Source organism: Fundulus heteroclitus, chromosome 23 (genome assembly GCF_011125445.2).
Source record: "Fundulus heteroclitus isolate FHET01 chromosome 23, MU-UCD_Fhet_4.1, whole genome shotgun sequence".
NCBI lineage: Eukaryota > Metazoa > Chordata > Actinopteri > Cyprinodontiformes > Fundulidae > Fundulus > Fundulus heteroclitus.
In genome coordinates, this window is record NC_046383.1 from 1,284,798 (window position 1) to 1,356,886 (window position 72,089).

The 72,089-nt window shown below is 40.3% G+C and overlaps 1 protein-coding gene across 2 annotated transcripts; it reads left to right on the forward strand.

Moving 5' to 3' along the window:
- Nucleotides 1-1,996: 1,996 nt before the first annotated feature.
- rab28 (RAB28, member RAS oncogene family) lies at nt 1,997-48,947 on the forward strand. Of its 2 annotated transcripts, XM_012851395.3 has the most exons (8): nt 1,997-2,443; nt 8,866-8,962; nt 12,439-12,527; nt 15,185-15,314; nt 38,823-38,926; nt 39,025-39,102; nt 45,662-45,763; nt 47,557-47,640. In XM_012851395.3, the coding sequence occupies exons 1-7, from the start codon at nt 2,369-2,371 to the stop codon at nt 45,755-45,757; spliced, it is 669 nt and encodes a 222-aa protein (XP_012706849.1). In that variant the 5' UTR covers nt 1,997-2,368; the 3' UTR covers nt 45,758-45,763; nt 47,557-47,640. The 2 variants fall into 2 exon arrangements, with proteins under 2 accessions (XP_012706849.1, XP_012706850.1); XM_012851396.3 differs by lacking the exon at nt 45,662-45,763 and having other exon boundaries at nt 1,999-2,443; nt 47,557-48,947.
- Nucleotides 48,948-72,089: the final 23,142 nt, after the last annotated feature.

The following is a 72,089-nucleotide window of genomic DNA, read 5'->3' on the forward strand; positions in this document are numbered from 1 at the left end:
TGTTTAAAGAAAACTGCACAAAGCACTGTCTTCCTAAAGAGGCATTTGGTGGGAGGGGAGGTGAGGTAAACATCACCCCACCTCCCATCTATATGGGGAAAAGGAGGAGGGGGGGTCAATTGGGGGACTTTAAAAATTCCTCCCCAGCCACTCAGCCTAACCATATCTTTGCTGATGACAGCCCTTTACCGATTTTCCAGTTGTTTCAGAATCCACTATGTTTGATTAGACGTAAGCCACGGTTGATTTTATCTCTGACCCGTTAACACACTGCGCTCTCATCAGGTTGCTGATACAGCAGCATCTGGACACATAGCCTTCCTGTAAATTCCACATTGATAAATACTTACTTACTTTTTTTTTAGATTCTTCCATCTGTTATTATGGTGAATATATCCTGATTTATTTTTCAAACATTTTATTTGAATTCACAGATGTTGTAAAAGCTGGTTGTATGCTTTTTTTGCAGGGGTTCCCAAATTGCCAGGGGGGCGAGGACCCCCCTGGCGGGTCGCGAGACAACCTCTTGGGGGTGCCGAGTTGTTTTGTTGCTGATGTGCTAAAAAGATTTAGCATTTCCTTATTTGTGAAACCGATACCAAAGTATAACTTTACAACATGCTCCACATTCCTCATTTAAATGCAAGGGGAAGGCTGCACTTCTTTTTATTAAGAGTTTTTTTTAATATAAAAATACTACTTTACTCTTCTAATTGTATGGCTTTCTCATAATCCCCACCCCACCCAATGACAATAAATAAATAATCCCACCTGACCTGTCATTTTGTAACTGTCCAGTATTGAGCGAGAGAAGTCCAAGAATTTACAGTGTCAATATCCCATGGTTGAACATGATAATAACTTTTGTTTAACTTAACTGACTGAACTAAAGTAAAAGCAATAATTTCTAGAGTTTTACTAAACTTTATAGAAGAGGTTCCTACATTTTTGGTTTCTGAGCCATAAAATAATACCAGAATGGACTCAGGACCCAAAATATTGGTTGCATATATACAAACATCTCTACAAAATCCATTATCCATGGGTTTAATTAATTATAATACAAACAGCCAATGGATTTGGGTTTGACAATTTCTAAGTGATGCTTTTGTATCTTTCAACAACATAACATACGTCTGCTTCATCATTATCACGTTTATTGTTTAATTTAATGTCTACAGAGGATCTCAAGACTCCATCCTCTTTTGTCCATGACTCCAAGTTGGAACCTGACCCCAACTTTGGGAATCAGTGCTGCAGGAATGTACTTTCAAATTGGTATGCTTTAAAAAAACACCAACAGGACATAGGACATAGTTTAAAAATAAAATAAAATTATAACATATATTGTTTCCACTTTACTTGCCCTCTCTCTTCAACTCATGTCAACCATACTAGACTGGCCAGGTGGGGCCACCACCCCCACCTCCACCACCCCCACCTCCACCACCCCAAACCGACTGCCTGGTTAAGCCAGTGATATACTGAAGTATGATGTGGAGTTTCGATTTAGCCCAATATATTAATAAAATTATTATATGTAGCTAAGATTTTCAATTCGTAAATGTGATTCATCTCAACAATTTTACCAATTCAATTCAATTCAATTTTATTTATATAGCGCCAAATCATGAAACATGTCATCTCAAGGCACTTTACAAAGTCAAGTTCAATCAAATTATACAGATTGGGTCAGATTATACTATATTATATATTATATATTACCAATAGTTTCTCTCCTAAAAAAAAGGCTTAATACAAAATATGTTACGAAATCAATGTTAATAGTGATCTGATATACGTTTACAATTGAGTAGTTTAATGTTTACTACATTCTAAATAAAACAAAAATCCCCATTATAGGTAATCGTGGAAGATGTGAATTAATGAGACTTAATTTTTAGGCTTTTAGGCTGTCATTCCTTTGCACATTTTTGGCTTTTTAGGTTTTTACTCCTTTTGCTCTAGCGTTATCATGGCAACGACAACACGTCACACACGGCACCACTGACTGGACCGCGCGCACACGCCGGGGATTCTGTTTCCGGTTCGAACCCGTTGCCCGTGAACAGCAAAGGACTCCATGGAGATTCCGACCGCGTTTACAGACTGACATGCCAAGCCGTGGTTTCGAGGCGGTTTTGCTTATAGTCTGCTTCAGGAGGGAGACGCTCGGGGCAGCGGCACGTTAAGTTGATCACACCGAGGGGAGAGCAGCTGCAGCCTGCCTTTGTGGAGTCAAAATGGCGCCTGGTTCTCCGGTCAATTCGGCTTTAATCCATCTGTGATTATTCCGACAGCCGGACAGTAACTTGTTACAGGTTACCGGGCGTTTCGGACTCGCGCGGTTGGGGGCACAGCCACTGTCATGTCGGACTCGGAGGAGGACAGCCAGGACAAGCAGCTTAAAATTGTGGTGGTTGGAGACGGAGCATGTGGGAAGGTGAGAGCCGCCGAGTACACTTCATACTTCACCCACATTCAGCGTTAGAAAAGGGGACTGACTGCTGTTTTATTTCCAGCACGACAGGCTGTTTTCTGTCGGTTAGTTTACGTCTAGCTCGCGCTGCTCCTGCTGACTCTGCGCAGTCCTCGACTGGTCACCATGGCGACCGACGCTAACCTAGCTTAACTGGCTAAAACAACAAAGCTAACAGCGCTCGTGCTCAGATAAAACTAAATATCAGGGAGTTGTGCGATGATAGTAACACTTCAGTTAAACTGCCGAAAATGTAGAAAATGGAATTTTCTGGTACGGTTGACAAATGATTGCAAAATTGTGTAATTCATTTTAAATGGCCAGTGCACATAAGTGATCACGAGCACAGCTTGCAACTCTGCCAGATTTGACAATATAGGTTCACTTTAATTCACGATCCCATGGCATAACAATTAAAATATAAAGAATGAGTGGGAAAATAATAAATAAACCAAAACATAAACTAACCAGGCGGAAGTATCTAAACACAGTAATAGACAACAACAAACATACAAAGTAGGTTATGCAGGTACACAGTGAATATTATTGCTTGGATGTCATCAGGGGTTCTTTCAGATGCGATAAGAGAAGGACTGTCCTAAAGTTGTAACTAACCAATTTAAATATTTACAGTCTGGGACTGACACACCATTGGTCCAAACATTGTGGGGCTAGATTGCACTTTTCCAGTCACCTTTGGTTGGGTTCCCTTTTATTGCCACTTACAGTCCCCTGATTGAAACTTTTTCTTAAGGCTGGGCAGGTCGATGTTAAATCTTACACGTGAAACAAACATAATTTACATTCAAAACATCCGTGTTTTGTTACTCATGTTAAGATAAATGCAACATGTTATGTTTTAGCCGACTTGATAGCCAATTCTCAGTGTATTCGCACATTTCTGTAAATCAGTTCATGATTCAACATTTAATTAAAAAAAATTAATTGTGAGTAACGTTATTGTCATTACAATTGCGGATATTATACTTTTTGCAACTAAATGTTTCGGCTGCAGTAAATATTAGGCTGCAGTCTATATATATTTGAAGATCATTTGCTAGTCATCTAAACTGTATTGTTGTGTAACTAAGTTGTTTAATTGGCAAAAAATGCTTTAAAATATGTTTGGAACAAAAACAGTGTTTATTTCCCCCGCTATCACCATAATCTCGTCACAAACTTGCATTTGTTTGCACAGACTCCAAAGCACACAGACACTAACTTTTTTGTTTGTTTATTTATTGCAAGGCATACTGTCATCATGACATCCAACCACATTAATATTGTATAGAAAGATACCCTACTAAGCAATCCACAGAACATCATCAGAAAGAAGCTGAGAACAAAAGAAATGTGAAACAAGGCCCCCTTTGATCAGCCAACATATGATGGGGAGTTATCATATTGTTTATTGTCATGGTGGAGAGAACATTTTTCTGATAAGAGTTTGACCTGCAGTGATTTTAATAATGAACTCTGATTAATGGCATTTGTACACCCCAAAAAACTATTGCTATAATTGGCTACATTTACTCTTCAAAATATGAATAAATAGAAGTAATGTTCACTGTTTAGCAACATGGTTGCACATCTGTTATTGTAAAGTAGCCTATTTGATAATGATTATGTTTATTTTTTCTTTTTTTGTGCCTCTAACTGTGCAGAATAGAAACTGTAGCCATTTGGACTACGGAATCTTTTGAGATTTTTCTGTCCATGCAATTAAAATCACAAAATATGATAAATCTTAATCTCTCGCCTCTACTTTAAAACTTTACCTACATAGTTTAGGATTATGATTCCTCAAAGACTTTTTCTTTAACTTTTCCACTATCGACCATTCAGCACATGCAGATGAAACTTTATCTTACATATTCACATGATGCAGATAAGCACTTGTGCTGATTAAAGTGTCATTTATATAATAGGTAAACAGAACAAAAGTTGAGCCTTGGTCTAAGAGTTCTAGATGGCAGCGAATTTATTAGAGCGATGGCAGCGTTTAAATTACTTCCACACCACAGAAGCTGCAGTAGAGGGCTTTATTTCGATCAAAATGTAAAAAAAAAATACCATGATATGCAGATTATGAAAAGCTCAAATTGTCATTAAAGGGGTTGCATATCATTTCTGCTTCTGAGGAGGTTGCTTAGTAATGTAAAGTGCGTGAGAAACGTTTTGGATGAGAACAGTTTAACAGCCCACTTGACGCTTGCAGTGTTAGGTACTATGGGGAAAGTAGAAATGCAAAAGGTTGGCATTAAAGCTTATTTTGGAAAGTTAACTCAAGTAGCTTTGCATAAAATTAGTTTGGGTCACTGGCGAAGGCCTGAAATGCTAAATTCTCATACAGACCACTCAAAGCACTTTGCACTACAGTCACATCCACCCAATCAGCTCAACAACGTGCACACATTCATTCATCGATACGCAGATCGGTAGGCAACTCGGGGTCACAAGTGCCTTGCCCAGGTGCACATCAACGTGCGATAAGGTAGCTGGATTTGAACCAACAAAATTCGGAGCTCAAGGCAACCCTTCTTCTCACTGAGCCGCAGTAGTCCACTGTATGACAGCTCGCAAAAACAAAGCCACTCGTTTCCCTCAAATGGCTGACAGAAATACTATGAATAAGAAAAGAGTAAAGATAAACTAGTGTGGCAAACTGTACTATTACTATTGTGCATTACATCGATTAGTAATGTATAATTCAATTTTATTTTCTAAATCTTGTGACATCAAACACAGGCTATCTTGTAGAGGAACAATAAAACCTTTCTAACTGCAGCAAAATAAATCTGAATAGGCAAAATGCGATAACGGCTGTGCAAAATGTGCCTTTTGGTGCAATTAAATCTTAAGCAGATCTGTCGCTCTAAACCTCTGAAGTTTTCCTAGCCCTTAATCCATATTGTTTGTACACTAGAGGACAGTAAATGAGTGCCTCTCGTGCAGCAGTAAAAAAAAACTATTTTCTGCCTATATTGTTAAAAAATACCTTTTTAGGACATTATTACCTGCAAAAGATATATATGACTTGTCCTGCTTAGTTTTCAGAAATATGTATCTGAAAGCTGAAATGTTTTAGCAAATCTTTTTGAGTACAAATATCGCATCGTGCAATGAGATGGCTGATAAAGACATGTTTGCTTAGCCGAGCTCCAGCAGCTGGGGGTTGTTTTCCATCAGCGGATCTCCTGGCCAATGCATTTGCAAACCCCATATGCATATGGGTCGAGGGAGAGGCCTCGTTCGAGGAAGTTTTTGTCGCGTCGCTGCTTGTGAGAAAACGCCTCTGTTCTCTCCAATTAGAACAAAAAATTGCAAGAGACTCGTTCTTTTGTTTTAGCTGTCTGAGCTAAACCTCTCCTTCCTAAACCTGTATAACCTTTAGGATCTTTAACTTATGTCCTGTTTAGTTTTACAGCTGCTACACTGACATATTTTTAAGTGTTGGGGGGGGGCTACATTAACAACAGGGGATTTTTTTTTCTTTCCCCTAGTCACATTAAACAATTGTTTGCAGTAAAGCGAGGAGGTTGTCATGACAATTCAGCCACATTTCTTGAATCCCAGACTGAATGTGATTTTAAGACAGGCTTGTCAAGTGCTAAGAATTTTTTTTTGGTTTTATTTTTTTTAGCCACACATCCCCTTTTGTAAGTAATCTCTTCCTCGTTGGGAAGATAGAAAATGAACGTAGCTGTAATGGCGAGACATAAAGAGAAAAATGAGAGTTCTCATTCCAGAAAGTCGACGTTTTCTTTTGGGAGGCGCAGCGACCGGTGGGACGGACACACACACACACACACACACACACACACACACACACACACACACACACACACACACACACACACACACACTGAGCTCCTTGTAGATACGCTACATTAATAACCCCCCCCCCCCCCCCCCCCCCTGCTCACACTGCTCCCAGGTGTCAGCTCGTCTCTGTCTCCGTGACTTACCTGCTTGTCTGTTTTGGACAGAAAACAGCAGCCCTGCCCCCCATTTTGACTGGGCACCCCTGACTGACATCTTGAATACCATTTCCCCCCTTATTAATGTCAATTTGCTGAGCAAATTGCAATCGGATCGGTTTTTCTTGGGCAGCGTTTTCAGTGGTATTTTAGCTTGCGGTTTGTTGTCCATTCAGGACACAGGGAGATGTGGGGAGACTTGTGCGCCGTAGCGAAATGTTTTTAATATACGGAATCTCGCATTTAGCCAGACTCTTAAAGACGGTGGGCTGGACTTACACACTGGTCTGTTTTTTAACCTGAGTTAAAGACTTTCAGTTTTTCCTCTATGTTTGCTGGTCTGCAACCCATAGGACAAGAAGGAGCTTTAGGTGCAGAGTCTTTACAATAAAGGATAGGTAAACAGTTAGCTAGACAACTTTCTATCTGTTGTCACTCTTTTCTTAGATAAGAAAGAGACAGTGTTATTGAATCCTGTGATTGTTGTTAATGTTCCATGCCCCCCCCCCCCCTTCCAAATTTGTGCCCCCGGTTTCCCGGCACTGCTATCATTGGTGACCCTGCGCTGTTCTCTGTCAGTCTGTCGGAATTACACCAGCTATTACATTCGCTGGTTCGTTCCAGTTGTGTCGTAGAGAGAAAGAACTGTGTTGAAGGAAGAGAGGCGAGCTACTGCAATGCCAAGAGAAATGGCCAACAGGCCCAACACGAGCATGTGGAATACATTTCGTCAGTCCAGCCTTGTTAGTCTTATGTTGTCAGTGATTGTTTGAGCTACTTAAACGGCTGATTTTCTCCTTGTTACGTCAGTCACCCCTGGTAATTTCCTCTTTACACTTGAGACTGCGACATGGTCTCCACTGAGTAATAATAATAATAATAATAATAAAAAAAAAACTCCATGGAAAAAATGTGAGTTTATATTTTACACTTATTTTAATCAAGATAGTTCATGTAAAAGTCAATGTTGACTAAACATGAGGACATGCACTAGAAATTTACCGGTTTGACTTTTCCTGGCTGATACTAACTTCCATTTTCAAACCTGCCGATTCCCATTCTTTATGACTGTAATACATACAATAAAGGTTTTTATTGAACTAAAAATGTGTGCAACATTTTGATTTGGTTATGGACGGAAATTGTTTGCAGTTCTTGATTGTCTCTATGTTTCTTATTTAAGGCCGTTTGATCTAAATTTTCACCTCGATCGATTGCTGCATCTCTACCTTGGACTGAAGAGACTAATGTCCAGGTCTAGAAAACCGAGCACGTTTGTACTTATCTAAAAAAACGTCACTAAGCCATTTTAAGAGGTTATCCAATTTACATTGTATTACTCTGTCTCTTAACATGATTCATTTGAAAGACGTCCTGCCACGTTTGCGAGACTGTTACAATAAATCTGAACCCTTTCAGCAGAAAAAGGACACGGGCTTAGCCGAAAGCTTAGCGAACTGAAAGAGAGAATCTCGCTTTAAATCCCTTTACCAGCCGTGATTGTCAGACATCGCATTAAAATTCAATTACTGACACTCGCGAAAAGCGAGGGGATCCCACCGCTTCACTTCTCGTTGTGTTTATGTAAGCACGCTGCTCTAAAGATAGCTGATAGACATTCACCTCTTCATTTTTTCCCCCCTTAAGCTCATCCATCAAAATGAATTACAGTTGGCGTGTACCGACTGCGCGATTCCCACGGATTTCAGGAGAGCCCCTAACATTTAAGCCCCCCCCTCCCCCCGGTTCTCAAATACGACAACGACAGTGATGGAAGTTCAATAATTTGGGGCAATTATTAGGTCTTCAGGCCAGAGGAATGACACATCGTCTGACACCTGTTTTTGTAATTTACTCTGATGGACCGTCACTCTCACAGTTCAGGAGGCAGACAATTACGTCAGCGACCCGTTTAGTCGATCAGAGCTTTTGACGGATTTGTACGATGAAACTTGTGTCCCTCAGCACAGCCGTCAAGGTTGCATTTCTAATTAATTGTTGCTGCATTGTTTCCTGGAAAGCGATCACAGAGAATTGTAGTCTCCTTGTCCTCAGGGGGGATTTTTAAAATGCAATAATTCAAAAATAATAATAATAATAAAAAAAAAACAGTCTGTTGTTTTGTCAGTGGGACAATATATCACTTTCTCAGAAGGGTTTCAGATATTATGTTTATTTTCACCGGAAAGGGTTTCCCCGCCTTTCCCATTTTGCCCTGTGCCATGCTTTGATACGTAGACGTTAAATTAAACAAATAACAGGCACTGAATAAAGTCTTCTCCTTTATCCTTAAATCCTTCTTTGAACCCTTAACTGCTCGGAATGGCATAGTTTTAGTTCTTTTGATAACTCCAGGGATGTCTGGCTCTAATTCTCTACGTTTGTCCTTTTGTCATTACGTTTCAGACATCACTCGCCACCAGATTTGCACAGGAGGCCTTTGGGAAGCAGTACAAACAAACCATCGGCCTGGATTTCTTTCTGAAGAGAATAAGCCTTCCAGGTGAGACACCTTCATAATCTTTAGGGAGCGCTCCTCGCTTCGAGACACTGCGCAGACACGCGTCGCACGACTGCAGACTTTCTGACTTCAGCAGAAACACAGAGAGAAGATGTATTTCTAGAACTGCACCAGCCCGACCCACCTGGTGGAAGGCCGTGGATTTCTGTATTTACGTTGCATAACCCTGAACTTTAATGGAAACATCTCTGACACAAAGGTGCCTGTTGTTCCCCGTCCGTCTCTGTCACTTATTTCTTCTTCGTTCTTTCATGTCCAGGCCGAGTTTTTTCACGAACCCAAATGAGGGAGCTGAATGTGACTTTTCTGCTAGCTCCTCATTGTCGAGTGCCTGCCACTTCTCAGGCTTATTCACTCTGAAAGCTCTCCTCTCTTGAGCAAACGGCACAATTTTTTTTGTTTGCACTCAAAAAGCCCAGTGGTCTCATTGAAGCCCAAACTAACAATCCATGCTCATGATTTTGGGCACACAGTGCAGAGTAAGTGCAGTAACATATATTCATAATAAGAATCAAAATTGTTATAATGTATTTACTCTTTGTTTCTGTATAACCCCCTAAAATAAAAGCACTTAAGGTATTCTCACCAGTTAAAAATAAAATGTTTATGGCCTTATACCATGTTTGAAAGAAAGCACCCTCCTTTAGCTCCCCTCTTTCCAAAATGGGGATTTTATGCTTTTTTTTTTTTTTTTTCATCCGCGGCCAAGGTCTAACATTCAGAAATCTGCAAAGTGGCTCCATTCTTTCATTACTAATAAATCAACATTAAGCAAGGACAAATTAAGTGCTAAAAGTAAAAGTCATGCTGATTCGCGTGTTGGCCGAGGGATTCTGTTTTGATTTTGTGTCCGTTTCAGCTCATGAGACTTAGGAGAACTAAACCCCCAAAAATGTTGTGGTGGAGTCTGGCTGAAAAAAAGCCCGCTATAAGCAGAGGCCGGGCTAAGCTCCTTAACACGAATCTGAACAAATGCTGTTAATTGTGTGACCTCTGCTCTCTTTTCGGAGTTTGAAAAGCCAGTGATCTTTTCAGCGTTAAACTGTTGGCTCTGTTCGAATATAGATTTCATGCGTCGGTGTCACTGGGATGGCAACAAGGCTGGATTCAACACCAGAGTTGCTAAATGGCCTATTTTCTGGGGAATTGGGTGTTGATGAGCTGATGAAGAGGAGAGTGGCTCCTCAAGCTGGGTGGTCTCAAACTTCGTTTGGACCCCCACTCGCTCTTGGACCGGCGAGGTTGTGTGGGTCTCTATGGGGCTGTAAGGGCCTTTTGCAGCAGGGGGGAGAGTAGCGTAGAGCCGGCGCTGGCCCCTCTCCCCATGAAGGCCCAGCTTGTCAAACTTAATGTACATTTTCCAACGCAGGCAGAGGTGAGGCGAGGCCGACTGGCACACAACAACCTCCTCTCTGTGTGCTTTTTATAACAATGCCTCTTCCAGATGTCCCTGCCAAACCAGTGAGGTAAAGGCAGAGGAAGGAGACCGACAGCCGCTGAAATCTACTTGATAAACTCTGTCAGACCTATTGGGTCTTTTCCTCTGCATTAACATCAAATCACACTAAGGATAGTTATATTCATCAGTTTGTCGGCTCTGGATGGTTGATCCGTAGCTTAAATAGTGAAAATGCTCCAAAACTAGGAGCTCCCACAATTTGTGATCTGTAAATGTGCAGAAGACATCCTCTGCCTTATTTCTTTTTGTATTTTTTCTTTCTTTTTGCTTTTTCTTACCTACTCCTTTTGATCCATGGTATAACGAGGACAATCTGTGTATATATTTGATGCACCTCGTCCTACTTGACTCCTCTTTCCTATGACTACTGTTTACTGAGCCAATGTGACATGTGAATTTCTCCAATGTGAGATCAATAAAGCTTAAATACATCAACCAGAAGTCCATGTTTGATGTACTTTGTTTCTGAGTTTATTAAAAATCAGATGAAAGGTTGGGGATACATGCTTTTGACGTATAAACAGAAACAGTCTCCTAATTACTTTTGTTTTTCAGGCATATTAAAAACTTAAATAGCCCCCAAGCACATTTGTTTTCTTTTATGCGCCGTTTTCCCACAAGAAATGGAACCAGTAGACCTGAGTGGGTTTCGTGCTTCTTTCTGTACACATGCAGACACGCGCCATCTCTGGTGAGTCAGCATGGCCCTTTTTACAAGACAAATAAAGCTAGTGTCTGAGCATGCTGGGTGGGTGGGGATGGCTCGTTATGACACCAAGACGCCGTAATTCCTTTTCGCTTCCCGGTGTAACTTGACATTGACGCTGTATAGTCTAGATGTAGTGACTGTGAACCTCCACGTTTCCTGCCTCCTATTTGAAAAGAGGACTTTTGAAGGGGTCGAGTCGTGCAGTCGCGTCCGCAGCGCACGGCCTCATCCCCATCGGAGCTGCAGGCCAGCGCAGCGCCTTCATCGCTCAAACTTAAGCTCTTCACTCTCCCGCCCTCCCTCTTCCTTTTTAAGCCCTTCTTATTTTCCCAAGGAAGAAAATATTTATTTGGTTTTTGGTCTTTTTCTCACTTCCCATCATTCAACTCTTTTTTTTCTCTCTTTTCACAAGCATCAGCAGAACAGTCTTTCATTTCTTTAATATACTATTTTTCTTAACTGCATATAATTCTCCTCACTTTACCTACTTGGCAGGAGATGGCACCATGGAAACAGCGTTTTCCAGGCAAATAGAAAATCCTTTTCTTACAACCAGCGGACATATTCATCCCCCTTGATCTCTCGTCAGTTTAAGAGCCCCTAGTATGAAAGATTAATTACCACTTCAGTATTTTCATTTTCTGTAATAACATTTTTAATGTACTAAAATAAATAATGTTATGAAAAATACAGGCTAGGGTTAGAGTTGATCCATTATTTCCACAGGAATATGATGTTTATTGAAAGAGAAACATGGAAAGATATCCTCCAAATGTTTTGTTTTTTATCTCTTTTTTTCTTGCTGACTGAGCCTTAAATTGTATAAAATATTTATACATAGTATCAAAGCAATCAGTCTACTCCTGGTCGATACAGATTTCAGGTTTTCTTTTGTGCCAGTCCTGCCGATTACAGCTTTTTATTCTAAGGACTAGAAAACTAGAAAGTGTGCTGCAGGTACTTTGATAGAAGCAGTAATTTCAAAGTGAACAGAAATTAAATGACAAGATTTATGCATCAAGAAATATGTCCCTATTTATTATCTGACTTTTAATAAACTCAACAAAGTGTATCAAAGGACATACTGCTGGGCGATGTGTTTATCGACAGAAATGGTGGGAAATCTCAGTTTTAATAAACACATAAAAAAAAAAACCTTCAGATTTTTCCATATTTGGCCGACTTATTCTACAGCACGATTTAATAGTGCATCTCTAATACACATTATAGTCTTGTAAATGCCATTCATGCATTCATTAATATTTTATTTGTATTATATCTCCACTCCAGGCAACTTGAATGTGACTCTGCAAGTGTGGGACATTGGAGGCCAAACGTTAGGGGGGAAAATGCTGGATAAATATGTGTACGGAGCTCATGTAAGGATGCACACAGGTTCACTCCCATCATCTGTTGCTGATTTCTGTTCTGTTTCCAGAGTACAGTATGCATCTTTGCTTTGAGTAGTTAAACCACCTGAAATAAAATAAAATGATCTACAAATGTACAACTAAAGAAATCATATGTTCCTAGTTTTCAAGTCTCAAAGCCTCACCTCCGTGCTACTTAGCTAGAAAATATTTAACTTTTTAACTATTAAAATGTTTTGAGCATGGAAGCTCATATTTTGAAATATAATACATATATTGTTCCTTTACTCCTGTCTACAAATATCCATATTATTTCAGCTTTTATATAAAGTGCATTGCAAAATGATTTCTACCCCTTGAATACATTTTATGTCATCACAAGTGAAAACAGCAATATATGTAATTGGTCTTTACAGGTTTTGCACGTCCACAGAGTTCTTTGCACGGTGTGCGTATAAACATCGATTTACAGCTCTTGCCACAGATTCTCAGTTGCATTTAGATCTTGACTGGGCCACTCAGACTCATGATCTAAACCAGGGGTCTGCAACCTGTGGTTCTTCCGACTTTCCACAATGGCTCTTTGGCTTAACAAGTTAAAGAACCAACTAATGTTTTTAAAACATACATATAGTGAGGAATTTGGGTTTTAGTTTATTTCATGGAATAATTGCATTGAATTGATGTAATTTTATTATTCTTACATTAATTTGCCTTTTTTCAGGTCATGTTTTGTTTGTAGCTCTAAACCGGTTATATCCGATGCACTTGGGGCAAAAAATGGCCTTTTGGATTATAAAGCTTGCAGAGCCTTGATCTAGACCAGTCCATTGTTGCACTGGTTGTATTTTTAGGGTTGTTGTTCATCTGGAAGTATTTTCACACCTTATAACAGGCTTTCCATTTTTGTTATGTATTTAACTCTATTTTCCCATCAACTGATGATTTTCTGTCAGAGCTAAATAAAATCATCTCTGCAGCATGATACTGCCACCACGTGTATGGTGCGTTCTTGTTGATGTGTGGTTTTAGTTGTCTGCCACACACATTGTTTGGCTTGTTGGCAAAAAGCTTTTATTTTTGTCTTTTCTGACGAAATCACCCTCCATACATGTGGTGAATCCACTACATGGTTTTAATTAGGAGTTCCTATACATGCCACTCCATTAAGGCCACGTTTGTTCCATTAATAGTCTTCATTACAGATTCTGACAGATTCTCCCTCTCGGCTGGGGATGTGTCCAGATCCTCCAGAGTTACCAAGAGCCTCTTGGCAGTTTCTATGATCAGTTCTCGTCCAGCCTGTCACTTTATGTGGACGGCCATGTTTCGGTAGATTTGTAATCGTTTCCTAGTCATTGTTTGCATAGATTGAACAGGACTCTGTGGGATGCTCGAAACCTGGAACATTATTTTAAACCCTACCTTGCTTCAAACGCTTCCATAGCTTTAAATTCTGACCTGATTGTTTCTTCATGAAGCTGTTTGCTCACTAATGTTCTCTAACAAACCTCTGAGGACTGCTGGATTTATACTGAGTTCAAGTTACTCTATTTTCATATCAAGCGAGTTCTGAAGCACAGTTCCAGGGGTATGAATACTTTTGAAAGGTGATATATTCATTGAAAACTTATCCATAACAACATGTATAAAGTGACAGATGCCTGTAACATTAGGTGGCAGGATAAATATACACAGTTGTGCTGTTAAAAAGAAGGGCCTGTTGTTTGAGGGGCCCTACTAATATGGTAAACCAGCTGTTTGAATGAAGAGTCTTTCATCTCAGTAGAGGCCAGATAAGCAAAAAAAAGTTTGATCATAAATTATGTATTCTTCCTTTTTCTTACTTCTTGTCATGCATCCTTGCCAATTTATAACACTTTGCTTACTTTGAGCTTTCTCATCAGTGTTGCATAAAACTTAACGCCTATTGTTTGGCCCTGAATGTCCTGTAATCAATCATAGGTGTTCAGAAAGGCTGTGAGTGATTGTTCGGAGGTTTAAGCTGTCGTCGCCAACATTGCGTGTTGTGACAGTGCGTGTCGGTTGAACAAAAAGCAACAAAAAGCTTTTCAGTCATGTTGCATCATGCTGTAAAAGGAGAGTTGTTTTCTTCTGCACTCGCTGCTTTCCGGTCCTTTAGGAAAAGTAAAAGTTGTCGTACTACTAACGGTGGCTGAGGCGAGCTACATAAGTGTTATTAGTGTTGTTTTAGGTCAGCAGGGTTCCTGTCCATTTACTTTTTGATTTGTTTTAATATTCATGGAAACCGCTCATCCTGACCTGGCTGTTTGCTCAAAGATGAGTCTGTTGTTGCGCGACGCTTTCCACACTGCCCTGGATCGCTATGCAGACAGCCCACATTCATTAGCTCAGAGTAGATAACCTACGTTGACCTCAAGAAATTTGAATTATGGATGTCAAATTCTAAAGTTTATTTATGTGCTAGCCATGTTTTCACTTCACTGCATGCAATCCTACCCAAATGATGGTAGCGGCAACATTATTACAGATTATCCGTGAGAGCCAGTGTGTCCCTGTCAAGTGTGTTCTTCATTGTAAAAAGAGAAGCAGTGCCACCTGCTGTTTCCATCTTTATTTTATATTTATCATGAATGTTGTCACACCCAAAACTGATGATCTCATCATTTCCTTTTCCTATGCAGGGGGTTCTTCTAGTTTATGACATTACAAATTACCAGAGCTTTGAGAACATGGAGGATTGGTTCAGCATGGTAAAGAAAGCCAACGAGGAATCGGATATCCACCCTGTTGTCTTCTTGGTGGGCAACAAAAGTAAGTAGAACGTTCACCAACACACACAGTGCCTCGCAAAAGTATTTAGATTCCTGGAAGTTTTCCACACATTGTCAAGTTGAAACCACAAACTTTAATATATTTGTATTTTATGTTATGGGTCAACACAAAGTAGTGCATCATTGTAAGTGTGAGAAAAATACATGTTTTTACTTAATTTGTTTACATTCACTCCTCGTCGCTGCACATTGGCGGACTTGCCTTCCAGCAAGATGGTCCTGGCTTTAAATCCTTTCTGCATTTTTTTCTCTTTTTATATTCTCCCTGTGCTTGCATGGGTTCTCTCTTTGTACTCCGACTACCAACAACATCACTGTTAGGTTAATTAGTCTTTCCAAATTGCCCTTAGGTATGAGTGTGTGGTTTTATGCATGGTTGTTTGTCGTGTGTGATTCAGAGATGGACTGGTGACTTGTCCAGGGTGTAGCCTGCTTCTTGCCCAATGAGTCCTTGAGATAAGCACCAGCTCCTCCTGTGATACTTCACAAATAAGCAGGTATAGAAAATGGATGGATGGACATTCACTCCTCTTTACTCTTAAGCCTATAAGTACAATCCAGTACACCCAAAAGCCTGTAAAAGTCACTTAATCCAGCTATTATGTGAATTTCAGTTCAATTCAGTTTTATTTATATAGTGCCAATTCACAACACTTGTCATATCAAGTCACTTTACAAAGTCAAATTTAATCAAATTATAAAGACAGATTGATCAAAAAGTTTTCTCTCTAAAGAAACCCAGCAGAATCAGGCTCAGTGTGAGCGGTCATCTTCTGCGACCGACTGTGGGTTAGAGAAGACACAGTAAAGCAGAGAAACACACATTGATCCTGGAATCCTTTCTATGTTATATGGTAACAAGTGGATGATCTGCCTCCCCTAGTTGATGTCACAGCTAACTGAATGGCAGACCAGGTGTATCTACTATTAAGAGGAAAAACATAAAGTTGAAATAACAACAAATGATGCAAATTGGAGAACAGTAGGAGAACTCAGCAGAGTGAGAGAAATATATATTGATGTCCTCCAGCAGCCTAAGCCTATAGCAGCATAACTATAGAGATAGCTCAGGGTAACCTAAGCCACTCTAACTATAAGCTTTGTCAAAAAGGAAAACTTTAAGCCTAGCCTTAAAAGTAGACAGGGTGTCTGCCTCACGGACCAAAACTGGGAGTTGGTTCCACAGGAGAGGAGCCTGATAACCAAAAGATCTGCCTCCCATTCTACTTTTAGAGACTCTAGGAACCACCAGCAGACCTGCAGTCTGAGAGCAAAGTGCTCGTTTAGGAATATACGGAGCAATCAGATCTAACGTGAAGGCCTCAGAGGTTTCCTGTAGAACATTAGCTGGCAAATATCCATCCATCCATTGTCTTCCGCTTAGCCGAGATCAGGTTGCTGGCAGAGAAACCCAGACATCCCTCTCCCCAGCGACATGCTCCAGCTCATTCTGGGGGACCCAGAATGAACAATATTCCAAGCTAAGGAAATATTATGCAGCACTGTTCAATCAGTCATTCAAAAAACTGAAAGAGTACGATGCAACTTCAAACCTGCCAAGACAGCCGTCCACCTAAACTAACAGGCTGGGTAAGAACTCTTGGTAGTGACGGCATGCTAACAAAATGCTATTTTGCCGTGGGGACACTGGTCAGAGCTGATGGGGAGATGGATTGAGCTACATGCAGGGCAATCCTGGAAAACAAAGTGATAACAGCTGCAAAACAGGAGAGTGTGCCAGAAATTCACCTTCTAGCAGGAACATGACTGAACATAAAGCCAAAGCTACAGTGGAATGGCCATATTAATGTTACACTTGTCCGACTGAGAAATTGTGTGAAAACCTGGACATTATTCTTCATAGTTTCTCTCCATCCAATCTGAGCCCAAGTCATGTAAAGCTGCAGACATGCCCGCAAAAATATTTATCCTTCAGCTTTACAGTAATGCCATAATTTGTCACGGCCTTTTGCATAAAATCACATAAACATCCATTGAAATTCAAGAGGTGTGCGTATGAGTTTTGCAAGGTACTGTTCAGTGCTGCAGTTTAAAAACTGTGTTTTAAATTGTTTTAGAAAATTTTATTTTATGTAGTTGTGACTGCAATTAGGTCAGATTAGTCAGGGAGAACTTGTCTGGATGAAATTCTTTCTGATAGATTTTTTTAGCCCTTTTTGTGTTTGCATGTGAAGGAGGGAGTGTTTTGATGGTAGCAGACATGTTTGTTGGAGCACCCAGATAACTGATTGGTGTGATAAGAGTCTTAGAGCAATGGGAATGCTGATGTTTGTGAACTCATGGGAGTGACTGACCATGATTTAATATCCCTTAGCCAACAGACCCAGGTTACTGCTTATCTGCAGCTCTTTCCCTCCTAGTTGGTACCCGTCGGCTCGACCCCAACACCCCCCCCCCCCACACCCCATACCCCCTACTATCCCGCCCCACATAGTCGCTTAAGGTGAGAAACTCGATGTTAACCAGATGATTCTTCTCCTATCAGTCTGCACCCCCTCTCCTCCATCTCCAAAATAAAGACCAATAATGAGGACTCTTTTTAAACATGCCCTTGACAAATGTGGAGTCATGACTGCTGTTGTGTTATTGTAAAGTAAGGCTTGTGTGTGTGTGTCTGTGTGTGTAAGTGTAATGGCGACTGTCCACCTTCCCGAGCAATGATGAACAGCTAGCAGAATGGGGCCTGCATGCTGAAAGCTCCCTAATGTTACTCAACAGGGACCATAGGTCATGCTTTAATTCAGCTGTCTGGAGCAGATTCTCTTGTCTTCACATCCGTTGCAACTTCTGATATCCTGCCTTAAGCTCTGGGCGCCTCTGTATTTATGCTAGATTTTGGATATGTGGGTAAAGTGTGTGTTCTGTAATATTTAGGTAGTCCCCTCATACTGTCAGGATTCTCTTTCCCAAATTCCTCCAACATACATTTGCACATACACTCTCACCCTAATGGCTACAGTCCAAGTTTTTTTTTTCTTTCCTGTTTCTAAAGGCTAAAAAAAAAAAAAACGAAACCCCACATAGATTGGCCCTTCAGGAGTAATCAGTTCATTTCCAGTACTTTATGAATCTTCAAACCCTTTTTCATTTTTCAGGGAGCATAAAGTCAGAGTAATAATAATAATAATAATAATAATAATAATAATAATAATAATAATAATAATAATAATAATACATTTTATTTTTAGAGTGTTCTGAAAGGCACTTAAAAAAGCGCCTTTCTGAACACTCAAGGGCAATTTACAGTACAGAACAGGCAGAACAATAAAGATAAAACGACAAACAATAAAGGTTACAGTGAGCTGGCAACCATAGAGAGTCTTCACTTTTGAACAGTTGGGTTTTGAGATTGAACTGGTAGAGGGTGTCGGTATTGCAGATGTCTGGAGCGAGAAAACATTTCTCCCCATGGTGCTGAGGTGGGAAAAGTGAATGGGAGAGGAGGATCTAAGGGTGTGGGAAGGGTAGCGATTTGAAGAAGATCAGAAAGGTAGGGGGAGCGGGGTTGTGGATGGCCTTGAATGTGTACTTAAGGATTTTGAATTGTATTCTGAATCTAACCTGGGGGCTAGTGGAGCTGCTGTAGGACTGGGATGATGTGATGAAATGAGGGGGGGTTTGGCAATAATGCGAGTATTTAATTCTGATCCACTTGTAGCTTATGGAGGGATTTCTTATGAGGGCCAAAGAGAAGAGCAGTCAAAACGCTAGGTGACAAGGCTATGTGCAAGAATTGATGCACAATGAGGTGAAAGGCAGGGACAAACGCAATTAATGTCTCATAGCTGAAAATAGGCAGGACGGGTGACATTACTGATGTCAGACGTAAAAGATAGAGTGCTATCGAGGATGACGCCCAGACTCTTAACCTGAGGTGAGGGGGGGAGACTAATGAACCATCAAGTGAAAGGGAGGAACTGTCAGCTTTGGATAATGTAGATTTGGTTCCTACAAGGAGGATCTCAGTTTTATCACTGTTCAACTTAAAGGTAGAGTCTAAAATGTTTCCAGAAGTCTTCCCATGTCCCTTTTTGAATAACTGCGCATGCGTAAAATCTTACCATCTTACCGGATTTTCCGCTCAGCAAGGGGATCGCCTGAAGAGCCGAAAAAATATCCCAAATCCACTCTGGTCCTATTACTTTCTTCTGAGACCGTCATCTTCTTCTGATAAACGTGTATGTGGTTTGCTTCTTGCGACTCTCAGCCATTTTCAAAGTATACAGTGAGAGCAACTTAGCTACAATTAATGGCTAACACCGAAGCTAACCGGGGCTAACCAGATACATAAACACTAGAAGTTTGCGTGTGCAGCCAGCAGGCGGAAACTAACAAGGAACGTGCAAGTACACTGGTGTTAATTGAGCGTGTCACAATGATTGGCATGTGGGACAACCAAAAGATAAGGCGAACTTGAGGGACAGGGGGTGTGAGAGCAGGACCAATCCTCTGACCAATCACTGCCATTTGGTGATGGTCACAGTTTTTACAGACCTGCAGTTCTCACAGAGATCAATTTTTAACCTCCTTATTTTGAATACATAATGTATTGACTACTGTCAGGATGGAATGACCATTTCACCCAGTATCAAAAAAAAAATGTCCTTGGCCTGGCTGGGAAGACAGCAGTGTCACGGCTGCTCCGGCTGTGTTATTACTCGGTCAGACAGTCTGTGACATGTTTGTGGGGGTGAAAAGTCACCCTGAACGGTTTACTAAATTAGTGGGGGATATTTGCGCGTTGTATGTGTGTCGCACTCATCAGCGCCATGGGTTGGTTCGATGAGAGTGGTTTAAGTAGAGTGTCAGTAAAGATGACGGACAAGTGGTTTATCCAATCATATGCAAGGATCTTTGGCCCCTCCTTCTGAAATACATCTCCAATGGAGCAAGTCCAGATGGATGTGTTGAGCTCTGCAGAACAAAATCCATCTGGCTATAGTCAGGTTATCCTAGCGGGACCTACTAGCAACTTTTCTGGGTATTGATATTGGTAAATATTATAATGACGATATCAGGTGTGATATATGCCTATTTTCTTCTTTTCTCTGGGCAATGTAATTTGTGTCCATTGTGAACATCTGCTGCTGTGAGACAGGTCAGACATGTCTGACAGGTTAATTATTATTATTATTATTATTATTATTATTATTATTATTATTATTATTATTATTATTATTATTATTATTATTATTGTTATCATTATCATTATCATTATTATTATTATTATTATTATTATTATTATTATTATTATTGCTGTGTCCTGTCTGGCAATGTAGCATTAAGAATTGTTGTCTTAAAAAGAGAGCTCAACAGATTTTACTTTCACAAGTGGAGCCTTACTGCTTTCGCCATAGTGCTCCGCTTGATTTATATATGCATAAAGCTTTATTAGATTTTATTCTGGGACTATTTCATGTGCAGTGGACACAGAAATGACAAGGTAGAAGAGGCAAAAAAGGAAAGAAACAGATGAGACAAAATGCTAAAAGGGAGAAAAGAGGAAAGAAAAAGAGGAGAGGAAAGTTGGACAGTAATATAACATCCTCTGAGTCTGTCTTCGCTACCCAATTCTATTTATGCTCTTCTGCCCCTGAGTTTTTGTTCTCCAGGAATTGTAGCTCTCCCCTGCCTCCAACTTCTGTCCTTGGCAGACATTAACAGCGAGCTGGGTAAAACGAATATACCACATTCTTTTTCATGCAGAGTCTGGATTTCAGATGGTTCCCATGATGTTGCACAGAGAGGCAACATGTTTGTGACTGCCGAAATAGAAGTGCAGTCATAACAAGGAGCTTAGCAAAACACTACAGATTTATGTCCCTGTAAGGGCTCCTATCAGGGGAGATTGTGGTGTTTAACCACTCAGGCTGTTTTATAGGTTTTCCAATGAGTTAAACTTTAGGTAAACATTTGATTAGAGATTGCATGTCCTGACAAAGGTATTACAACATAGTGTTTTATTACCGACGACACCTGATAAACAAATACTTTTCCAAAATATCTTAGTGACTGCTTTCGAGATTTTGTTATTTAGGATAACTGAACCATCTGACCTGATGAGTCCATTGATCCCGTCTCCATAGTCGGTCTGGCCTCCTAAGCCATGCCACCATTCAGGAATGCCCTTTCACACACACGTTCCCTCAAGTAAACTATTTCAGTCTAAATTGTTACATCATTATGTGACACCCTTTGGTAAAAAGACATACTTGTGTACTTTCTGAGAACACATTAATAGCGGAATAATGCTCAGCTTTCTGTGCTTCTTGTGCTGCCTCATGTATGCAATATGATACTAAAGTAAAGTAGGCATAGACCGTTATAATATTCTTAAGATACAATAAACCTGAGTAAAATTGCCACGGTATCACTGTATTTATTCAAAAACTTACATAGATATAGAGCATATTGATCACATTGTTCTAACATATGTTTATTGTCTTTTTCATTTTGTTACATAAATGTAAGCAGAAATATAGACTGAGCAGAAATATAGGCACAGCAACAGGTGGGGGAAGGACAGCGCTAGGTTACTCTATGCCATATACGACCAGACAAAAAAATAAAGAAGACCATTTTCTCTGGAATCTGATCAAATTAGTTTGAAATAGTTGGAATAATATTGGGGAAAGTTACTGCCAGTTTGAAACAATAACATCTCCTAACATTAGCATATTCTCTGATACTGGCTTAAGTTAAGTTGGATGAATTTTTTACATAAAATCCGAAACGATGGACTTTTGCCGGCCTGTACGTCCTACATTTAACTTGTTTTTGACAGCCTCTTAAATGAAAGAATGTTGATATGAAAACTGATTATCAGTGGCATTTCTAATTTATATTTAGCATATATTCTTTTTTCTTCTGTAGCATACAGTTATTTAAAAGGTTGAATATTATTCTGAGGTGGTTTCGTGACTGTTCAAACTTAGTTTACATATTTCTTTTTGGACATTTAGCCTGTGTCATTTGTCAACCCAATTTGTTTTCATTAAGTGGCGATCGCAGGACCCCTTGCTCACTCCCCACCCATCACCATTCCCACTGTCTTGCTCTCTTTCCCTCAGGAACTCCGGAGCATCCATCACAGGCTTGCACAGCCCTTATTTGGGTGACTTAAATGGGTTCAGTTCTCTTAACCCCTCCTCATCACTCATGTTTTTTCCCCCCCCTCCGTGGCTCTATCACTGTTCACTGGCGATCCACTCAGGCCTGCCATGGGAAATGTTATCTCCTGCAGAGAGATAAGCAGCATTGCGAGAATGTGCACACTCAAAGATGGCTTACCTGCCTTTTTCTTTTGCTCTCGCACTTTTGTTCCTCTCCAAGCGTTTATCTGTCATCTCTAAAAACATACTCGTGCATTCATTTTTATACGCTTGTGCAAACACAGACTCTTTCAGTCATGCACTTAAACCAACTCTTTATGCTTTTCTCTCACATGTATAGACTAACACCTCAGCTGTTTCCGCCTCTGGTTACAGTAATGTCTTTTTCACTTGCTCAGTGTCTCTGTTGTGTTAAACAACATGCATGTGTTTGCTTTCTGCATGCTAAGGCAGATCTTGCCGCATACCGTCCACCCGTTGCTCTTTTCTCACCGTTCAGCTGTGTGAAACATGGATATCCTCTAACTCAACATTTCACACCAAGCATGTCTTTGCCCAACAACATTGTCAGTCTTGAGTTGTTTGCCCTCTTGGCTTGGCCTTTGGTGAATTTGAAGCCCCCCCAACACACACACACACACAGCTCTCCCTACCCTGTCACCTCTTTGCCCCTGTAAAGCTGCCACAGTTCCTGTCTGTTCAGTGTAGGCCTGCACATTTCTTAATAGAGAGATGCTCAGAAGTCCAGGAGTGCAGAGGAGCTCAATGCACTTCTGTTTTTGGTTTAGCTCAAAAATGTTTTTCCTGGCTCAACCCACTCGTACTTAGGTCCTCTTACAACAAACTAAAAGGTCCTAATTGCCCCCAGGGGAAAGGTTTAGCCACAATAGACATGTGGTGGGACAAAAGCCCAGTACTCATACCCGGCACCCTCACCCCTCCCCAGATAGGAGGGATGAACACGTCAGCAGTGTCTGTTTTGCTCTGTGGGCAGCAAGACCACAGGTTCGACGCTGTAAAACATTATATATACAGTATATAGACCCAGTAAGGCGTAGTGTACAGTTGGGTAGAGACCTGGAATGTTTAGAGTTTACAGCAAATCCAATCTTTCCTGTTTCTCTTCACATTTTATTTAAGGTAAAGGGTCAAACTGGATGTGTGTATCAAGTTTTCTCACTAACCTCACTGACTGTAGGCTGCTGTCTGTCTGCAAATCTGGAAAAGATGGGAAATGGGGATTCAGGTTACAAGATGGAGAGACATGAATAAAGAATTACAGCTGCTTTATGCTGCGGTTCATAAACCGGGTGTAAAATCCCTGCTGCAGAGACTTTTACTCAGCATTAATTAAGACGTTTGTTCTATTTCTGGAGCTATGGGGGGATCTGCAGTATATCGGTGGCCTTTCTCATGCTCGGTTCTACTCTTTGTTCTTACTGAATGATATGAATGCTGGGATTTAATTGTAACATTGTTCGACCCTGCTTTCGTCTCTCTTGATTCTTACGCCTGTTGAAACATGGAAAGTCCTCATTCATTCTAGCCACCCATAAAGCAAATATTGTTGCACATGCAGTAGATGATCAGTCTTCGAATAGCTTCTTGTGTGGTAAGTCATGGGCCATTTGAGTTGTACAGCACAGCTCAGCCACCTGACCGAAGTGCAGCCTGGAACCCTCATCACACTCAGCCTATACTTTATTTCCTCGCTGCTTCACAACATTGATATGGAGGAATTCCTGGAAGGGCCCGTGCTGACACAGGACTGGGCAAATAACTGATTGATGTGAATCCACAGGCATATATTATGCACGAATGTGAAAAATCAACAGAGTTATTCCACAGGTTTTTGCTATATTTGTTGGTTTTTAATGATGTGAACTATTACATCATGTCTTTGAAACTGGATTCTGGTTCAGGGTTTTAACTCTGAAGCTGTTTATTCAGGCCGATGTGATCAGATGTGTTTCCTCGTGGCCGGTGGAGGCCGGTCTAACGCATCGGTGTGTGCATGTGGAGATGTCGTAATCACGTATGGAGGTCATATGCATAGAATTTTAAAAAACCTTCTCGTTCCCTGTATAATTATTATAGTTATAGTGGCGGCTCGCAGAGGCAACCATTACTGCTCTCCCATAAAAGTCCACTTAGTTTAACAGCAACGGGAGAGAGCAGAGGACATGGCCAGTGAAACCCCGGACTGCGTCCTGTGCGGTCGGCTCAGAACTGGCCTTTTTGTTCGCTTTTCATGAGTCCTTGGAGCCCGTTAACCCAGCCTGCGAGGCCCTTGGCCCCATGTTTTACTATACCAGTGACAGCCCAGCACTCCTGCTTGCTCTCTGCCTGCAAAGCTACCGCTGGACACTCTCTGTTTTACGTTCCCTCACCGGGGAGGAAGACCACATTGTTTTACTAGCCGCCGCGGAGTGTCTGATTATGTTTTAAAGTGTGAATGCATGTGCGTATGCGTTTGTGTCCGCACATCAGATCGCGGACAGCGATCGAATGACAAGATGATCTGTGATCAATGAGCTGTCGACAGAACACTTCTGACCTAGAGAAAAGCAAGTCCCCTGACGGTGCCGGTCCGTTTAAGGCCACCGGGGCAGGGGCGCCGCTGCACAAAGAGCGCTCTGTCTCTGTCAGGAGCCCCCCGAGGACTCCTGCACGGGCCCCGTTCTCCTTGACAACACCCAGCTAACTAACAGCACTTCATCTGTCTGTACTTATTCAGAAAAGTCAAGATAATATTATCAACCTACCGTCTCACTTAAACATACTGATTATTATTTCTAATAATTCGACTGCGAGTTTAGATTAAGTTAGACAATGTCCGAAGTCAGTAAAAAATTGTTGCCACATTGGGCAGCGACATATCTGCTCTAATTTTACTTTCCCCTTCTGTAACTGGCTTTCAGTGCTAATAGATAGTACATTTCAAAAAATCTTGCAGTAAATTAAGTGTTTCAGTATTTCGAAAACAAACACTGCAAACAGACAATATCTGCACTGTTAGATACTAATGAAATGAACTCTTATTTGATTTCTGAATAGAGGCTTAGTCTGAAAAAGAGAAAAATTTGTTGAACCTTCGTTTTATTTCACCTAATAAGCACCAGTGTGTAATTTTCAGAAGGGGTAAAAGTAGCTCTTTTTGCATTATGTTGCTTGCATTATATGTTCAGGATAATTCTTCTCTGGGTATGAAAACCACAGTTTTAAAAGCTCCCTTTGAGTCACGTTGGACTCAAGTCATTTAAATGCTTCACATAAAATACAGCAGTTATTTTGTTTTATTAGCCACATGTGCTGTGAAAGTTAAATCAGTGTCTAATTCAATCACACATTACATCGAGACGATTTATTGTACTTTTACTGACTTTTTAAGCTGTTAAGCATTTCCCTGTATCATCTACCAGAAAGTTTATTGACTGAATAAAATGCCACTCATAATTAATCTTACTGGAGGAAAAATGACTGTGTTGCTTTTTTCAAACCCCTGCAGTTATATATGAGTGTGGATTACTTGAGGTCCTAAGTGACCATGTACACACTGTTATGTTTTGTGGCGTTTTTAAGTTTATTGAAGTCCCAATAATGGGTAAGCTTATTGTTTTGACGCGCGTGGTGTTATTTATATATTAAAATAAATACAGAGTGTGAGCCTCTTCAGTCGGATCTGTGACCTTGATTTCAACTGTCTTGGGTTTCGCATCATGTCTGAGATCCTGCAGCTTGTTCCAAGTAGACATGGGCCCGTGGTAAAATAAAAAAATTTAATCAAATTTTAGTGTTGCACAGGGGCGAGAATTAGTGAAACTTTCCAAGTTAAGCCAAGGAATTTTTTGATATATTCCAAGTTGAAAACTTTCCATGGTAATTATTGTAAATAATGGGAATTTTGGGGGAATTACCTTGAAATTGGTGTAATTTAAATTAACCCATTTTTTTTTATCATAAGCAGACCATTTTAGATTTTCAGGTTAAACATTATTAGCATATGTCAAAGATGTTTACGTAGTTATATCAAAAACGTCACATTATGTAGCTCACGGGCTCAAATGTGTGGCAACTGTCGTCTGCTCTGGGCTCAGAAATGTGGCTTTAGTAGTCCAGGGTTCTAGAAATCATCTATGCATGTGTTGGTGAATGCAGAGAGTGTGTGTGTGTGTGTGTTTGTGTGTGTGTGTGTTGTTGTTGTACTTGTAGCTGAGTGAGAACAGTTTTTGCTCATTTTACTAGTAAAGTGAGGACCGAAAAAATGTTCCTTACTTTTTTCTGGGCTACAGATTAGGTTTAGGACTAAGGTGTCAATTAGGTTTAGATTTAGGTCAGGGTTAGGCCATAGAAAGGTTTGAAGATGAATGGAAGTCAATGCGGGGTGGGCGCTTAATCTTTCTGCAGTAAACACTGTGCACATGGTGGAGGAATTGCTTTGCTAAATTTGACCAAAACATGTTGTTTGAGTCAAGATTGTGCTAAAAATTAGTTTTCCCCATCTATATGTAAAATGCCTCTTAGGAGTAAATTTTGATATTTTAAATTCTTAGGTTATTTCTTGTTATTTTCATAAATTCCAATTAAAGGTTTCCAATTGCGAAAGTCCAAGAATTCTGGAATTCTAAATCTCTTAAACGTAAAGCAGAGGCCTTAGTCCTTGACGCGGTCGACCCAGGTTCGACTCCGACCCGCGGTCCTTTGCCGCATGTCTCTCCCCCTCTTCCACCCTCTTCCTGTCAGCCTACTGTAATAAAAAGCGAGCCACTAGAGCCGCGAAAAATCACCAAAAAAAAAAAAGAAAAAGAAAAAAAGAAGAAGAAAAAAAAAAGAAAACCAATGTTTATTCCCACTGGTGCAAGAGTAATCAAACATACTTATCATTGCAGCAATAATGTTTTCTAAATACATTGTTTTCATTTTAATGCAGAGACTTAAACAAAACAAGTTGAATGAAACCCTGCAAATGTAGTAATAGAAATATTTTGCCACATTGAACAGGTTTATAGTCATTAAGACAGTACTTCTAATTATTCTATCAACAAAATTTGGAACTAATCAATTAGTTGAGGTTATCTATCTTGGATAACCCAGGCCACCCTTTTCACACTGGGTGATCAGTGGAGCTACAACTCCACTGATCATATCTCCACTACAGGAAATGTTTCCCCCCTCAGGCCATTGCGCTGTATAAAAATGACCTCTGACTGCAATACTTTGCATTTTGCACAGTCAACTTCTTCTGTGCAAAGTTTTGCATTTTCTTTTTATATGTAACTTTAACAATAAATTAACTTTGTGGCATGTTGTTCATTAACCGTATATGTTGTCTGTTTGTTAGTATTTACTGCACAGTGTTTATAGGTTTTTCGTAGTTTGCATATTTATGTCTGCTCATGCTACTATCAAACAGCTATTCTATTATATTCTGTTTTTATTTTTATTAAATTTGTATTTATATAGGTTTTTTAATTGAGATCCAAGATCTTGTTTGCAAGAGATACAAACACAACAAAAAGTTAAAAAACAGTAGCAAGACAAATCAATAAAACATTTGACTCTAATCGAATAAGCTAATAAAATAGGACCTAAAAAGAGCAACATTCATAGGAAGATTTCTCTCCTTGTATTTTAAAGGGACAGTGTGTAACTAATTAGTCTTTTAATTAGCAAAAATTAAGTATTGCTTTTATAAATATATATTCTGGCAAAGTCTAATAACATCACATAAAAAATAAATGTGTTCTCATAACTTAGAATTAGTAATTTATAAATGCATAGTTGCACCCATTGGAGGCACCTTGTTGTATTGCTATTTCTGATTTCAGAAACTGAAAGGTGACAAACTTGCCAGCCATGTGCGTTTTCCCTATCTGTCTTCCAATATGAAGATGTGCTGTCAGTGGAGGAGGAGTATAAACAAGCAAAGATGAGCGTAGATCATTCTATTTGCCGTTTTCTGTTGAAATGGAGGACCATCCATACTCTGCCCAGCGAGAGAGATGAAAAAGTAACCAAAAAAGAAAAATAAGTAATAACCGGTAGAAATGAGAGTCTATATCTGCACAGCTAATATTACCAGGTGTAGAAAATTCATGATGGAGCTGGGATTTAAAACGGATGTGGAGGTTGCAGGCTTTCTGCTGAACAGGTAAGTTGATTAAATAATACAGTGAAGTTTGTTTTTGGCTTTTATGGTAGAAACTGGGCAGTCTAGTCCACTCTGTCCTCCCGGTAGAGACAGCTCATTTGTTCGTCTCCCTCTCCCTCTTAAGGAGCATGTGGGAGGGAGGCGGAGGGATATCAGCCCGTTCATTGTCTATAGTGCAGTATCGAGACCAGGTCTATTTACTTGTATTTAGTTGCTTTTTTAGAGGCCAACTGCACATTCAGAAACAAGCCCAAAAAACGGTGACGCAGGGAATTTACAAGCGACTTTAGAAAAAAACAAGCAGACTTGACAACAGTGCCAAAAACCATTTCACACGATGACCGTAGCTAGTAGCTAATACATGGAGGACATGTTGACATTGTCACATTTGTGATACTCTGCGTGTTCTGTATTGGTTATTATGCTCTTAACGGCGAGATGAGTTGTAATTAATTTAGCGCACCATAAGACGGTGCGCCAAAACCTGAATTATTCAACATGAAGTGAATGTCAAATATGATGACTAAACCACTTGAGTGCAGTTCCATAGAAATAAACTATCCTCTCACTTGAAACCATTTAAAATCCTATTAAAACACAATAATAGTGACTGTTAGATTTCCATGTAACACCAGTTGTTTTAATAAATTTTTATTAACTCTGTTATTTGTGTTTTTCTGGTTTCCGTGTTATCCATTGATATTAAGCTATAACGCACACAGGTGAATGTGCTTACAACAGCCACAAATAAACAGTACAGTGCATAAAGCCTAAACAATAATTGATTAGCACAGCATTGATCAACCAAACCTGGGCCCATATTCTTGTCTAAAAGTCTCTTCAAAGATGGTTTGACATAAAACTGTAGCTAAGAGAGGATGTATTTCACTCTATAGAGTGTAATTGACATGATGAAAAATGTCAGAATCTACTGTAGCTTTATTCCTGTCTACTAATCATCAGTGTCGGATGGTCATCCATTTTCTTCACAATGTTTCTAACCTGGAGAGTTAGTCACTGATGCAGACACTTTATCCACTCGTATTGTTTTAATGTACAGAATGAAGCTGACCAATACAGGCAGATGAGCCTAACTGACTGCTAATGATAATGATGTCGATTGATCGTAGTCAATGTCCTCGACTATGTGGACTACTTGCCGAAGCCTTATCAGTTTGAGGTAACATGCATACCGCCCAGGGTATTATCCCTTTTTGTTGAGCAGGTCCTTATAGGGTAAGCATAATAAAAAAGATGATATTACCTTTTTTATCTGCTTTAGAGCCTGCAGGGAGCTGCTTGATGGTGCGTTCACATTGAATGTGAATGCCGCCACAATGTTGCCACTTTTGCTCGCTGTCGCTCACCTGACATTTATCGCCAGCAGTTCGCATGGGAATGGTGCTATCTAGTGACGCTTTCACTTCCCTCCCACTTCAGTCTCCTTATTCACTGTTCTGCAGGCTTGCCCCTTTCTGGACTCGTTTCGGTAGTAATAGTTGGTTGAGTCTTACAACTCAGGCCGACTGTAGACCCGCTATTAACAGTTTTTCTTCCACGTTGAATGAAAACAGCTTCATCGCCACTGAAGTCCTTCCCCCCACGTCACAGCCACATCCAGTTCCTGATTGGTTGTTGCAATGCGACAAGACACAGAAGTTCAACTTTTTCAACTCCAGTAACGTTCTTTTCGCATCCATCGCAGGTGTCGTGTTACTCTGGCTGCACTTGAAGCGCCAAAATTGCACGTTTTGCCCCACTAAAATTGCCTCTGTTGCCTCGCTTAACCTTTCAAATATTAAAGCTACAGTTGAGGTTCACATTTGTTTGTATCTTATTAAACACCACAGCAGGATAATTGTTAATAGATGTTTTTAGACTCAATGGTTAAGATTTTAGGGAATAATTTCACCATTAAGAGCTGGATTAAAATTGATTATCCTTACCTTTTAAAATGCAGTCTAAATAGATCCTGGCTGATTTTTTTTAGGGAAACTGAGGCAATAGGGTTTTGAATGGCATAGTGTGAGGTAATGTTGGAAGTGATAGGTTCTCCCCTGGGGTTGATTAAGCTAGAACTTGTAACTTTCACTTAATAGGGCATGACCCTGTAGAGGTTCGAGACGGACTGCACACTCACAACCAGCCATTACTAACACACACAAACACACAGAGGCACACACACTTTATACGTTCCGCCTTAAGTCCTCATAACTCCCTAACGCTCCAACTGCTGTTTGGTTTAAAACTGGGCTGCTGGCAATTAACGGTGTTATTTCAAGCTTATTCTCTGGCTCTTGCTCACTGAATAAACTGTTCCAATTGCTCCCCAGCAGCCAGCTGAGAAGAACAGTGAGTAGGTGTTTCTGTTATCACAGAGGGCTTTTGGATAACACACCAAGGATTACACAATCTAGTCCAGTTCAGTGCATGATTTCAATTTGGTTTGCCAATGTTTAACCATTATCTTGTTACTTTACCATAGCTTGATTTTTCAACTTTTCCAATGTAAAAATGCAGCATTTAAGGCCACACTGTTGTTCCTGTGAATTATTTAACTCTATGAAAAGTGATCATATTGTTATTGAAAATGTTGAAATGACTGAGGGTGTGGTAGTCTGTACTAGTGAAGTTTATGAAGCCATCCTGAAGCTTGGAAATAACAAAGCTTATGTGCTGGACTGTATAACAGCAGAGCATCTGAAATATGCTTGTTATAGGTTATGTCCACTGCTTTCCGTGTGCTTTATGGGGTTTTTAATCCATGGGTTCTTGCCTGATTCTGTCATTGCTGATGTTTTGGTTCCTGCCATTAAGGACAAGGCAGGTAAACTTAACAGCTTGCAAAATTATTGACCAATTGCTCTTGTCACCATTCTTTCAAAAGTCTTAGAGAATATATTATTCACTAGACTGGAAATTTCTCTTATAACAAGTGATAATCAGTTTGGCTTCAAAAAGAGGCATGCCACTGATACATGCAATTATAAAGGAAATAGTTGGAAAATATCATGGTTTGAACTCTTCTGTTTTTTTTTGTGTTTTATTGATGCCACAACAGCATTTGATAGTGTAAATCATGCAGTTATTTCAGAAAATGATTAATAGACACTATTTTAATATTTTGACATGCAAATCTGGTTATGCATGTAAAGAGGGACAGTGCACTTTCTGAGCCCTTTCATGTCAGCAATGGTGTGCGACAAGGGGGAATTATCTCTTCTGCTGTTTTTTTTTATGTATATATTGATGAATTGTCCTCAAAATTGAACAGGTGTAAAACAGGATGCGTTATTGGAAAAAAGATTTTCAACCATTTTATGTATGCGGGTGATCTGGTCTTAATCTGCCCATACAGTACAGCAATGCAGCAATTGTTGAATATCTGTTCTGTGTTAGGGGAATAATATGATGGGATGTATAACCTAATTAAGAGCAATATGATAATTGTGAGAAAAAAATATCATCTTTCCTGGTTTTTATCTGCGTGAACAGTTGCTGACGCACAGTGATGAGTTCAAATACCTTAGACTGTTTGTGACTCTTGACTGGCGTGATGACAGAGACATCAAAAGACAATAATATAAACTGTATGCCCAGGCAAACGTGCTGTTGTGTAAATTTATTATGTGTTGTCCTGATGTGAAGTGTGCCTTGTTCAAAGCCTTCTGTACCTCACTGTATACGGCCCCCTTGTGGTGGAACTGTAAGCGGTGCTCAATGCATCGATGGACTGTGGCCTATAATGACACCTTTAGGCTGCTGATGACGCAGTGCCAGCCAGTCAGCTCATCATATTCCCACCTGTGAGGCGTTTTTGAGACCTTTTAATATTAAAATTTATGCAGCCACTGGAAGACTCGGAAAACTCCGTCATACAAACTTTGACTCAACCTCAGCTGAGCTGCTGTCGTTACACCTCTGTTCATTTGGTGGAGAGTCTGTTTTAAATAATTGTTATATTTTGTCTGCTTTATTTCCTTATTTTCTTATGGAGCGTTCAGTTTCTGCTATAAACAATAAACAAACATCATATTGACAACTAAAGCTTTATTACAATATTTTTAGTATCTATATTTAATATTTATCCCAAATGAAGTGGGGTTATTTCACTCTAACTTTATAGGGAAAATATTAACTTAATGTCTACACACAGAACCACATAACTTCTACATTCAGTGAATAAATACATTATCATCATTATTTATTTAAAAAGTGCTTCACAAATCAACACATCAAATCTGTACTGGGAAACAAATCATGCTGGATATCAATACTGTTTCCAGTTTTTTGAAACACACCAGTTTCAAAATAGCTGGAAAACCACCACATCCTAGCACAAAAACGTTTTTATCGAAAAACACATGTTTTTCAAAATTGGTGGGTATTCTTTAAGCAAATTTATTTTTGTTATTTCGTAACAGCTACTGTTGAATATTTGCCAGGTGTTTCAATGGGATAGGAAGACACGTTGCCCCACATAAATATTTTGATCCCTTGCTAGCAGGTTTATTTCACCTCTGGCTGACGGAGGCTTGAAAGCCAAGGTAAGACTATTGGCATGACCCACCCTCCAACCAGTCTATGGACATCTTTTTCTGGCTATTTAGGATGCTACTATAGATAAACACACAAGGACGGAAATGTTAACAAATTGGTAAAACAGAAACCACAGCAGTCACCATCAAAATAAAAGTGGTCTAATAAAAAAAGAACTGTATTTACATTAGTATGTGGCTTTAGTATTATGTACACGTTTAATTATGAACGTCCTATTGACCAGTACATGCCTTTATCTGTTTGTATGTCCAGAAAGTTGCGCTTAAATGTATGTATGTGTCTTAATTTGTTAGAAATTGTGTCTTTTTAAGGATTTGTTTTTGTGGTAACAAAGAAATGGTAAATAAATATATGGTTACAAATACTACATTGCCACATCTCCTTGTGGAGGAGTAGTCTAAACAGCAGTAACCATGTTTTGAATCCACTTCTCTTGCTAAAAGTCTTAAAGAGACACAGAAATCTGTCTCCATGTCTGCCTGATTCTTTCCGTAAAGGAACTCAGCTGAGTTCAACATTAGGCTGAAACTGGTGGAGGAAATACTTTCCTCAGTTGGTTTTAACCTCATTTAATAGGTCACTGCTATAACAAACCAATTATTTAAGGTAAAAGCCTAATTCATCCAGCAGATATTAATCTCTAACCGTTGTCTGGTAAGTCAGCCCAACCACAGGCAGACCTTTTAAGTAAACAGTGATGGTGACCAGAGAGAGGGAGGGCAATCGCTCATGACGAGTGATGATCCTTTCTACTATCTCTATTCGCTCAGAGGCCTAAACAGTTTATTTCGTGTTTGCAGTCACTTCCTAGAGGTTGTTAAGCTGATGTACAGTTTGACAGAAACGGAGCGAAACCAGATCACTGGAGGAAGATTGTTTTGACCTGATAAGTAGAAAGTGGTACATTAGGGTGAAAAAATGGAGTAAAACACTAAAACTCTGGGATTAGCTTTGTATTCAGTTTACACAAACCACAGGCTAAAAAATATATTTGCTAAAACAGTAGGTATTCTGTGACTAATTGGAACTACATGTGTGCTTATAGGCCATAATCCTTTACCATTTACAAAACTGACCATAGTCTGTTAACTTGTCCCTCAGGATAAACAGCAATTTGACAAAGCAACCTCATCACGTGCAAGACTAAAAATGAGACTTTGCACAATATGGTCCATTTCTACAATAACTTGCTACTAACAGCAACTAATTAAATGAGCGCATTAAGCATCACCTCACAGGTAAATTGTATTTTAATTGTGAGGTTTTTGTTTTTTTAGCTGTTTAATAGAAGTTGCTTTCATCATTTTAGTTAAGCACTTTCCAATATTTCCAGGTTCTGTAGAACATCCTTTATTTTATGCTTAATACTTAACATTTTGCATGTGAAGGAAAAGGCAATAAAGTATTTGTAGTGTAATAAATTACACAAAATAGATTTCTGTAGAATAAATGCTCTATACTTGTGCTACATTTTCATCCATTCATACCCGCTTATCCATGCAGAGGTGGAGGGGTTAACTCCGCCGGTAAATGGGCGAGAGGTGGTGTACACCCTGGACAAGACATCTGCTACATTTTGGAACTACATGTTTAACTTTTTATTATTAAACATTTCTGCAATAAAATTTGCTCCTTTTTTAAGTTGTAGATTTTTATTGCAATACATACATACTGTCTAAAAGTAATCTAATAATAATAGAACTGTATTTTGTAAACCAAACAAGACAATGCTGAGTTAATTATTCTTACCGGGTGGTATTTTGTTAAATGCTGAATAATTTAGTGCCTTACAGTCAAGAACAGAAAAAGTAAAAACTGGAAACAAAGTTTTATATTAGGAATTAGATTTTCGAGCAATGATGTGCAAACTTTCAGATTAAGGACTCCTTTATACAAGTATTTAACATGTGAATAAATATATTTTCTGTGCTGTACTGTAGATCGTTCATATTTATTGCATACCACAAGATATAATGTAAACAAATATTTGCACATTGAGGAAATGCATCAAGTCTTACCTCCAAAAAATAAAATAAAGCCATTTTTACTTATGCATTTAGAAATAAAAGAACAAGTATTCGGTGTTGAATATGGCTCAACTCCATATTCAGCTCAACTGAATATGCCTCAGTTCAGTCAGAAGGAAAAAAATAAATAAAATAATTTAACTCTTTGTTTGAAATGTAATAATTAGATACTATAATATTTTAATGTAAGTCAAAAATTAGTTATATTTATTAGCTGCATGTATTATGGGGTTAAAATGAACTCATTTCACTTTTAACAATATCTACGCAAATAAAAGCAATTAAAACCAAAATTCAGTTTTAATTGCCACAATATCTGCACATCCTGGCACAGAGTCAAATCAAACAGGCGTTGAAATGTTTCCATTATTTTAAGTTATTTAAATGACCAAGCAGACAGACAGACAACATGTCTAAGGCCATGGAGTCAATTCAGCACTTTACAAACACACCTACGGTGGTTTTGTGCTTGCTAATCGCTCTGTGTCATCTCCTCAGATGCTTATCGTGGAAGATGTCTGTGTTGTTGTAGATTGCAACCAAACTTCCATTTATCGTCACTTAATGTAAAGTACTCCTATATTTAAAACCACTATGATCTGTGAGAGCTTTGCAGAAATGTTGCAAAAGAATCCGCTGTGTGTTTCAAAACTGCAGCTCAGACTGAGCCTACCGATGACTTGAGCTGAGACAGAGACTGCAGTCGGGGGTTTCTTCTCACCCTCAGTGGTGTGAAGGAAAATACTTTTAATCTCTGTTAAACTACAAGAAAATAAGAAAAGCATCTAGTTGGAAATATAACGTAATTTATCTAAATATATATATGCTGGTAGATTATTTTAGTCAATGTTATCGATTACCGAGATGAAGTCTTGAAGGCCTTACCATAGCTCCCTGTATCTCAGAGAATAGGCTCTAAAAATCTTATGTTATTTTATAAACCACTGAATGGCTTAGTTCCAAAATAAACACAATCGTATCAATCTTTCAGACCATTCAGGTTTACTCTGCATCCTCATAGTAGAACCAAATATGGAGAAGCAGCATTCAGTTTTCTTGCTCCACTAATCTGGAACAAACTTGCAGAAAACTGCAATAATGCTGAACTGGTGAGTTCATTTAAATCAAGGTTAAAAATCCAGTTCTTTAGAGTCGCTTTCGGCTGTCTTGTTCAAACTATTAACCAAAACATTAATTTCAGTCTGGAGTCCATCTTTCTGTTCCTTTCCTTCCTTATACCACTGCGGTGTACTTTTTAAATGTGTTTTCTTTCTTACGTATTCATCATGTAAATATTGTTACTGAATTGGGCCTTAAATTGTACACGCACGTTGGGATCACTTCCAGGTCTGTGCGAATTGCGAGTGATTCCATAGAATAGCTGTAGACGTTTATACTGGACAGGTGCAGTATTCTCCAGGAATACATGGGGGCAGTACTCAACATAACCAGTGGAAATGCAGTAAACAAGAGAAGAAACAGTTGACATCACACACACATGCAAAAAAACAACAAAAAAACAAAATGCCCGTGCCCGGTATTGTAAACAATCAAGAAGAATTGTTGGTGTGTCTATGGCAGCTAACAGAAATAAACGAAGGGTTAGAGACTTAGAAGAAGATGGTTTGTTCACACATTGCATACAGGAAGACGTTAAGATGGGTAATACAGCCTGTCTGTAAAGCCCATATGGATCTTTTTTAAATAAAAGATAAAAAAACCCACTTTGTATTACTAAATAAAAGCTGATAGCTTTACATAATGTGGGTTGTTGTTTTGGACTTGATTTATGTTGCAAGTGATGGAAACAGAAGTCAAAATCTTTGTTTGTACAAACTTGGCCAATAAACTCACAGCTTAAAGTGTTCCAATAATATGTCTATTATATCACTCACAAAATAGGCAGTAACAACACAGCCTTTGAAAAAGTATTGCCGCTTGTAACCTCTGTGCCATTTGATGTCAGTACAGGCAAACTTGTTGGCAAGGGTCTTTGGCAAGTTACAAAAACTCGGAGATGCACAACTTCGCGCCACGGTAGCGTGTGCGGCCCATGCATGGGGATGGGGACGGCATGATCGCGTCACTTTTTGCACAATCACCCTCGCACCCTGTTCAATGCATCGAGTATAAACCTAGATTTAGATCTTCCAATTGATGCACATAACCGTGGGTTGAGTTTACAAACTCAACTCCATTTAGCCCACAATGATGTGTCTTCCCTGGCTCACAGAGAAGACACAGTGTTAATGCTGGTTAATCTGACTGTGACACTTGATGAATAACTTTTCCCAAGTGCGCAGGATCCAAAGGATTACCACAGTTTACGTCTTGTAGCGCGCTGGGTACCTCGTCTGTTAATGACTCGAATGAACCTGGCGACGCCTGAGAACCGACAATGTTTATGCACAGCTACAGACATGACAGTCTGTCCTGCATATTATTATTATCATTATTAAACCTTCATTTATACAGCTAGTTCTCATTAACAAGAGACAGTAATTCGTTATTCGAAAGGCTTCATGTGTAAAATTGTTCTCGCTAGATTATTTGACTTTAACTGAGACATTCTTACAAAATGATGGCAGTTTACATTTGTCGAACCCCATTTACTCATGTCTGCTTTGCCTTTATTCTCACCACCTTCCCATACACATACTCACAAACACACTCTGAGGGGCATGAGAACAGGCTAAATCCTTGACAACTTCAATGAAACCTCACACAAAGACCAAAACCCAGAGCCGGGGCAAGAGAAACGCAACACCTTACAGTAGCCTGACCTCCTCCAGGTAACACAGACATGTATGCACCAGATACCGGGCGTGGCCACCTCCCTGGACAAAGCCAGAAATAAAGAACGGAGCTATTGCTTTCAGTCTGCAGGACCCCCGGGTGACCTTCCTTATCGACCCCTGCATGACCCCCTTAGTAAGGGGAAAAAGCAGGAAAGCTCTTGGCATTGTTGCACAGGAGTCAAATACACAGGAACATCTTCACAATAACTAAAAAGGATGCTGTCATTGTGTGTTCTCACTGGATCAGTGTGCAGGTAATGGTCCCGGCTCTTGGATCCTTGCGCCCACCTTAAAGGCCCAGCGTGGTCATAAGTCAAACTCTCTTCCATCTACGCTCTCAGCGTGAGAGTAGCCTCAAGTCTTTGGTCATTCATGTATTGTTCCTTATGCTTCTCTCAACAGATGGGCTGCTTTTTCTTTTTTCGGGTCAAAAAGAGGCTCTTGGCTTCAGGCTAGAAATGCGCTAAACTTACACCAAGGAATGTGTCACGTCAAGCTTTAACACCGGCTCTCGGCTACAAAGTTGATTATTCCCTTTCTGAAACTCCTGCCATAAATTAAATTCAAAACCCGATGCTGAAGACGGCTTGGAAAAAAATGCAACAATTGAAATGTGTTTTGTTTTGCAGTGAGTTTGTGTGCGCCACGTCTGTACACTCTGCAGACGTCCTCCATCTTAACTGGTGTAAACATTTGTTCTTTCTGTTTATCTTCTGATGCGTAACCGTTAACCTTGTGAGAGTGCTCTGCAACCACCATATAAATCTATCTATCCATCTACTGTGAGATGTCTCACATCAGATCATCTTTTCTCTGCAGTCGACCTGGAGCACATGAGGACCATAAAGGCAGACAAACACCAGCGCTTCTGCCAGGAGAACGGCCTCATCAGTCAGTTCGTATCAGCCAAGACTGGGGATTCGGTTTGTATAACCCTCCTTTGATGAGTCACGTTCAGCGGGGTTTTTTTTTTTTTGTGGTAAAATCTGGGTGTTTAATTTTTCTTTTTATCTTTCTCCAGGTTTATCTTTGTTTCCAGCGGGTAGCTGCTGAAATTCTTGGTATCAAGCTAAATAAAGCAGAAATGGAGCAGTCCCAGGTGAGCCATTAGCAGAATTTCTTTAAATGGCTTATTTGCTCCTAAGTGGGTTACCAAATCTCTTCATTCTTGTTTCAGACCTTTCTTGTACTTGAATACTGTGCTTTGCACATATTGTGACGCTTCAGCCACAATCTGTATTGTACTTTCTTAGGAGTTTGTTTGATTAGGGCTCCTAGCAATCCTGAAACGTATGTTTCTTTTATCTCTTTTTTTTCCAAGTGTGGAAAGAATGTTTTTTTGTTTTTTAGCCCCTAGATAATTTTACTTTTGGATTTTAAGGCTTTTGAACTGGGTTTGATTTAGATGCCAAACAAAGCATTAAAATTCAAATGTTTTGGAAAGATTATTAATGAGATTATAACTGAACAGAAACTGTACTATAAACAGTCTGTATTTATTTTTATATAATCCAGGTTCTTCTAAGTATTACTGAATTTGACAGATCTAAGTTTGTCTGGATTTCATAAAATTGTGAAATACCCCTTTACTTCAGTGGGAAAGTCAAAAGCGAGCTTCAGGATTTTGTTGTTTCATTAATTGTGGGGGGCAAAGATGATAAAATCCAACTTACTAAATGTTTTTTACTCGCCATAATTTTACAAAACATACAAAATTTAGAAAATTAACTCAGGAAAGGTTTTTTAAAATGGAGCCCTGTGTTATGGACCAACAAAGTAGTGCATAATTGTGAATTGTATGAAAAATTATATCTAGTTTTTAAAAATTGTTTGCAAATAAATCTACTGAATATCATGTGCTGTGTATTTGTATTCAGCCGCCTAACTTTGATACCCATAAATAAAATCTGGTACAACCAGTTGCAATCAGAAGTCACCTACTTAGAAAATAGAGTCCACTTTCATTTTAATTCAAAGTGCTTATTAACATAAATATTTTGTATTAATTTCCTTTATTCAACCACCTTTTGCCATAGATTTAATCCCTTTTGCAAGGGAGACGTGAAGAGAATGGCACTTCATTTTAAAAACAAAATCATGCATCTGATTAATAAATTAAATAAAATCACACTCACAGATAACACACTAGTGCATTATTTACTAATTAGGTGTAGTTCTTAAAGGCTGGTGATAGCACTGGCTTTTAATCTAGCAGGATCAAAGTAAAATGGGCTCAGTATAATTCAGTTTAGTTAGGAAAGACTTTTGGCAACAGTGCATCATCTCCCTTCAACTCGACAATGAATTCATCGAAAAGTTTTGTTGCAACGCAACAAAATGTGGAAAAGTTCAATCGGTGTCAGTGCTTTTTCAAGGGGTTGTGGATGCGGCGTTATGCTTGAACTTAAGTGAGGTCACGGAGAGTATGTTAGGTCATAAAAGGTTACCACACCCCTGACTTTTTTACTTTTTGTTGTGTAAACACGAGTTTTAGGCCGTGGGCCAGAATCTGTAGGACGCTTCCTTAAGAAGTTTCGTATGAACTGTCAGGGGGCAACTTTCTTCCACCAGGATAAGTTGCTACACATAGCAGTGATCTCAAAACACCAATGTTCCCACGTTTTCGCTTGCACATTAATAAGTTATAGCCGATAAAAAATCTAAACTGTGGCGCTCCGGTCCAAGAGGTCACGTGATTCGATTTTTGCTGCTCAGCCAATCAGATCGCTGTATTGTCAGCTGTGCGCGTTCATCAGTTCATCATGGCTGCGCTCGTAAGATGTTTGTATGCATTTGTTTCCAGATGAAGAAAGCCCAATAATAGCATTTTCTGGCGCCAGCTGGCAGAGATCTTGATGGCAAGAAAAAAATAAATAGCCCAGACCATCTGTCCATCCATCCATCCATCCATCCATTTTCTAACACGCTTATCCCCGCTGGGTTTGCGAGGTGCTGGTGCCGAGCTCCAGCTGTCAATGGGTGAGACGCGTTGTATAAACTCGTTGTGCCAAACGAGTTATCCCCTTCGGAATTTGTAGAATTTTGTATTGTATTTTTGAAATCAATAAAAGTTTTAACCTCCAGCTTTGTGAAGTCTAAATATTTTAAACATCACATTCTAGTAAAATGAAATTTATTTTTTTTAAACTCCTAATACGTTGTTCTATTTTTAAAAGAGACATATCTCGTTTTCTTAATACGGTTAATATCTCGATAAGGTTCTTGGTTGAATTAAAATCTTATTAAATCTGATAATTTTGGCTGTGCCTTTATTCAGTGTTCATTTGATCACACGTGAAATCCGCTTTATATAATCTATTCATGCGGGTTTAGCTACCAAAAAAGAAAAAAAGAGAACCAGCAGACAGCTGTGATGGACTTAGGAAGGTGGATTTTGGTTTCAGCAGACAGACATTCGACAATCTAATAACATAAAGCTAATATTTTCGTGACACATCTGGAAATGACCGTTTTCTTTCTCATAACGTATTATACTGGATGGATGGATGAACGATAATGTAACGACACCATTGCTATATTTCGTTAAGAAAAGTAAAACATCCTCATTTCCACGCCTAATAGGTTGGAAATGAGGCGGAGTTGACTAGATTCATTCTTCCAGCTGAATGCGCTCTTGGCGCAGGGAATACAAATTCTGGCGGGGATAAGTCGTTTGGCACAACGACACCTGTGCTATCCTAGCGCAGCAGGTCTTGGTGATATCACAGTAAATTGGGCAAAAGTCTGGACTATTTCTGCCCTGCGATGGACTGGTGACCTGTCCAGTTTATACAACGCCTCTCGCCCATTGACAGCTGGAGATAGGGACCGGCACCTCGCGAACGCAGGGATAAGCGTGTTAGAAAATGGATGGATGGATGGATGAATGGATGGATGGTCTGGGCTATTTATTTTTTTCTTGCCATCAAGATCTCTGCCAGGTGGCGCCACAAAATGCTATTATTGGGCTTTCTTCGTCTGGAAACAGACACAACAGAAACAACCATCTTACGGGCGCAGCCATGATGACGTGGTAAACTCGCTCAGCTGACAATACAGCGATCTGATTGGCTGAGCAGCAAAAATCGAATCACGTGACTTATTGGACTGGAGCGCCACAGTTTAGATTTTTTATCGGCTATAACTTCTTAATGTGCAAGTGAAAACGTGGGAACATTGGTGTTTTGAGATCACTGCTATGTGTAGCAACTTATCCCGGTGCAAGAAAGTTGCCCCCTGACAGTTCATACGAAAAGTCACCGTACAGATTCTGGCCCACGGCCTATTTGTTACGTCTGCTCCTCTGTGATGGTCTTTCTACCACGAATGCAGCCCTTCTGTAAATAGAACCACGCTGACCACATTAATGCATGAAGTCCGGGGTCAAAGGGAGGCAGTTTTAAGGGTGAGGAGGTTAGTGGGGTTGTCTGATTTATTTAGTTTATCTCCCACTGTTTTGGGATGAAACAGGGTCTCCGCTTGCCAAGTCAGACCAAGGTGCCCAATGGTGGCAGCTATAGGATTTACAAGGTCACCTCCCCCAGAAGCATTAATCCTGGCTCTGATAGGAACGGCTGGAGCCACACTGGCTGGGCAGTGGTTGATGAGCATGGGGGCTACAGAGAGGTCAGGACCCCCAGAGAAGAGAGCATATAGAAGAAGGACTGACCAAATTCCCAAGATCCACTCCCATCACCAGCAGGGCTGCTGACTCACAGAAAATGACCGTACACTAATAGAGCTGTCCATCTACCTTACTCTCCCAGCCCTCCCTTGATACTTCTGTCAGTTAAGAAAAGTGCTTTAATCCAGACTAATCAGGCTCAGTGATTGGCAGGATCCACGTTGAGGAAATGGGTTGAGATGATGTGACATCAACAAAAAACAAAAAGAAAACAACCACAGTGTTTAAACCGAAAGGACTTTTGGAGTAAAATGTATACAAAATCTTAAAAAAAATCTATAGATGCCAATTTATTTCACAAATATCTGTTTTTAAGATAAGATGAGCAGATATTTGTTGCCAGATAACTTTTCAACACATGTTTCAAACATAGATTGGTTTTGATGGTGCAGAGGTTTGAAGTTATTTAATTTAAAGCCCAATGCATTCCCTTTAATTCCCTTAATTCAATCAAGTCATATTTATATATTGCTAAATCTATCCATGCCATCATTTACAAGACAACCGCGGATGTCCAGTAATGTTGGTCCAAATTCAGTTCAGGTTGATCCAGTTTACTCAAAACCAATCCAATCGTTTAGTCACATTTAGATTTAAGTATGTATAGTACAGTCAAAGTCAGTAGATCAAATGATATCAGTTATTAAAACGTCTGTTCGTGGAAACCCAGCTGCTCAGATTGTTGTTGACTTTGCAGCAATCCCTCCTCCTGACCAAACGTGGTGAATTCAGTCAATCACTAAGAAAGAAACTCATTGCTGAAAACAAAAACTTAATCTTGCTAAAGAATAATTGCAGTTCTGCAATTAGCAGATTGAGATGCTTTGTGAAATGAAAACTTTAGCCATGTATGTTATAGGGCATTAAAAAAGGAATGTTTAACATTTCTCTTCCAAGGAAAAAAAAGTCTACACATTCTTAAAGCTGGACGGAGTTTAAAGTTTGTGTCATGCATTCAGAGATGAGGCTTGGAGCAGGTCACGGCTCTGGGGTGTAGCTGGAGGCCCAGCAAAGCCTCATTATCAGCTGTCATGTTTAGAGTGCTGAACATGAGGGTCATAACCTCTGACAGTATTATATCTGCCTGGCAGCCCTCTCCATCTTGGTTCTCTGTCTGCCGGATCAGATAGTGCGGCTGCAGATCACTCAGTAACCCCGACATCAGGCTTCGACAGCTCATTAATCAGACAAGCGACTGGGAAATTCAGCCATTTAGGCTGATCTGGTGAGATCATGCAAGTAAAAGGTTTGACTTTTTGAAACTGCCATCAAATATAGTTACATGAATCTAATGAAAATATAATGCTACAAATATGACTTTAGTCTGAAATTTCACTTTGGTCCAGATACTTAAGTGGATCAAGAAGCAAATAAGTCATTTTGAATATTTTTAGGATCATTAGGTCAGCTAAAGATTAAGTTTAAAATTTTTATAAATTGTTTTTGTGTAGCGCTTTATCTAGTCTCACAACCCCAAAGCGCTTCACACTACAATCAGTCATTCACCCATTCACACCCTGACGGTGGTGAGCTATGTTAATAGCCACAGCTGCCCTGGGGCAGACTGACAGACGCAAGGCTTCCATACATCATGCCAGCGGGCAATTCAGGTGAAGTGTTGGCCCTATTTTTTTATAAAAAAGAAAAATATTATAATTTGAGGTTTCCCCCCTGTTCATTGTCTTTAAATTAGTATAATAACCTTGACATTTATTTAAGACTGAAATACATTAGTGGCTGAATTCAAGTTTTTTGCTATTTGTCTACAAATTTTGCTGACATTGCTTAGAGGTCTTTAAAAAGTGTGCTAACATACTCTTTTTTTTTGGACCCAATCTGACCTAACTCCCTTTAACATTGATGTTGCTTTTGTACTATGCATCAAACACTGTCTACTTAGTAGAAATAATAAGAATACATAGATAACCTGTCACACTCACATGGGGTGTTGTTTGGCATCTGTGGACTAGTTGTACAACGCCCTATTGCATTAAACACACCAATCACCTAGCAACCGCTGTGTTTCAGATGACGACATGCAAGCACGCTCATTTTCTAAGAGAACTTCAGCCGTTTGCTAAGTAGGTTTTCTGAGCTATGTGTTGTTAAAATTGAAAGAAAAAAAATATAAATAACATGGCACATCTACTCTGCTATTGATTTTATTTGGGACCTTTTTCAGTATGTAGGAAGTGTCAATGTGGGGCGTTCAAGGCTGTGGGGTAGCGGGTGAGGGGGACATTCAGGGCGCACTCCGCAGAAGGCGGGGAACAGCCTGCTCTGAACGGACGGTGCACAGAACGAATCACTTGCAGCCCGTCTGGGCTTTGTTTTTTCTCTGCTGGAGAACACAAAATGTGCTAAAGTACAGTACCCTTTAAATACCTATATAGGTAATTGTGAGGAAACTTCACATTTTTAAGAGAATCTTTTTGGTTGCTTTAAAAAAAGAAAAAAAAGAAGTCAGGCTTTGAAATTTTCTTTGTATCATCGTTAATATCTTAGAACAAAAAATTAATTTTCCTCATGTTTTCTGCATTTTTATATAAGATGTGTAAAATATATTAATTTGTGTGTTGTCAATTGTGTGTTCACAAAAATACTGACTTTGTTGAAGAGGTAGAGGTCTCAGAAATATTAGTATCAAAAATGATACATTTGAAGTTATAGGGTTAATAAGTCATAATTAAAGCGAACACAGTGTATAGATTGTACGCTTGTGAAAAGGCTGTAAATTATGGACAACTCTTACTTGTCGATTTTTGTTATTATTTTTAAGTTTGGCTTAGCTGTGCCCACTGGAGCTATTTTTCCTGTTTTGGTTGTTAATTTCACTCCATTATACATCCTTTCCCTTCTGTTGTCTTTGCTCAAACGTGGTGTTCATTCATCTCTTGCTTATCGCTCTCTCTCTGCCATTGTTCTGTTTTCTTTTTTTTCATCTTTCCTCTCTCTGCATTCATCCACGGTTCAGAGGATCGTAAAAGCTGAGCTGGTGGACTACCCACAGGACGAAGGCCCGATTAGACAGGAGAACTCTCAGCAAAGCAAAATCTGTTTGCTTCAGTAATTGAAAGTATGTCCCCACAGTCACTGAGTAGATCTAGAACCCCGTAGTTCAGATATGACCTTTAGAAAAATATGATAGAACCTGATTACTCCTTAGCTGCTGCCATCGTGTCACAAGTGCTCCAGCACACTGCAAAAACGGATCTAAAAATAAGTAAAATGTTCTTAAAATTTCTGTTTTTGTCCTAGATTTGAGCAGGTAAATAAGATTATCTGCCAATGGAATGATTATTTTGACCCCTAAAATAAGATAATTTGATATACTGCACTTGAAATAAGGTGATGGAGATGAATTGTTCCTATTTTAAGTGCAAAAATCTTATTCTATTGACAGATAATCTTATTTACCTGGTCAAATCAAGGACAAATACACACATTTTAGGAACATTTTACTTGTTTTTAGTTCAGTTTTTGCAGTGCAGTATTTTACTAACCTGCCGCCAGACCTTTATGTCAACCAGTTTTAAAACCCGTCATACATGCAGAACCTTGTGTTAAAGAAACAGCTGAGCAGTTTGAGATAACGCTTATTCAGGGTCAGATAAACGCCACATTCATGTCTGCACACTGCAGACAGCGACTGTAGTAAATCACTCTGTGCTGTTAGATATTAGCTGAGTCTATGTCACATAGATATGGATAAAGTCTCAGACACCATGCTGTTACATAATCAACCAGGTTACACCCGAGTGGTGACAACTTTTCTACTGACGACGTCAGGCAGTGCACAGTCTTTCAGCGTTGTAACTAGATTCTATGAAAAGCTAATGTAACCATCATTCGAGACTCCTCTTCATCGCCTTTTCTGCACGTCGATACCCTTCAAGAGCCTCAGCACTGAGCTCTGTAACCATTTGGCTTATTTATATTAAAAATGTTAAAGTATAAATTCCCTTTGAGAGTCGTTCCTTCAAAGGAAGTTTTATTTAAAGTGTGACGGCTTCTAAGGTAAAGAGCCAGAGGAGGCCTGGCGACAGGCGACAGGGTGCGGTAGCTGTAACAGCGCACATTTAACAAAAATCCCACTAAATGGTACATTTTACTATCCCTGACCAAATATATGGAATTACTGTGTACGGAAGATGTTCAGTCAATTGTTTTACGTACTAGCAACCCTCTCCCAAAACAAAAGTGATGTAGCTGAACCTTCTCTAATTGTACGGAATAACATTTTTCAATACACATTTCTAAAACAAATACCATACATGTACAAGTCTAACAATGCAAATGATGCTACAATAATGATTTGCTGCGCTTGCTGTTTCCACATGAACATGTGAAGATCACCTCAAATGGTTCTGCTTATCTGGTAAAGGAGCAGGCCAGGTGGCAGGCAAACTTTCTGCAGTAAATATCTATGTGGACAATGAACGTTTAACCACTTCTTTTCATTTTGATGCTGCTTCCCTAAATGTTTGAACCAAGTCATACTTTTTTAGAAGGCAGCTCTCCCAAATACTGAGGAAATGTACAGTATGTACACTTTACTCTGTATTTGAAGAAAGTAAAATAAATCTATTCTGGCATTAAGCAGAAATCACTTTTGTAATCCCGACTGACCGAAAACAGGAAATGTTGCGACTGGTTTGATGTCAGTCAGTGGGAAAACAAAAGGTTCCCCCCTTTTCTTTTTTTTTTAAAAGTGTGTATAAATATCTGGTTTCAACAGTAAAATCTCTGTTTTTAGATGCCTTTGACATCCGAGGCCACAGCTTCCCGCCGCAGCTTCCTTTAAAACGATGCGATTGTTGCAGCAGCGTTTTTAACCCACTGTGCGTGTGTGTTTCTCCACGTTTGCAGCGCGTGGTGAAGGCGGACATCGTGAACTACAGTCAGGACTCCGTAGCCAGGACAGTCAACACCCCTCGCAGCTCCATGTGTGTGGTTCAGTGATCGTCTCCAACCCACACACACACACACACACACACACACACACACACACACACACGTTAAGAAATGCTTTCATCAGGCAGTATTAGGCTGTATTTCGAGCGAAGTGGATGAGAAAGCGCTTGGAGCGAGGTCTCTGTTCCTGTGTCGTATGGCCGGGATGAAGCGCAGACTGCGTGGCTTCGAGGTCTTGGCGTGTAGTTCGGCTATTCAGCAGGAATTACGTCTTGAGTGCTTCACCAAAAAAAAAAAAAAGAAAGCGGGACCTCGGTTTTTAATGTCTATGTGCAGCTATAAATTTCTTTTACACTCTCAAAGCTGATTACCTGATTTCTACTTTGAAGCTGGTTATTTAAAGGAGCAATATAGCAACTGAAAACATTCTTATAGCAGCATTTCTTTTTCTGCTTTAGCTCTTAGTTTGATGTGGTCAGTGTAATTCAGCGTTAACATCTATTGGGTACATGTGTTTTATGTAAAGTTGCAAATAAAAGATGCTCTGTGACGGACGGAGGTGAACTCAACATCTTTCATACGTTTCTCAAGATCCTCTCCTGTTTGTGTTGTACGCCAGTAAAACAAATAAATGGAAGTGAAAATAATTCTCTTAATAAAATGAATCTCCAGTTTCTGTTTGCCAATTAGTTGCTTGCTTAATGTGAACAGTGTGCTGTTATTTCTTAAAAAAAAACCATTCAGTTTATTCTTGAATAAAACTTCACTGCAGGTCCAACAATAAGGTACATCCTGCACAGTGAGGATCATTCAGTTTATTTGAATTTAGAATTATTCCGCTTTACATAATTTTACATTCGCACAGTCTTTAGTACTATGTTGAAGTATTAATAAACCTAAAATAAATGCAAAATGTCAGGAGTGTATATCTGAGTGTCGTTTAAGCTTTTGATTAGATCACTTGTTAAGCTTTAAGTTGTAGAATAAAGTTTTGTAGAATAAAGATTGACAATGACATTGACGCTTGAGGTCTTAATTTTGCTGTCTGTCTTAATCGCCTGTTCTTTAGCTTGTCCGTCTTTTAAATGTGTTCAATTTCAAACGACTTTTCCCAAACAGATTCAACACGATACTGTTTGTCGGCATGATGTTAAAACATGAAGCTGAATCATTGCTTTAGGTGTGAAATGCGTAGAGTGACAGTAACTCATCTAAGTGATCAGAGAACATCCTGTAAATGCTGAATATGTAAACAAAATGTACTTTTTGGAAATGTATAGTTATATTTGACATTACAAAGCGATAAAGACTTGTTTCCGAATAAAAAGAAAATGCAACATGAAAAAGTCTGCTTGTGTTGTCCTTCTATAAACACAGAACCTGTCCCATTTAGTGAGTTATGACGTCCTTATAGTGCTGTTTTAATATGAGACATAATACAACATACACTTACTGTGTACATTTATCTATAATAGCACTTAAGTTTTTCCTCGAGCTGTATTGCTATAAAATATTTCCCCTGACTTTGCGTCTTCAGCTCCATAATTCCAGTTACTCTGTTTTACTTTAGGACCAGACGCACCTGCTGTCCTCCAGCTGTCATGATGCAATTGAAAGATCCCTTGCTGACATTGTTTGTATTTATGATCTCTTACCAATATTAACTTTGCTTTAAAATATGGATTATAAAACAAAAATGAACTTACTTATTTACTCTTTTTCCAAAGTTGTCGCCTGAACTTCCCCTTCTCAGCCTCCTTGCTCAGTAATTTCATGTTTTTTTATGGGACTTCCTGTAAGTCCCATAATGTTCTTGATTTCTCTCTTCCCCCCTCCTCCCGCCCACGTTTCTCTGTTGGCCTCCATATCTGCAAATCTCCAAGATCTCCACCAGACTGTGCAAGACTGGGTCACGTTATCTGTAGCAGCCCTTAATTAAAACCGTCGTATAGTTAACTGAATGTGTTGCAGGTTTGGATTCTGAGCTGCAGAGCTGGTCTCCTCTATGTCGTACCATATGTGACACGTCACTGGAGGTTTGAGAGTATCCGATGTGTCTTTGATAAAGAACCTTAAGGGGTAACCTCTAAAATCCCAGCTCAGAGACCCCGTTGCCTCCCATGTGACTGACCTTTCTAGCATATTTGTCCCCTTTGTTATCGCTGGTCGACAGCTTAGAACTAGCTCCTCTGCCGTCTTTATCAACCGTTTCCTGTCAATAAGTGGCGTGTCGGAAAGGTTGAGCCATTTTTTATTATGAAATCGTTTGCCTTACCCGACAGCCTCACTGCTGGTGAGGCAGAAATGTCTCAAGGGCCCAGAGATTGCACTGGTAGCAACACACCTTGAATATCTCTGGAAACCTGCTTCAGCACATCCTCAGGCTGCTATGCTATAGCAGCAGGAACATCTCTTATTTCTAACGCCTGTATAAATTCACAGGCTGTTGAACTTTTATGGATTGATCTGCATGCAGGGAAAGGAAAAAGCTGGAGGTCACATGCAGCCAAGTGAAGGAGACACAGTCAACGTGGCGTTGGATGGCTGGGAGTCGCTGTCCCAGCTGGGATCCAACTCTACGAACCATTTGCCTTTTGGATCTCAGATGGTGCTACAGACAAGATCAGCATAATTCAACTCAAAACGGCACCATCGGTGGACGTTTGCTGTCTGGTGTGGCAGATGTGGAAGTTTCTAAAATCACTGGCCAAAACGGCTCTGGGTTCAACAAGGTATGTGGAGGAATTTTATTGCAGAAACCATGAAAGTGAGGAAAATAGACCAGCAAGCGATAGTCAGATCTAGCCAGACTAGGCGGAGATTGGGTTTAATATTGTTTGTCTAAAGCAATTCTTAGAAACCTTACAAGAACTGTTTGGTCCAGGTGGCGATGTCTCCCCCCTGTCCTACCACCTGCCTGTCTTAACAACCACCGTCAGGGGGAGGTGTCAAACAACACAGTTTGCTCATGGAGAGGGGGCGCGTACCTCGACGATGATAAAGAAATCTCTCTTAAGCCATCATTTGTCACCTTTCTACATACTTGTTGAGTGGGGTGCTTAAAAAAATGCCAAACTACCCAGAAGCATGTTTCTTCTTTCTACAAAGTCTGAATGGCTGATGAAAAGCTTCATGGCACGTATGATACTAACTAAGGTCTATTTAGAGGTGCCTGCAAATCTTTCCATACAATTGTAGTGTATCTTTGGTAAATTAATCATTTTTTTTATGTTTTTACTGTCACTAAACGTATGGAGGTATGCATTAGACAACTGCTCTTAACTAAATTACTTTTCAGGATAAACTAATTACTGTCAATATAATGTTGTCGTACTCTGTTTATAGTAATATGTTTAAAAGTGAATGGGCCCATTTTTCCGTTCCACTTTGTAATGACTCACATTACTTAGAAATTACTCCTTTAAATTGTATTTTGTTTGGCCTCAAAAAAGGGAATTCGTTAATCTTCGCCGAAACCTTGAAGCCTTGAAGCAGCGAGCGATGCTCATTTGGGAGGTGTAGTTTTACGGTCCTCAATGCGAGCTCTGGTGAGCAGACTTTGTCATTACTCAGCCTTTGTTAGCTTGTAACAGACTCGGGGCTGGGCGTCACTGCAATATTTCACCTCGTGCAGAGAACAAAATCCAAGAGGAAGAGGCCCCCGGAGGAGGTTCATGTGAGCATTGGATGACGAGGTTCTAGACCGTTGCCAACGAGGGCATCGCAGATTAAAGGTCCACGCGATGAAATTTAAGCGTGAGGGGCAGAAACCTGACCACCTCGGTGATCCTCGTCTACACAGACCTGGCTAATCTCTGGTAGCTAATGAGGCACCTGGTCTTTGTTCTGTAAATCTCCACTGAAAAAGCACCTAAATCCACTCTGGACAGATGATACAGACAGCTTTATAAATGGTTGTAAGTTTTATTAATTAATCACCTTCGCGGGTCCGGCATGTTGTTGCTCTCACACGACTGCGGGAAGGTTTGAGCTCGGGGGGGGCCGGGTCAGTGCCGCTGAAATCGTGACGTTTTTTTTTAGAGGGATTAAGTATATTTGGAACCCCTGAGACAAACAAAACAAACGGTATCTTTTCGGTGGATATTTTCCACGTACGTCTTCCCCCCAGGTGCCTTCAAAATGAGGCTGTCTTTGACCACAAACAACTGTGAGACGCAGTGGCGAGTGAAGCGGCCCAGGTGGGGTCATTCCTGCACATGTGTATTGTTTCGCCTGAGTGGACGTCTTAGGATAACGTCTCTGCTGAATTTTTGTCAAGAGCTGTCACCGGCGCTGACAGCAGAGACCCGCTCTTGGCTTCGCTGCTGTTTGGACAGGTGTTTTTGCAAGGAAAACAACTGCAGCAGCAGAATATCGGAGCGAGGACAACTCCTGGGGAGGGACTGGCAAAAGTCAAGAGTGATTGGTGTCCAGATGAATTTATCTACCAGGCTTTACTTCAAAATAGGAATGTGTTTTTTTTTTTTTTTCATTGTTTACCTGTGTACGCAGAATGGATACATCATGTTCTTCTGTATTAAATAGCATGTCTGTTTCAGTCTCGTAATTTATCACACGGTTCCTTTACAAAAAAAAGGTTTCACTCTTAACAAAAGGAAAGGAGAGTCTGGAGATGTATCTTAATTATTAGCAATTAAAATAACTACATGCAATCAAGGATTGTAGTCGCTGGTAACCACTTAGATATTTTTTTTGATGATTTATTTAAGTAAAAAAAAAAAAGCTTGAATAAAATAATACATAAATTCTAACACATTGTTCAGTTTGCTCCTAGAAAAGAAAAAAAGGAAATTATTTTCTAAGCTCTTGATTTCCAAAGTTGAGGTTGGGACTCCCTTTGGGGTCACAAATGAACAAGTGTGGGTTTTTGTGATCCTCTTCAGAGATGATATGAAAAAGCAAACATGACAAGGGTTAATCACATTTATTATTAGATATTAGAAGGAATTTAAAAAAAATCAATTTCTAAAAAGATTAAATTGGCTGTTTATGCTTTTACAAAGTTTTTTTTTTTATTACTTAGCAGGAATGTTAGTATAGTCAAACATGAATTGGGGTCAGGATTCTCTTCTGTTTAGGAACCACTGATATAAGCTGATTGAAGTTTTATCTTTCATAAAAATGTTTCCTTGTCTCTCTGGAAAGTGTTTCATGGCCTAATTTACATGAGAAGGAAACACCAGAAAGATTAAGCGTTTTCGGTCAACCTGGACATGACAATTTTCTTAGCACCTGAAAATAGCCTTAACAGAAGAGGCAAAATTTGGTCTGGATCTTGCTGAGCCATCTCTAGGTTAACCTGCCTGGATCTATGGACTCTGGGGTGCTGACCGTCCCGTTTCTTACTACATCTGACAGGGAAGATCTCAGCTGTTCAAAGCAGCTTGAATCTCATTCTGTGGCAGGAAAACAAAGACAAGCATGGCGCAAACTTCACGCTAAAGTTTCATGTAAGTACCAAAAACATTCATTCGGTTGGGTTTCTGTGTTCGGTCTCTGTCTCAGCTGCCTGCACTTCTTAGGTAGAAGCTTTTGGAAAATCATCTGTAAGGTTCAGGGACGCAGATTCAAAGCATTTTAAAGAGTTTCAGTAGAGCGGTTAAATGCGTGTAAAAGGTCAGCTCCGTGTGCTTGTGGTCTCTACACACATTTTCCATTTAGGTTCCAGCAAAGACGCAAAATGAAGAGACAAAATGTGTTTTTTTTTATGTCCTCTAATACTTTAAATTTGCTCAGCACTTATGATCTCAGACTGTGTTTTGGTCGTCCACCAAAACCAGATCACCTCTTCCTTCTGGAGACCTGCTTGTTTGAAAAGCACTCTTAATGCCCTTTTGGATTCCTTTTTTCCCTCTTTCTTACCCGTCTGTGTTTCTCATTGCATGAAAGTCTGCGATGACAGTCTGAAAAACCACATGACAAGCCGGTAAGAGGGGTCCATAGTTGTGGGCCGGGCTCTCGTTTTTTTCTGTGTGGGCAGACCGGGGCCAACACCCTCCTGATTACCCACTCACCCTCTTCCGTTTTCCACCTGTGAAGAGTGCCAGACCCACAGGGCTGAGGGAGAAGGCAGGACTGAGTCAGGCTCTCTGATGAGCTCCAGTCCCCCCTGGTCCCCACACTGGTTCCCATCCACTGTTACCGGAGGCCAGCCAGCGGTGACCGGATTGGCAGAATTAGAGCCATAAATAGGCCAAAGCTGGCATCGCTTTGTTCAGCACTACTCTGTTCCTGAGATACTTCAGGGGAATCGCTCTCTTTATTTTTTCTGCAGTGTCTCTCAGAAAAAGAAGTCTGGTTGTAGTTTAAGCTGAAGAAACGAAAACGCTGCTCGTCTCGTTTGCTGCTCGCGTTCAGCAGCGTCGCCGTCCCAGTAGGTGCCCCGTGTCTGTTCCAGCCAAGAGGCGCTCAATTTATTTTAGGGGTAAGGATGTGGCCGTTCAGAGGGGTCGTATTTATAGCCTGCTGGTGTGGCGAGAAGACGGGCCAGAGAAAGCAGAGATTCTGAAAATGAGGCCCAGGGGGACACAAAGCCGAAATGACGCACTCCAGAAAGTGTGCATTGGTGCTTTCTCGGTACAATCTGCATTTAAAAGTTAATGAGATTCCAAAAAATGTTAGTAAAATTGCATAAGGAACAGGACAATTGGATTGTCGTAGTCTGATGTTCAACAGTTAATCTCTAACAAGCGTAAGGAATTGCTGATGTTTGGGCTGCTTCAAGGGACATCACATTTTGCTGTGGGAAAATTCAGCTACTACTCTTCACGATTTGAATTTAATTCAGTCAAACTAACAGTAATCAATCTCCTAGATCACGTCTAAAGAGGGTCTAAGAGACTCCATCCTAACACTCTTACATCCGTTCACACCTCTATCTCGGTGGTTCAGGTGGGATCTGATTACCAAGGACAAATGTTACTTTCTTCTCAATCAGCAGATTTAAAGGTTGAGCGTGCAGACTGTGGAGACCCCTAGTGGCAGAATTGCATATTACAACCAACATACCTCTTAAGATCCAATAACTGGCGTCTAGGTTCTCGGGTTTTGTGCAAATTAGTGAAAGAGGAAGTTTTAATGTAATGAAAACACAGAATTGTCACACTACTTACACATAAGGAAGCATTATGAAAATGTCTTTAAATCAATTTCAGAGTTCCACAGAATACGTTCAGTCCATCAATGTTGTAGCTTCACAAGCCGGTTCAGCATTAGAAAATTTACAGCTACTATTTTAGTGTTTTTTTCTATTTCATCACTACAGTTAAGTTAAAATTCTCAGCTATTACTTAGCAACATATTTACTAATACAGGCCATGAATTGAATCGTTTATCTGTGATGGTATTTATATGAGTGTCATCTAACAGAGGTCAATTGTCTATAGCCACCATAACACAAAGTGAGCAGGATGGTAGGGGAGGTAAAAAAAAAAAAAAAAAAAAACAATCTACAAAACTCACAGTTAATGAATTGAGGTTCATCCAGGCTCCATAATAGTTCTCTGCATGCTAATCAATTATTTGGTAGTGGTACCAGGAAAATGGGGTACACAGACCTAAGCTCTAACCCTATGATTGAACGAGACATGATTATGATTAAGCTTTTAGGCAACAAACAGAAACAAAGGATGAATGTGTAGGAAATCACCTTATGTTCAGTCTTATTGGGGGATGAGTCTATCTCTGGGCAACACAGAGACACACTGGACCAAAAAAAAAAAAAAAAAAAAAAAAATGCTTACACACACTCATACTGAGAGAAACAAATTAGCCATACAGTCACGATTTTAAATTTTGGGTGGAATCTGGAGTACCCAGAGAGAACATATCATCCCATACATATCCATGCAGAAAGGCCCCAAGCCGGTATTCAAACCCAGGACCTCCTTGCTGCAACAGTGCTACCAACTGCTCCACAATGCAGTCCTATTCAACAATCTTGTCCTATTCAACAATCTCATGACATATTATACGCGACGACTGTCCTATTGCCAAAAGGGGATCATGCAGAGGAGTGCCAGCAATCAAGAATCAAGAGGATTTATTGTCATTATCTAACCCTAATGAAATTTTGGTGAAACACCGGCTCAGAGTTCATGCATGACACACAGACGCGAATCAAAGACATCATTGGAAAAAGGAAGAATAAGCATTCACAGAGAAGACCCTCAAAAGAATGCAGAAACACAATATGAAAAGAAGAGGCAACGTTTAAAGTTAAGCTGTACTACAGCGGAGGAGGAAGACTTATTAAAAGGAGAAAATACTGAGCAATTGTTAATAGATAATATACACGTTCAGATAGACAATAAAATGCTTAGACATTAGCATATGAAAGACCACTGGATCAAGAACATGTGGACCAGTACCATGTATGTAAACATATCACAGACTGAACTGGGCTGGTGGTTTATTTGATTCTCAGCAGGGGGCGATAGCCCTCACCGCTTTGGGAAAGAAGCTGTTTTTAAGTCTGTTAGTTTTTGATTTAACGTTCCTGAATTTTTCCCTGATGAAAGTGGGACAAACAGTGTTTTGTCCGAGTGGGTGGGATCTGTGGCACGGTGTCTGGCCCTTTTCTGGACTTTTGTAGAATAAACCGTGTCTATATCTTGTTGACGGCATCCTTCCTCTCCTGGACTGTGGCAATGTGACAATTTATTGTTTCTAGACTGAACAAATGTCCTCTAACTGTAAGATGAATTATTCTAAAGTTTCCAGCGTTTGATCATATCACTGCAATCACAGACTGCTTTATTTTAAAGTTTTTTTGCACACCATAAGGTGACAGCATGCTTGAATCAGTTAAACTTTGGTAAACAAAGCTGTTGCTCTTTCCTATATCAGGCTTTGAACCTGCTCAGCTCATGTTAATAAACGGAAATGTAGTACCATTTTTGCGGAAATAATTTTACTGCATAATCATAATAACACTGCCGTACTGTTGGCATATGTTTTTTTTTAAATTTCAGAGTAAATCATTTTCATTCTTATATCTGTATACAAATAAATCCCTTTTGTGTATCTAATCAAACATTAGCCCTTGGCCTTGTTGGGATACTGGGAGAGAGTTTGAAAGATGCTCATCATGACAAAATGTTGGATGATGTCTCTTCCTAGATGAGCAGATGATAAATAAATATGTCCGACATCGTGGACGTCCTCAGATGTTACTGCGTAGATGAAAGTGTTTGGGAAAAACAGTGATGTCAGCCTGTAAAGGCGACAGTAATTATACAACCACACACCTGAACACTCACTGGCTTCTCAGCACCTGAGTTCAGTCCGTGCTCGCCGTCAAACAACGACACAGCTGCAGGTTGGACACAGAGTTGGGTGTCACTTCTTACTGTACCTTTTTGAGACATATGGAGAAAGAGGTTGAAGGGGAGCCGAGAAAAGATGCAGCGGGAGCCACATTACAGGATCATCACTCACCTTTGCTTCTCCCTGTCTAGTTCCTTTGTGATTCCTCCTTCATTGTTCCCCCAAAATATGCCGCACGCAAACCTTATCCAGCTGCTATTCAGTTTTAAGTGCTATTCATTACAAACCCCTGAAAGTAGCATTTATTTAATCATGACACTTCGTAGAGGGCTTTACAAAAGCAGCTCAAGAGCGTCTGCAGAGCCTTCAGGCACCAAAAAGTGTGAGATTACAGGCGAATATTTCACATGCAGTGCTGTAGGAAATATTCTTCCTTGCGTGAATTTCTTCTGGTTTTTTTTTTTGCCAAACTTGCATGTTACAGAAAATCCATCTCATTTCAATTTTCAGGGATAACTGGAGAAAAATAAAAATACTGTCTTTATTTGATGACTTGTTTTTATTGAGGAATAATGCTATCCAAAACAACCTGGTCCTATGTAAAAGAAAAAGTGTTAAACCATAAATTGACTTATTAATTAATTCGATCATTTTCTCTTTCACACCCAGGGTTGATCACTACCAGATGGTCAGAATCAAGAAATCACTCATGGAGCCTGTGTGGCAACATCAATTAGGCGAAAAGATCTCAACACCAACACGGCATGAACTAAGAAAATTAAAAAGGAACTGTAAAACTAATCATGTCAGTCTGGAAAAGGTTACAATGCCATCTTAAAGGATTTGGTCCTCCGGCAAACCTTAGTTAGTGACCAGCCTTCCATAAAATACTCCAAGAGGGCATTTTCAACTCATTCAAGAGGTAAAAATAAATAGCAAGAGCAATATCTAAAGCAGGGGTTCCCAAACTTTTCAGTCTGTGACTCCCAAAATAAAAGTGCAAGAGACTTGAGGCCCCATTTTGGCAAGTGGGATATCTACCTTTTATTTTATTTTGGAAATTCTGAGAATAAAATTGTAAAACTACGAAAATGAAGTAATATTTTGTAAGAACTCTTAGAGAAAAGTGCAGTCTTCCACCTGCATACAAATGAGAAATGTGGAGCATCTTGTAACGTTATACTTTAAAGTTGGTTTCACAAGTAAGAAAAATCTGTTTAGCACATCAGCATCAAATCACCGACTCCCCCAAGAGGTGTCTTACGACTCCCCGGGGGGTCCCGACACCCATTTTGTGAACCTCTGATCTATAGTAATGTGGGTTTAACGTTCCTCAATTAAGGTCAGTGGTCATGATTCATTGATAAAAAAGAGACGGAGCAAAGATGCCATCCTGGAGAGAGCTCCAAGATGAAAACCACAAAGAACATGTGATCCTTCTCTGAATACTTAAAAACAACAACAACAAACAAACAAAAAGAAAAACAAAATATTTTTTTTTGTAGTGGCCAACAAAATAAATCATATTTTGAAAAAAAAAAAAAAAACTTTTTCTATAATGCTGTAGGTAGGAAAGTATGTCTGTGACTTAACTAGAGCAACAACGGTGATTGCCAAAATCCATTGAGTATTATTGGTAATTAGGCCGTGGGCCAGAATCTGTACGGTGACTTTTCGTATGAACTGTCAGGGGGCAACTTTCTTGCACCGGGATAAGTTGCTACACATAGCAGTGATCTCAAAACACCAATGTTCCCACGTTTTCACTTGCACATTAAGAAGTTATAGCCGATAAAAAATCTAAACTGTGGCGCTCCAGTCCAATAAGTCACGTGATTCGATTTTTGCTGCTCAGCCAATCCGATCGCTGTATTGTCAGCTGAGCGAGTTTACCACGTCATCATGGCTGCGCCCGTAAGATGGTTGTTTCTGTTGTGTCTGTTTCCAGACGAAGAAAGCCCAATAATAGCATTTTGTGGCGCCACCTGGCAGAGATCTTGATGGCAAGAAAAAAATAAATAGCCCAGACCATCCATCCATTCATCCATCCATCCATCCATTTTCTAACACGCTTATCCCTGCGTTCGCGAGGTGCCGGTCCCTATCTCCAGCTGTCAATGGGCGAGAGGCGTTGTATAAACTGGACAGGTCACCAGTCCATCGCAGGGCAGAAATAGTCCAGACTTTTGCCCAATTTACTGTGATATCACCAAGACCTGCTGCGCTAGGATAGCACAGGTGTCGTTGTGCCAAACGACTTATCCCCGCCAGAATTTGTATTCCCTGCGCCAAGAGCGCATTCAGCTGGAAGAATGAATCTAGTCAACTCCGCCTCATTTCCAACCTATTAGGCGTGGAAATGAGGATGTTTTACTTTTCTTAACGAAATATAGCAATGGTGTCGTTACATTATCGTTCATCCATCCATCCAGTATAATACGTTATGAGAAAGAAAACGGTCATTTCCAGATGTGTCACGAAAATATTAGCTTTATGTTATTAGATTGTCGAATGTCTGTCTGCTGAAACCAAAATCCACCTTCCTAAGTCCATCACAGCTGTCTGCTGGTTCTCTTTTTTTCTTTTTTGGTAGCTAAACCCGCATGAATAGATTATATAAAGCGGATTTCACGTGTGATCAAATGAACACTGAATAAAGGCACAGCCAAAATTATCAGATTTAATAAGATTTTAATTCAACCAAGAACCTTATCGAGATATTAACCGTATTAAGAAAACGAGATATGTCTCTTTTAAAAATAGAACAACGTATTAGGAGTTTAAAAAAAATAAATTTCATTTTACTAGAATGTGATGTTTAAAATATTTAGACTTCACAAAGCTGGAGGTTAAAACTTTTATTGATTTCAAAAATACAATACAAAATTCTACAAATTCCGAAGGGGATAACTCGTTTGGCACAACGAGTTTATACAACGCGTCTCACCCATTGACAGCTGGAGCTCGGCACCAGCACCTCGCAAACCCAGCGGGGATAAGCGTGTTAGAAAATGGATGGATGGATGGATGGATGGACAGATGGTCTGGGCTATTTATTTTTTTCTTGCCATCAAGATCTCTGCCAGCTGGCGCCAGAAAATGCTATTATTGGGCTTTCTTCATCTGGAAACAAATGCATACAAACATCTTACGAGCGCAGCCATGATGAACTGATGAACGCGCACAGCTGACAATACAGCGATCTGATTGGCTGAGCAGCAAAAATCGAATCACGTGACCTCTTGGACCGGAGCGCCACAGTTTAGATTTTTTATCGGCTATAACTTATTAATGTGCAAGCGAAAACGTGGGAACATTGGTGTTTTGAGATCACTGCTATGTGTAGCAACTTATCCTGGTGGAAGAAAGTTGCCCCCTGACAGTTCATACGAAACTTCTTAAGGAAGCGTCCTACAGATTCTGGCCCACGGCCTAAATTACAGACAGCTTATCCCTTCTGGTTGAGTGGAAATGCGGCAATAATACGTCGATCTGAGCCGAAGATTTCGTCCCATTTAACATGCGTCAGGGTGGAACCCTAATGTGGATCTGACTGGAAAATTCATTCAGTGCAGAGCCTCAAAAAATGAGCCTCCCTTTCTGGCCTCAGTGGAGAAACAATAGTCTGTGAAGATGGCATGTGTCACAGCCTCGTCTCCGTTTGTGGACATCAATGAGTGATCGCTTCAGGTGTTCGTTTCCCAACAGGCTTCAGGGGGCAGAAATCTGTTCAGCTGTGTAGAAAATATGTGCTCTCTCTAACCTGCTTTTTCCCCCCAAAGAGCAAAAAATGGACGGGAATATAACGTTTTCCACCAGGTGTTTGGCAATGGTGTCCCATTGCGTGAATCTCTACAATGTCAACTTGTCAGCTATCAAAACATTAATTTTTTTTTGTGGGATGAAAATGTTTTTCTCATCCACACGGCTTTTAGAGATGTCTGTTGTGACCCAAGAAAAAGAACAATAAGCAGTGCACTGTTTTATTATGTCACCATTTAAGTTAATTTTGTTGTGGTATTTTGCGATGGGTCAAAACAAATTAGTCACTTTTGGTTCTTTTGACACTTTTGAAAAGGAAAGACATTAAATGCATTTTATTTATCGATCCATCCATTTTCTAACACGTCTATCCCTTGTACTAATCATGAGGGGTGCTGCTGCCTATCTCCAGCTGTCAATGGGCGAGAGGCGGTGGTACACCCTGGACAGGTCGCCAGTCCATCACAGGCATTTTATTTATATTTTATAAAAATAAATAATAAAGAGTGTGGCATGCATTTATATTCATCCCCCTTTTCAGCTTTATCAGTAAAGGAAAAGCTGGTGCAACAAAGTGCTATAAGAAGTCTATTAGTGAAAACAATTTATTCTGTGAAGATTGCAGAGGTTTCGTTAGAAAACATCAGTGAACAAACGGCAATAAAGAAGTTTAAAGCTGAGTTGGGTTATACAATACCCCAAGTTTATAACATCTCATAGCGCAATGTTCAATCCATCATCTGAAACCAGAGTATGGCATAACTGGAAACCAACCGAGACATGTTTGTCCATCTAAACTAACAAGCTGGTCAGGAAGAACGTTAGCCCTCTAGCTAAGGCGGTGCTGCACTGTGCAGACGGCACAAATCATAACGCCACAACATCCCCATCATGAAGCCTGGTGACTGCAGCATCAGGCTGCAGGGATGCTTTTCCTTAGCAGGAACGCAGGACCTGGTCAGCGTTGTTGGCAAACTGGATGAATCTCAACACAGGGCCACAGTGAAAGAGAAACCCGCTAGACTTGGGGTGGAGGTTCACCTCCCAGCACCCTAAACATACAACCGGAGCTACATTTGAACGGTTAAAAGCATATCCATGTGTTGGAATGGACCAGTCAAAGCCCAGACCCAAATATTATAGCTGGAGCTATTTTGAGAAGACGAATTGACAAAAGTTTCAGCCCCTTTTATCTGTAATTCTGGCAGAGACACACCTCAGAACCTTAATCACAATAAACGGTGGGACTATGAAGAATAGCTTCAAGGGAGTGAAGTACAAGTCCATGCCACACATTTCAGATTTTCCTCCGTAAAAAAAGGTTGAAACCAAGTGACACGTATGTGCTGCCTTTTCTCACAACAAAACACGTTGAAGGTTGCGGTTGAAACGTGGCAACATGTAAAAAGTTCAGCAGATATAAATAGTTCTGTGTAGCACTGCATTTAGGTGACAGCATGATACACTGCAAAAAGGGAACTAAAAGTAAGTAAGATTTTCTTGAAATCAGTGTATTCTTCCTTGATTTGAGCAGCTAAATAAGACTATTTGCCAATGGAATGAGTATTCTTAACCCTAAAATAAGATTATTAGCTATTCTGCACTTGAAATAAGGTGGTGGAGATGAATTGTTATTATTTTAAGTGCAAAATGCTTATTCCATTGGCAAATAGTCTTATTTAGCTGCTCAAATCAAGGAAAAATACTCTAATTTCAAGAAAATTTTACTTATTTTTAGTTCCCGTTTTGCAGTGTAGAAATACAGCTTTGGAAGACGGGCTACCGCGCTGACATTCATCCTGATTCCAGTGTTACTGTCATTGTGCTGGCGCGTGTGTGGAGCGCTTCTTCCATCCAGAGGGGGACGGCACAATTAAAAGGGAGTTTGATTTGCTCCTAATATAGAATGGGATTATACAGTAGTCCCAGTTTTTAGCTGCTTTTAGAGACGTTTGTGTGTGATTAACTGCTCTGCCCTTTGACATGCAGTAAATGAACATGTCTAAAACATGTTCGGCTTATCGTAGATCTTTATGAGCTCTTCAGATGTCCACAGAGTCACTCTGAAGGCCGCGAGAGAGAGGCACCCCACGCTCATTTCCTTCTTCCAGACAGTCAGGCTGATGTTGTGTAGTTTGATCTTAGCGGGATGCTCAGACTGGAAACAAGTCTGGATTTAAAAAGGCCTGAGATCTTAGGCGCGTACACAAATCCAGGAAATTCAGTTTGACAAAGAGACTTCTGGGTTTTTATGCCTTATCGCGAGGCCAAAAACACTTTCAACAATCTGAAACGTTTGTTTGTGGGAAAACTTACCAGAGGAGTTGTTTTAGTGGGCTAACTTTTTTTTTTCTTCTAAATGTAGCATTATTTTTCTTCTGGTATTATTTCAGATGGGTTAGATGGCTGGGTTTTATTCTCATAAGGCCACGTCAGCCTTTAACGCAGGTGAAGTCTGCTTCCGACCCGCGTCGCTGCAGCTGGAAGGAATTCCATATCTTGCCGAAGGGCACCTCAGCAGGGTGGACTTTGGCTGTCAAGAGGAATTGAGCCCCTAGCTGTCTGGCCGAAGCACCATGACACCAATCACTACACAACCCCACCGGTTCAGCCAACAACAATATATTGCTAAATGAGCGACTGGCACGCCACAGAGGGGCGCAGAAATGTTTAAATTGAGGGATTTTTCTCGCTGCGTTTGAAAGAAATGTGCAGCGACAGTGCGTGGGCCATTTCTCGGCGCTAACGGACAGCGTTCTCCCACCGTTTTTTTTTCGCCAGTAAGCAAACTTGCATGTTGGAAAAAAGTAGCAGGGGTTACGTCGCGAAGCACGACAGCGCTGATATAATGTGAGGTGACGTTACAATTCCTCGCTGTGTCCAACACAATGTGGCCAGTGTGGAAAGCCTGGATGGTGTGACTTTTTTCAGAATATCCATCACAGCATCACGAACGCCGCGGGCCTCACTTATTGTACGCAGCGGCGTTAATCAAAACCAGCCTGCGCTTGGGGGCTCAACGGTCATCAGCCAAGAGGAGGAAATTATTGATGGAAATAAAAGGTGCTGCGCGCTGCCCCCCCCGAAGGCTCACCCTTACAAACGTACTTAACGCGGAGTTGTGGACAGGCCGCACGATGAACAAGGAGAAGTTGTTCACATCTGATTTAAGGGCTGCTTTTGTCATGCGCCGCGCCAAAGAAGGAGTCATGCTTGTGTTGGCCGCTTAGGTTTCCATTTCTTGACCCGCACTGAACGTCCACTAAAAGTTAATACGTTTTTAATATTTTCTTACTTTGAAAATTGCCTTTCGGACAGAGCGGAGCCTGTGATTTACTGACGTCGGTTGTTTGACTTCAACATCAAGAAGCCCCCCCCCAACCCCCCCGCCTCGTTTAATAACACATGAAATCACCTAGAAGTAGCTACTAATTCACATTGATCTGTCAAACTGGTTTTATTCAGACACGCGGGCATTACGGACTGTGATGACATTGCGTGTGCGAGGCATGGCTGGCTGCCATAATTCGCAGAGAGAAGTGCCACAGAGAAAAGTGTCACAAAAGAAGAAAAGGAGCCGCGGGGGTCAGGTTCCCGAGCGCAGGCTGTTGTGTGAAGTGTCTGATGATTGCCAAGCTGTTCTGAAGACGCTGCTGGACAGGGAGGTGAGAGGCAGGTTAATTACTATGCTGAGAGGGAAGGGTGAGATGCTTTACAGGGCCCTTTGTGGCCCGTGGTCTTGGGTTTCCAGCTCGGTGATGTGTGAGCCAAAGGTGCTGGAAGATGGCAGAGGGCGACGCTGCCCGGCCCGAGTCGCTCCAAAAGTCACCTCGTCCATCATCAGACACGGGTTCAGTGAGAGCTGTGTGAGGAACGTGACCTCACCCCTTCAGTCAGACTCAGGCTGAAGGAAGGAATATTATTGTATTGTGGTAATAGGACCAAGTTTACAGATGTTTAAAGACGATGTTCAGCAGTTTTACCCACAGTAATTTGTCCTTATTTTCAATCATTGCAACTGAACTGTAGCCTCGTGAGACCATCCTGATCTTCACTCGCAGAGCAGTCTGGCTACTTTCCGTTAAAGAAAATTTGGAGCCGTTCACCAAACGAACGTCCAATCAGCGTTGGCTTTGAGGCGGGTTGAGGTGTGACGCAACGAGAAGCGCGACAGTTCAGTCTAAAGAACATGGCGGCTTCAGCCGATGAAACTGGCGTTAGCGTGGCTATCGAGCAAATTTTATCGGAATTACAGAGTATTTCTTCACTGAAAGAAGAGCAAAACACCGCTCTGGAGGCTTTTCTCAGAGGAAAAGATGTTTTTGCTCTTCTCCCGGCTGGTTTCGGCAAGAGCTTGTGGTTGTGTTTTCGTCGTCGCTGTTACTACGTCATATGCTTTGTTGATCTGATTGGTTTATTTGGCCCGTCTATCACCAACATAGGCCAATCAGCTAACCAGTATTTTCGCCCCTTCCCAAAATTACTTCAGCGGAAGATTTCCAGATGGATATGCGGAGCAAATCCATCTGGCGGAGTCAGGTTAACTGAACTGAGCACCTTCAAGTATTATTTAAGCCATCTTAAGCACCTGGTACTAAAGCATCTGAAAGACATGTTGCCCCGTTGGACCCCCTGCAGTTTGCGTACCGAGCAAACAGACCAGCAGACGACGCTGTCAACCTGGGTCTACACTTCACCCCTGCACCACCGCGACCATCCGGGGACACACGGCAGGATGCTGTTGTAGACTTCAGCTCGGCCTTTAACACGATCGGCCCTGACGTCCTCCACCAGAAGCTCGCCAGCTCACAGTGTCGCTCTCCGAGCTCTGACCGAGCGCTGGCAACCGATGAGGCTGGGGAGCATCTTCTCCCACCCAAGAACAATCAATATCGGCGACCCCCAGGGTTGTGTCCTCTCGACTCTCCTCTTATCTCTTTACACTAATAACTGCACATGTGCAGAACCGTCCGTGAAATTCCTGAAGTTTGCTGTTGACATCGCTGCCATTGGGCTGATCCAGGACTCACTATCCTCAACAACATTGGTTCTACTATGTTCTACAACGTCTTCAACTATGGAAAATAAGTCCAGTTGCTTTGTTTTTTACTTTTTTTTTGGAATGACCATGACCTGGATGACTGAGAATCTTCACCAGCATATTCTATCTACTATGGATCACTTCTGGTTGCAAGGAACCACCCTCTCTGGACCTGAGATGGACCTCACGCATTTACACCATCTGTAAAGAAAGCCCAGTAGAGACTGGACTTCCTGGGGCAACTAAAGAAGAACAACCTTCGTCAGGAGCTACTGATCATCTTCCATGCCGCCGTCATTCAGTCTGTCTTCTCATCCATCTCTGTGTGGTTCAGCTCATCCACAAAACTTGACAGATCCAAGCTGCAAAGAGGATCAAGACTGACCGTCCATCCATTCATGACCTGTACAGGTCCAGGATCAGTAGAATAGCTCTCGACCCAACTCATCCTGGTCACAGGTTATTCAGACTATTTACCCTCCGGTTGGTGCTACGGGGCACTGATGACTACGACGAGCCTTTATCCCCAGACTGTGACTCTCATGAACATTTAGTCAGGCTAGCCAGCTTTTCTGCTGTAGAAAAAAACCTCTCTTGTACATACTGCTCCTGTTCTTACCTTTTTTCCCTGAAAAATGTCTTTTCTGTTATACAGTAGATTGTGGTTTGCTATTCTGCTTCCTGTTACTTTTCTTCCAGTTCTTTACACGATGCGAGTGTTGGAATCCGAAGTCAAATTTAATGTTTGTACCCATAAACTTGGTGAAAAAAGCAGATTTTGATTCTGATTCTTAAGGTGTGTTTTCACAGATCTCACTGGTGAGTCGTTTATCGGCTAGATTGATGATCGCCTGCAGCACAAAGTGATCACAATCCAAGACCTCAAGACACATCAGCGGCTTCCTTTCTTTGTAGATTAACCTTTGTGGTAGGCACTGCAGAAGTATTCATACTCCTTGTAAGTTTGGTGAGCATTTGTGCAGGTAAAACTCTTTTGGGGTACATTTCTAACAGCTTTGCTTTCACCCGGTAGGGCAGAAGTCAGAATATGCAGACTGAAGTCAGACTCAGAAGTCAGACTCATCATTGGGTCATATACATCAAGGCCTTTTTTTTTACAAGGATGTCGAATACCCCAAAGACAGATAAACTCTGCACACGGTAATTTCTGATTGGCTTTTTTTCTTTCCAACAGAGCTCAGTTAGGAAATATCATCAAGGTTGTTTTACTCCTACATATTACAGTGAAGCACCTTATTTTATTATCAAACCATATTTAGAAAAATGAATAAAAAATTCCCTCTTGTAATTCTGGTGTCCACTCAGCACCTTTTCTGATTACCTTGAAGGACCCGATGATTTAAATACAGCGGGGACTGTATTTTATCTGTCCTTCTATATGTAGATACATGGTAAACAAGTATGGATACAAAAACATAAATTTGTTAGAACACATTATGCTAGCATATTAACATTAATGCGCTTTAAAACAGCCCCTACACAACAGAGACCCTCAGCAGTCTTACATTGCTTTCACTTCTGTCTCACCCTCACTTCTGTGTATCTTTTGGCCACTTCTCCTGTTCCTTGAGATTTCTGCCTCAGGCCTCACATATGCCCTCATTATTTTTCCAGTGGAGCGCCAATGTGTGGAAACGCTTGATTTACAGTCCCAGAAAGTAGCCCTAGCCAGTCTCTGCTGGTGGTTTAACAAAAGCATAAGTGCTGATATTTACTTTTTATACTATTGCGGTCTTATTACAGACGAATATGTCTTGAAACCACTATGCAGTGTAATTTCCTATGTTTCACCTTAGTGTGGTGTTGTTTTTTTTGCAGCTCTCTAATTAAATGAGCAGGTGTTTCCTTTCTCAAGTCTTCACACACAACTAATGAGCTAACTTAATTAAATGATTCTGCAGTTAGAGACAGGAAATGTAGAGAAGTCTTAACACGAGGCGTGGATTCATACTACTCACTCATTAAAAAGGACATTTTCTCATGTGAGAAAAAAACTGCAACTCTTTGTTTTTTAAAGCTTGATTTAACAAAAAGTACCATACAATTATTTTAATGAATTTATTTAAACTCTGTTTCCCATTAGCAATAATTATTGACCAAAATCTCCATTGTAGGGATATGAAATCCTATCAGATCTAACTTTGGATATGTGGAATGGCGGGACCAATCAATTGTCCCATTGGCTGTATGTTGGAGTTTCTGTCCTGGTGAAGAGGAACCTCCAGCCCAGCCTCAAGTACTTTGCAGCACCTGGCAGGTTTTCTTCCAAGACTGCCCTGAATTTAGCTTTCTTTTCCATGCTTAAGAAAAGCATCCCCTACAGCACGATACTGCCTTGCAGCAAGAAGGTTCTGGGTTCATATCCAACCCTGGGTCTTTCTGCATGGAGTTTGCATGTTCTCACTTTGCATGCGTGGGTTCTCTCTGGGTACTCCGGCTTCCTCCCACAGTCCAAAAAAAACCAAACATGACTTTTAGGTTAATTGGCTTCTCTAAATTGTCCTTAGGTGTGAGTGTGTACGTGAGTGGTTGTTTGTCCTGTTTGTCTCTGTGTTGCTCTTCGTGTGTGAAGAGGGTGAGGAGAGCAGGGCTGAGGACACAGGATCAGTGGAGCAGATGTGTGTTTCCCTATCCTCACCACTTGGGGCCTGTTGGTGAGCAAGTCACTGATCCAGGAGCAGATCTGTGCAGATATTCCCAGGTTGTTCAGCATTCAGGGCCAACATGTCTGGGAGCACGGTGTTGAATGCTGAGCCGAAGTCCATGAATAGCATCCTAACATAGGTGTTGAGATGCTTCAGATGAGTCAGAGCTGAGTGACTTGCCATTGAGCCAACATCCTCTGTGGAACGATTCTCCCTGTAGGTGAGCTGCAGGTGGTCCAGGCCAGCAGGGATGGCATCCTTGAAGTGTTTGCAGGACGATCCTCTTGAAGCACTTCATTATGATGGGGGTCAGAGCAACAGGACAGTAATCGTTGAGGCAGGTGATGGTTAGTTTTTTGGGCACAGGCATGGTGATAGATGATTTGAGGAAGGCAGGGACAGCGGACAGCTGCACAGAGAGGTTATATAAGTCCAGAAAAACCCCAGCAAGTTGGTCAGCACATGATTCTTTGCTGACTGACACCATGTATGGACAAGCAGCCCTGGTGACATTGATCTTCATGTGGAAAATCTTTCATTATTAATACTGCTGTAGATCAATGTAATACCTGGTGGTACCTAATGTACTTAAAATGAGTTTGGCTGGAAATACAAAAGTATGAATTCTTTCATGAAGTTATTTCAAACCCTGTTTTGTGTAAGGAATGACACCATCGAGACATTTGAAAGATGAACGCTGGCTGCTACTTCATCAGTTTCTGTGTCTCAATAATTCATCGCAGTCACAGTTGGTGAATGAAAAAGAGAAACTGTGCAGCGATCTGGGAGGAAAAACCTGATCCCTCTCCCAACAAGGGGAAGTGTGAATATGACAAAGCCTACCCATGTGACACCCAAGCCAACAAACAGCCATCTGTCATTATATAAGTGGCACCTGATGTGCTGCACTTAAGAGGCACCTTGAATCTTTTATGCTGCGATTAAACTGAACCGGTTATCATCTGAATTACTGAGCCATATTTAGAAACTCGGTGTTCAGAAAAAGAGCAGCAGCAGTGTGCACGGCGATGTTTCTGGGGAATCTCTACTACCCTGTGTGTTACCTATTAATTTGTGAAACATTGTGGTCATCGTATCATGTACCGACCAACGTCTTCTCCCATCAGCGATGCCAGCTCTTGGGTTATTAATATTCTTGGCGTCAAACAATAGGAACCTCTTCAAACACCATAACAGATAATCCTCTGAACTGAAAAAGTCACCTGTCTCAGGTGTATCGAGAGAGAATGTCAGCTGAAACATAATCGCCGTGATGGAGCTTGTGAAAAAATATTTTCCTCCTTTTTGTTCGTTTGACAGGACTTAACACCACTTACAGGCTCTTTGACAGCTCAGGGAGGTTTATTTTCCACCATTATGTTTTTTTTGGGGGGGTGGGGGGTGGAAATTAAATCTTACAACAGGGGATTTGATGGCACCTAATATTCATTTAAGCAGGAGTCATCAACATCTGTGGTATCCTGTGACTAATCCTAAAACTGATACAATGACAGGGTGGAGAGGAGCTGTGAGGAAGTTTTTTTTTGTTTTGTTTGTTTCATTATCCGGCTTCTTTCTTCTTGACCAGATTAAACTCTTTGGAGAGTCCTTTGAAAGAAATTACCCCATTGGGATAAGTGTTGAAAAACAAGTTTCCTATTGTCTGTAACAAATTTTGGTAAAGAAAGGTCCTAGAAATAAGATGAGGGTGTATTTTGAAAACTTTGTATTGGTCATTTTAGTAATTTCAGGTGTGTTTGTGATCATGGAGGACTCAGGTATAAGCAAGAGGCAGACAGAATAATTGTTCAGAGGATATTTAATGAAAAATTAAAGCATATTAAGTAAAGTCAAGTTTATTTGTATAGCACATATGAGCAGGAAGGCAGTTCAAAGTATTTTACATCATGAAAACATAAAAACATGAAACACATCGAAACGGTCACCAGTTGTGAGACCAGTAACAAACCTTAAAGGAAAACATCAATACATATCAAATATGTTGGTCAATGTTCCTTTTATTGAGGGTTGAAAGCAACTCGAAACAGGTGGGTTTTCAGTTTTGATTTAAAGAAACTCAGTATTTTGGCTGATTTGCCGTTTTCTGGAAGTTTGTTCTAGATTTGTGAAGCATAGGAACTAAATTCTGCTTCTCCATGTTTGGTTCTGGTTCTGGGTATGCAGAGTAGACCAGAATCAAAAGATCTGAGCGGTCTGTAGGGTTAATACAGCAACAACAGGTCTTTAATGTAATTTGGGGCTAAGCAATTCAGTGATTTATAAACTAACAGAAGTATTTTAAAGTCTATTCTCTGAGTTACAGGGAGACAGTGTAAGGACTTTAGAACTGGGGTGATGTGATCTACTTTCCTGTTTTTAGTGAGAACGTGAGCAGCAGCGTTCTAGATCAGGTACAGTTGTCTGATTGATTTTTTTTTGGCAGACCTGTGAAGACCCCGTTGCAGTAATCAGTGCGACTAAAGAATCAGAATCAGTTAGAAGTTTATTGCCAAGTAGGTTTGCACTTACAAGGAATTTGACTTGGTGTTGATGGTGCAGACAAAGCTGTGTGCTGACTCTTGTCCATTCCTTTTGAGGTCCAAAGATAATAACTTCAGTTTTGTATCTGTTCAGCTGGAGAACGTTCCTCCTGAGGCCACTTGTTTTTTTTATTTTTATTTTTTTATCTCTTCATCGGTTCCAGTCCTTTTTTCATTTACCCTTTGTTATTGCTGTTATATAGGTAACTTCTCATCAGAACGGACAAACGTCACATGTGGTGTACCCCAAGGTTCAATCCTGGGACCCCTTCAATTCAATGTGTACATGCTCACACTAACTGAGGTTATAACTAGAAACAGTATTAGTTATCATAACATGAAACACAGCTCTACATTACCATGTCACCAGGGGACTCTGAGCCCATCCATGCACTGAACGGATGCTTAGAACATCCATCCATCCATTTTCCAACAAGCTTATTTGAATAAATATCTTTATTTTTTTTTAAACTTATCGTCCATAACAAAAACAGCAAATAAACATATCTACACAGCACCTGGGCAGACTAAACAAAAAAATTCAGCTCTTTCATAGATAGTAGTTGCACAAGTAAACAATAAAATTTACTTAAGGGCTAAAAAAGTGGATTTTGCATGATATGCCCCCTTTAGATTTTACCCATAGACATGCTTCCATTTAACTCAAATACTGTGTTTAACCAGAAACTTACAGTCCATGACTGCCTCATCCGGGCTTTTCCAAATTCTTTAAAGGCATTTTACTCTTACTGTATGTAAATCTCTGAATTTCAGGAAATAATTACAAATATTGAGCAAGAAATTCTCTCTCTCATCATTGTAATTTAGCCAATAGAAATAATTTTGTTAACCTTAACTCGCCTAAAATAGGAGAATTAGTCTGATTTACTGTGAGACGGTGAGGAAAAAAACTGACTTAAGTTTATATAAGATAACAGATTTGCAGAAGTCCTTTTCTATCTTTACAAAATTACATTGCCTGCCTTTTAATCTACAGTCTTATGTTCTGACTGGCTGTCACTCTGCAGAGTCACTACAGAGGATTTCCCATGATGTGGATGTGAAGGGCATGGTAATCCTCGTTATCCTTGCTTCATTGTGTCTCCCTCCTATGTGAAACGTTCAGCCCGGGACCGAAGAACCCTATCCTCCACTCTATGAATAGCAGGATAGCGCAAGGGCGAAAACAAT

Coding starts and splice junctions, on each gene's coding strand:
- rab28 (XM_012851395.3), top strand. CDS start 2,369: ATGTCGGACTCGGAGGAGGACAGCCAGGACAAGCAGCTTAAAATTGTG. Junction 2,444..8,865: donor GAGACGGAGCATGTGGGAAG/GTGAGAGCCGCC, acceptor ATTACGTTTCAG/ACATCACTCGCCACCAGATT. Junction 12,528..15,184: donor AATATGTGTACGGAGCTCAT/GTAAGGATGCAC, acceptor TTTCCTATGCAG/GGGGTTCTTCTAGTTTATGA.